At 40.4% G+C, this 72089-nt stretch overlaps 1 protein-coding gene across 2 annotated transcripts; it reads right to left on the minus strand.

Moving 5' to 3' along the window:
* Window positions 1–7564: 7564 nt before the first annotated feature.
* LOC131946966 (homeobox protein DBX1-B) lies at window positions 7565–27408 on the minus strand. Of its 2 annotated transcripts, none has more exons than XM_059308030.1 (5): window positions 26917–27408; window positions 19382–19965; window positions 17173–17379; window positions 8951–9150; window positions 7565–8246 (listed from the first exon to the last, which is right to left on the minus strand). In XM_059308030.1, exons 2-5 carry the CDS (start codon window positions 19902–19904, stop codon window positions 7917–7919), a joined length of 1260 nt encoding a protein of 419 aa, XP_059164013.1. In that variant the 5' UTR covers window positions 19905–19965; window positions 26917–27408; the 3' UTR covers window positions 7565–7916. The 2 variants fall into 2 exon arrangements, with proteins under 2 accessions (XP_059164013.1, XP_059164012.1); XM_059308029.1 differs by having other exon boundaries at window positions 8951–9174.
* Window positions 27409–72089: the final 44681 nt, after the last annotated feature.

The raw sequence follows: 72089 nt of genomic DNA on the forward strand, positions 1-72089 counted from the left end.
CTGTTTTTATGTTGGCGTATATGTGTTTAACTGGGCTTAGTTTGTGTTTATCTTAGTTTAGTCTGTGTTGATGTGGACTTAGTCAGGGTTTATGTGAGCTTAGTATGTGCTTATGTGGGCTTAGTCTGTGTATATGTGGGCTTGGTCAGGGTTTATGTGGGCTTAGTATGTGCTTATGTGGGCTTAGTCTGTGCTTATGTGGGCTTAGTCTGTGTATATGTGGGCTTGGTCAGGGTTTATGTGGGCTTAGTATGTGCTTATGTGGGCTTAGTCTGTGCTTATGTGGGCTTATTCTGTATTTATGTGGGCGTATATGTGCTCATGTGGGCTTAGTCTCTAAAATGATCTACAACTCTGCTCCCACCAGGCCTTTGCTGTGTGTGCGTGAGTGTGCGCGTACTTGCGTGTTTTGATTATAAATTATAGAAAACGTGGAGTCATAGCTATAAGCTAGTGTAGGTTATATATGGACGGCCCTTATCGACTATACGCTATATGTGAATAAAGTTAGTAGACTTAAATTGAGTTTTCATAACATAACCATTTTTTTTTATTTAAAAAAAATAATTTTATTAATTTGATTTAACTATTATATTTTCTCCTTTTTGTGCAGTTTAACAATTCTTTCCTTAAAAATCAATGCTTATAATTAACCGTAGAGATCTATCAATATATAGATCCGAGAGGGTGGGCTAGGCTAATGTTTACGGCTATTTTTAACGAGTTGTCGCATTAATCGGCCGAGTAGACCTTTGAAATTTTAACTGAAATAAATTTTCAATTAACAGGAGAATTTGATTTTAAATGTATTTTAAAAGCGGTTTTATAAAGGCAAGTGAGTCAGTAGGGCATGTGTGAAATAGACATTGATTGCATTTCAAATCTCTGGCTGGGTTTGTGGGTGAGTTCATGGGAAATTGTAGAGCCGTACATTTTCATCATGTGCGTCTATGGGTTTTCGGAATTGTCGAATGGTAGAGCATACAACTGCTGACCCGATAGTCTCGAGTTCGAATCCTGGTTTAAGCTCGTAAAGGCAGCTGGGCATATTGCTGAATACACTAACTTTATATGCCGAGGGTAAGAGAGCAGTCTGTTGTGTGATAGACCCTTGTCTATTGTGTGATAGACCCCTATCTGTTGTGTGATAGACCCCTATCTGTTGTGTGATAGACCCCTATCTGTTGTGTGATAGACCCCTGTCTGTTGTGTGATAGACCCCTATCTATTGTGTGATAGACCCCTGTCTGTTGTGTGATAGACCCTTGTCTGTTGTGTGATAGACCCCTATCTGTTGTGTGATAGACCCTTGTCTGTTGTGTGATAGACCCCTATCTGTTGTGTGATAGACCCTTGTCTGTTGTGTGATAGACCCCTATCTGTTGTGTGATAGACCCTTGTCTGTTGTGTGATAGACCCCTATCTGTTGTGTGATAGACCCTTGTCTGTTGTGTGATAGACCCCTATCTATTGTGTGATAGACCCCTATCTGAAGGTTCAACCATCCACAGAACTACCTGAGTTGTAATCTTTTTTTTTTACCGGTAGCCCAAGCTCGCTACATCATACACTACCAACACTACCACCCACACTACCACCAACACTACCACCAACACTACCACCAACACTACCACCAACACTACTACCAACACTACCACCAATACCACCACCAACACTACCACCAACACTACCACCAATACCAACACCAATACTACCACCAACACTACCACCAATACCAACACCAACACTACCACCAACACTACCACCAACACTACCACCAACACTACCACCAATACCAACACCAACACTACCACCAACACTACCACCAACACTACCACCAACACTACCACCATCACTACCACCAACACTACCACCAACACTACCACCAACACTACCACCCACACTACCACCATCACTACCACCAACACTACCACCAACACTACCACCAACACTACCACCAACACGACCACCTACACTACCACCAACACTACCACCAACACTACCACCAACACGACCACCAACATTACCACCAATACCAACACCAACACTACCACCAACACGACCACCAACAGGACCACCAACACGACCACCAACAGGACCACCAAAACGACCACCAACATTACCACCAACACGACCACCAACATTACCACCAACACGACCACCTACACTACCACCAACACTACCACCAACACTACCACCATCACTACCACCAACACTTCCACCAACACTACCACCAACATTACCACCAACACTACCACCAACACTACCACCAACACCACCACCAACACTACCACCAACATTACCACCAACACTACCACCAACACTACCACCAACACCACCACCAACACCACCACCAACACTACCACCAACATTACCACCAACACTACCACCAACACTTCCACCAACACTACCACCAACACTACCACCAACACTACCACCAACACCACCACCAATACTACCACCATCACTACCTGATTATGGAAAAGGCCATTAGATCCTTCTTGTTTTGTTATACAGCACATGTAAGCGCAATAACATTACCTAGAATAACAATAATGCGGACAGGTATTTCATTCTTGACAAACTTAATTGTTAGTTTATACACAATAGGAAAAAAACATTGTTTTATTTTTCAAAAAATCTTGACAACAATAATGATCAAGTGGGCTGTCATTAATTTTTACTCTACATTTTTTAAATATTTTAATTTTAATTTTCTTCACCAAACTGCGTTGTTGCATTCCAACTAAGAAACTAAAAATTCTAGTGTATTGTAGATTAAAGATTAACAGTCTACTGTCTTGCAGATTAATTAAAGATTAACAGTCTAGTGTCTTGCAGATTAATTAAAGATTAACAGTCTAGTGTCTTGTTAATTAATTAATGATTAACATTCTAGTGTCTTACAGGTTAATTAAAGATTAACAGTCTAGTGTCTTGCAAATTACTTGAAAAAGAATCATAAAAAGCCAAATATGCATGAAGCGCTTTCCATACAGACACAGTTATGTTGAACACTAGACCGTTAGGCTCCTAACCCAAAAGCCTCGAGTTCGAGTCCGGGTCTAAGTCAATAGAACGTCCACCCAGCTCAAATGGGTACCAAACTCATACTAGGTAAAGTTGGGCAAAGTACTGACCACACCTTCAATATGCTGAGGTCAAGAAACATATAAACTCTACTTCATCTGTCCAATGGATCGCAGGGTTTAAAAAGCATTATTTACTATACTCAATGCATTATTAAGGGCATGTGTGCATGTATTGAAATAAATGTAAAATGAACAAAGGCACCCACTAAATTAGATGTACACACTTTTATGTATACTTTATGTATTTCATGTACACACTTGTATATAATTATACTTTATTTCATGTACATTTTATATATATACTTTATGTACTTCATGTACAGACTTGGCAACTAAACGAAAATAAATCACCTCACTAGGGGGCGTTGAAAACCTCCGATTGATTTTTATAATCTAGGCGAGAATGTTGAAATACGTTTTATAATCAGCTTTGGTGAGAGATGAAACTCTCATTACATCAGAGGCATGTTGTCATTAATACATTTGGTAACATGTTCTGTTGTTTAACATTTTGTAACATTTCTCTCTAGTGACGTCATCAGGTAGAGTGTTACCAGTTAGGGTACTTTTAACAAGTATAACTTAGTATTATAATTAGTTTAATTAGCAGTTTGTTATCCTAAAATTTATTTCTTTTGTGATATTGGTCTGTGGACAGTTTACTAGTCCATTATTTGTCTCTTGTAATATTGGTCAATGGGCAGTTTACTAGCCCATAATTTGTCTCATGTAATATTGGCCTATGGACAGTTTACTAGCCTATAATTTGTCTCTTGTAATATTGGTCAAGGGGCAGTTTACTAGCCCATAATTTGTCTCATGTAATATTGGCCTATGGACAGTTTACTAGCCTATAATTTGTCTCTTGTAATATTGGTCTGTCAGTGTACTAGCCCATAATTTGTCTCTATTAATATCTGTCTATGGACAGTTTACTAGCCCAGAATTCGCCCATTATGAACACTGATCCACAGGGCGGTAGAAAGACCAGACTATAGTTTCTAGTGTCTCCCGTCCCACATACACACTGAACATCCTGTTTACACCTATACTAGCATGTAATGCAGTAGTTACACAGCCAGCACCACAACATACACTCGTAAATAAAACCACAAAAAGATTTTTTTTTATTCGCTGAAGTATTTTATTTACATCAATAATAATAAGAAAAAAAAAGCGTACAACGGGATCAAAGAATGGAATTTTTTCAAACACGTTCATTTCAATATATTAAAGAGTGTAATTTGTTTACCACTTACTGAGCAAGACTCTCTCACAGACAGTTTACCTATCAACACAAACAACAGGCGAATCAATCTCATGATTCAATGTTTACACTGGTAACGATGAGCAATGAGGCTTTATGTGCATTTATGTTTGCTTTTCTTTTATAACTTGGTATTGGGCAACACAAAATTATACTGTGTCATGGCGTCATTTATATGCACAATTACTTACACACACACGCATACACTTACACACACACTCACAAGCTCACACACGCACATACACACACACACACACACACATATATATATATATATATATATATATATATATATATATATAGGCTATGTATATATATGCTATATATATATAGGCTATATATATATATATGTATATATATATATATATATATATATATATATATATATATATATATATATATATATATATATATATATATGTACATACATGCATCTATAGCTATGTAGACACAATCACAATATCACGCAATGCCACATATTTAGCTCAAGCCAATAGCTAACCGACTGAATTTTATCGTCGGCAATATTTGAACCTAGCAAAGCAATACCTATTGAACAATAAATATCCACGCATTCTCTTCACAGTTTTAATTTGTAAGGCATATTTTCTTTTAGAAACTCGCTCTTTTTACTCGACCTTATAGACCTACACCCATGTGGACACTAAGTACATTATAAGATCATTTCAATGGGATTGGGCATAGCAACTGTTAACCTACTCGGGTGTTTAAGCCATAGAGAAAATTAACCAACAGTCTGCAGGTACTGACATATTAGACTTTAGTCCTAACTACTAAATTCTTTCTTCCTGACTTGGGAATAATCGAGTGACTCTGCTTTACCTAGACGTTCACAACCAGTGTTTCTTTCTGACTTTCTTTTCTCCGGGGGGGGGGGGGCACTTGATATTTTTTTTTGGGGGGGGGGGGCGGTCTACATTTTCCGGAGGGGGGGGGGGCGGCGGACACTATATAAATTCCATGTCGTTAGGGAGGAGGGGGGGTTGGAAGATGCTTGGAATAAACTGTTCACAACTACACACCTATTCACCTTTAAGTTTCAGAAATGATACTTTAAAAGATCTTTAGACAATAACTTAGACTTGCAGAAGTTACCAAATGAAAAAAAAAAAAAAACTTAGACTGGTAGAAAGTACCAACTGAAAAAAAAAAACAACAACTTAGAATTGTAGAAAGTACCATAGGTGACAATAACTTAGACTTGTAAATTAAACCCTATAGTCTACAACCCAAGCGTAAACTGATATTGACACTGTCCAGGTGCCTTAAAAATGATTCCCCACTTAAAAACGAAACAAACTGACATTTTAAAAATTAAAACGTCAATTTTAATACTCTAGCTAATCTATTCAATATATGTTGAATGCCAACATCATCTTAAGATTCAAAATATATTACATGACGCGTAAATCTTTAAAATAACATGACAAAACACAATAACAACTAACAACAGTCAAGATAGATGGTTTCTAAGCCTAGTTTTATCTGAGCAATCGTGTTTTTTAAACTCGACGAATATATTTACTTTGAGGGGGGGGGGGGGGTTAAAGTGGTTAAAAGTCTTTGTGTATTGTCATCAATCAACAATAAAGTTATGGCCAATGTCTTCCGTTTTATTGCAATCATGGTTTTGGCATTTAAATAATTACATCTTTACATCGAATTTGAAAAAGAGGATTTGCTTTTAATTAGAAAATGTATTATGCAGCGGCGTAGCGAGGTCGGGTTTCACTCGGTGCGGTCCGCCCCCCCCCCATCACTACACCTCTGGATTTATGACACAGGGTAGACGGTCAATCAATGGAAATGGTTTATGGGATCGGCCTTTATTTTTAACACACAAAAAAATACGACATTTTGACCCCTCCCCCTCCCAACCCCAAGTTCTAAACCATCATGAAATACAGAAAACACTCCACCCCCTCCCCACCACTTATAGCCTTCATATGTTATAAACCATAATGAAATACAGAAAGCACCACGCCACCCCCTCATAGCACAACGAACCACACAAGAATCGTTTAGATCAGGGGTCTCCAAACTTTTCAGTCCGAGGGCCGCATTAACTATAAAATTTCGGTTCGGGGGCCAGTTTCTTCCAGGCATGTCTTTGATTTTTCTGGGCAAAGTTCCTCAGCCATCACCAACAAACGTTTTTAACGTGGACAAAAAGATCTCCGCGGGCCGGATGAGAGGACCTCGCGGGCCGCATCCGGCCCGCGGGCCGTAGTTTGGAGACCCCTGGTTTAGATAAATTAATTAGACACAGAGTTCCCACACGATTCCATATTTTCTACGACTCTGAAACCACCACCACAACTACGACCCTACACATATTTCGCAATAGTGGTAATATTCTATGACTTAAACACTGTATTCAATACTGAGTATGTTTTAAATCTATGCTTATTATTTTTTTTTACGCACTTAAACCTCTTCTCATTTTGAGACGTATATCCTTTTACAATGTTCATTTTAAAAAACAAGTTAATTAAAAAGTCTAGTGACATTTAAGCGCAATTTCCTTATATTTTATCTAAAAATAGCTCTGTCGTAGCGTAAATCAAGAGCAGGGTTAGTAAAACCATTGGTTAGTTATTATTAATTTTTTTCAGTATTTTACATGTTTTATTTACAATAGAGTTACATGACTAAAAACCATTGCGCGCCTAGCTACTGAACGTGATGACACAGCCATTGAACGTGATGGCGCAGCTATTGAACGTGATGACGCGTGTGGTGTGGTTGGATAAAAATGCCTACTAATTCGGTCCAAACTTTAATTAATTCAAAAATTTATTTGTGACCGAACGTAAGGATATTTTTGAAAACTTTCTTCGGCAATATTGTTCTAAATTATGGCAGGAATCGATTGGTAAATGTTTCAAGTCGCTAAGTGGTCTGGTTGCCGAGATATGGGCCAAAAACTGCATTTTTCGAGTTTTTTTTGGCTTTTCCGGGAAATCCATGAAAGAAACCCGGAATTTTTATAGCCTATGTTCATCCTCGTAACTTGCTTAACATAATTGCTTTTGGAACTAGTCATCGATATTGCTTCGTTGAGGAGGAGATACGACTTAAAGCTGCGGACACACATCCCTCCATCCATCCATCCATCCATCCATCCATTCATTCATTCATACATTCAAACATCCAGAAATGACGGGTTAATAAACGCAATTCTCCAGATTGGAAATTGCGCTAAAAAGTCATAAACCAACCAATATATCATGACCCAAATAGTACAGCAACATACACTTTGAATAAGCGAACTAAAAAACTCAATACATTTGAACACACAACGATACGCACACATACACACTACGATGCACACACATACACACTAACACCTGTTCTACTCATTTATCAATATTACAAAACGGATCACTGATTCCATTTTTGTTTGGCTTTTTAAAAAATCAATTTTGTTGTTGTGAAGGTAAATACATCCATGTACACTATTTACATCGGGTTGTAAACAAATATATTACAGAGATACTTTTGCTTCGAATAAAATAACATCGACTTTCTTCATCTCAAGACACTGTTATTTCCTCGTCGGAGTCTATATCACTTTCATCGTCCTGCGCATGCGTGATTGAATGCAAAGACTGCTGGGAGTTGACTGGGCTCGAGGGGAGACTGGATGCTATACTTCCGTTTGGAGAATCGGGGGCATTGTTATCATAATAGCTGTCCTCCCCGCGCTGGTGTTTGGAATCGTCCGATTCTCTGACGTCACTAAGGTCTGGGTTAGGATTACTTTTGTTCGGGAGGGTGGATTCTCTTGTCCCGCCCGTGGACAGGAGCTCGCGCTCTTTGGAGTTTCTCCACTTCATCCTTCTGTTTTGGAACCAAATTTTCACCTGAAAAGAAATCAAATTTAATAAAAATTAATTAAACCAAATTAACGAAATTTAATGTCAGGAAACGTATTTTATAATTTTATAAAATAAAAAGATATATGTGGAAAAAATCTCAAAAATAATATGCAATAGAATTAAAATTTTCTGACGTACCTAAATATATAGATTTTATTAAAAACAAGTCTGTTTTTTTTTAATTAAACGATATTTTTAAATTTTAAAAAATATGACTGTATATTATACCAATTCTATTTTAAAGGCTATATAAAATATAGAGTCAAGTAATTTATGACAGAAGTATCTCAAGACAACAGCAACAACTTAACAACAACAACAAAACAACAACAACACGATAGAACTAAAACTCGACAACTATGTATCTGAATCAGCTATAATAGATTTCAAATGCGAGTCCAGAGGCGTAGCGACCCTTCACGGCGCCCGGGGACAAACTTTCAATTTGGTGCCTCCACACCCCCCTATATATATTTTTTTATATTTATAATGCAAAACTGCAGCTAAAATGAGCTTTTAATTTTTTTTACAACCCATTTTAGAGCTCCCTAGGGTCGGCGCCCGGGGACATATGTATCCCCCGCACCCCCCCCCCCCTTCGCTACGCCTCTATGTGAGTCTAGTATTATATTTAAAAGCTGTTTACTTAAAATCTACCCACCAAACACCATGGCACTGAAGGAACCTACCTGAGAGTCTTTTAGGCCGAGTTTAGTGGCCAGCTTCTTCCTATCCGGCTTGCTTATGTACTTTTGTCGCTGGAACATTTTCTCCAGGCCCTTCCTCTGGGCGTCTGAGAACACCGCCCTCCGCAGCATGCCTCGCCTAGGCTTGCCGCGCATCGTGCTCAGGAAGGTGAAGGGGTTGGGCATCGGGATGAGGGGGGAGGCTGCGTGAGAGAAAATGGAAACGTCTGTTTTTTTCAGATTAGAGGGAACTTGAGTGGCAAAAAATACAACAGTAATTTAAATGTATCACTAATTATTGATAATTATCAATTTTAATTTGTATCATCTTTTCCCGTTAGTGGTCATCACATATGGGGATATGAAGTAGAGTTCATATGCTTTAATGACTCGACATACGAAGGATAGTGTGTTCAGCGCTATGCCCAGCCATATTTGTTTCCCTATTGTAAGTCAGGTACCCACCAGAGCTGGGTAGACATGGACGTCCCGCTGACTAGAGCCTGGGATGCGAACTCGAGACTTGGGGCTAGCAGTCGTAAGCTCTACCATTCGACCACGCAGAATTATAATGAAAAAAAAATCCATAGTTTATTTATTGAAGGGGCGTTGAAGCGTCTCACTAAATGAAACAACTATGTTTATTGTTTATTTTCTCCCTTTCCGGCAACAGAAAACAGACGCTTGCTTATGTGGGTTGAACGAGCTAGTATCTAATACTACATCTACATCACTCCTAAACCTAGGGGTTCTCTCTTATTCTGTGCCTGGGCGCCTACCCCCCCCCCCCCCCCCCCCCACCAGACTCCGCCCTTGTTAACCAGCTGTCATCACCGACAGCAAACACCACCGTTACGTCACCACAGTTCACTTAACTCTTCACCAAACTCTTAGCAGTTGTGCTACACACTTCTCTCCCCTTACCATCCTCTCAAGTTATTATCCCCTCTGCATCGGTCAATAGCCATGTATAAATTATGCCTAATCCCCAAATTTGCCCAGCTTGTAGAGTATCTATTATTAAAAGATTATTCCCCCTTATCTGGTCCAATACTCAGGCAAATGTTGGGCCAGGGAGACTGTTATCGTATCTATAAACTTAGAACATAGAACATCTGTGTTCAGGCTGGCTTGTGTTGGTCTATTTGACATGAATTAGATCGAAAATCCATTTAATGCGCTCTTTATTAAAGACCCTTTACCGCTAGACCATAACTTACTTATTCGATCAATACTTAATTTACTGTTCGCTTATTTTTTAATTTTTTAAAAAGAATTTAAATTTTTTTTTTTGTTCCGCAACTTTTGGTTAATAACATTTCTTTAAAAGAAATCGATATACTCGTTCAACCTTTCTCAGCCGGGATAAAATGTGTACGTACTAAAATCAACGCAAGAACACACGCTGAGCAATTTACCGAGGTAATCCTAAGCCCAATTGTAACTGTAATATAAACTGCCGAAAGCTTAACTGCGGAAATACATACAATAGAATGAAAAAAGAATGAAACATATTTTATTGAAAAATTATAACTATTATTGATTTCAAATTTAGGCGTTTTTTTTTAAAATGTAAAAGCTCCATTAAAATTGAAAGTAAAATCGTTAAAGTTTTGAAATAGCTTTTTCAAAACAGTCGAGTAAAAAAAAATTGATATGTGAATAGAAGCACTGATAAAGTGTACGTTTAACTTAGTAAATACCCAACTTATTTGGTTCAATGCAGTGTTCAACATAACACAACAGGGGGAAAAGCTAATGTGCAAAATGTATTTTCTGCGCGCTGTTCTAAAAGTCTTATACAAGGATATTTTTATTTCACAAAATCACTGCGCGGCAGCTCAAAACTATTGCGCGGCCACGCAACTGCGCAGCTTAGAGGGAACATTGCCACAATTAAATGACTATTTAAAAATCTTCATCGAGGTAGAACTATGTTCACACTATGACAAAATGGCGATTCACAGAAAGAAATAGCAGGAATGAAAACAACAACCCGCATTATCCAATTAAAACAATACAGTTAAATTGACACATCCTATGATATGCTTTTAAAAAAGGGCAAGTAGAACGTTTCTTTCTTTAAAACGCCTCTAAATAATATTACAATACTGTGTGTAGACCATAAACTCGATCCTTATCAATATCCTTACCCCCTGCTCGTGACACGGCAAAGACTCGCCTACTTACGGTCATATTCTAATGTAAACATCGAGATATTCGCGAGATTCGTATTACCAGCTTAAGCTTTGCGATGATTAAAATACGAGCATTATAGGAAAGGGCAATAAACGAGGGATAAGTCGATTTATTTAAAAAAAAAAATGTTATCTGTAATTCATGTCGATTTTTATTCTATTTTCATAACGTTATCTATAAAAATAAACGCGGCAACGATTTTGGAAAGAAACGTTTTCTAATTACTTGGTTGATAAGAGGTAATATAGTTGTGGCTCGCTAGTAATCGATTCCCGATAGATGTTATAGCGAGACTTTTCTGTATGCTTTGTATTGAACAGCTTTCAAACAAAGATTAGACGTTTTTAGAGCGTACACTTTTTGTGATCGTCGTATTGATTTCAAGGCAAAGTATTTCATGGGGCACACAAGGAATATATATATATATATATATATATATATATATATATATATATATATATATATATATATATATATATATATATATATATATATATATACTTGCGGTTTGCGGATTTACAAGATAAAATGGATAAAACTATTATAAAACAGGTGTTTGTGTCTTTGCGATGATACTGTTGTTTTAAATTAATAATGGGATGGACTACAGCATAAAAATGAATGATAAAATATCGTTTTGAGCTTTGATTCTGAGCTAAATCTCACTGGAGCTCAACTCAGGCCCAAATCTCTAGCTGTGGCGGTTCTCGTCAGACGCCCTAGCAGTCTAGTGCCAGACACACGCGAGGCATTGGTGTATCCCACGATTGGGTTGAGTGGGTCATCCGGCGAATGCACGCGCAAATGATACGCTCAGTGGCTGGGTAATAAAGACCTAACAGGGACCATGACTGGGGGATTTATGGGCCGACAGCTGTTGAAGATTTCTCTATACAAGGACTTGATTTGTTGAGTAACGTAGTTTAAGATGGTCAGATATAGCTTATATATATACATAGACACACACACACACACACACACACACACACACACGCACACACACACACATATATATATATATATATATATATATATATATATATATATATATATATATATATATATTTATAGACTTTAGTATATACATGATTGCATACAGAGATCAATAAAACCATATAATATACATAGGCCTATGTACACAGAATGACATTTAAAATTCTGATATGATTTATTTGCATGGGAAACATACGCGGATATTATACGGCTAATTCTCATCTGTGCACAAACTAAAATAAAAGAATTGATAGACCTAATTTACCTATTAAACATGATCTGGTATATAGCGATTAGATTGGACATCTGTCGCGCATGAAATAGACATGTCTACAGGACCTGTACAGCTGTTTTATCTCTGGGTTTTAATTATCGTCATAGATTTAAGTAGACGTGTAGTTGGGCATTATTTCACTGGAGTAATGGGTTTAATTTGTATTTTCATATGCATTGTTAACAAGGGATGTTAAATATATTAGTGTTAGCTAATGGGATGGGTTGTCTGTGTGTGTGCATGTGTGTGTGCGTGTGTGTCAATGTTTGTGTGTCTGTGTGAAACTCACCCCCACCCCCACCCCACCCCCCCCCCCCCATGCAGGGTTTTAAAATGATTAAAAAAATTATAATGCGAAACACATTTATTGTAATTACAATAACCCGTTAAAAAGAAAGAAAAAAAAAGAATATAAGATTTATTGTGTATTGTTATGGGAAAGATTAATATCCTCCAACAGTAATGCACATATTACAAAAGTAAAGGGAAAATTGTATTAGTTATTGCTGCCATTTTGTGTAAATCACGACTCATTTCAAGATCGATTTCATGTTTTAAGCAAGTATGGAGATTATATCCAACCTTATTGTTCAAAGGTCACTGTATTTATTTGTAATGGAACACAATTCGAAAAGGCTACAAACATACATCTATCCATACAAGATCACAAAACGTCCGATAGACACATACACATATACATTGTAAAATTACATATACACATATTTTATACATACATGCATACACACATAAATAAATAAATATATAAATAGGGGCTAATATATATGTATATATAGGGGCATATATATGTTATATATATATATATATATATATATATATATATATATATATATATATATATATATATATATATATATATATATGCAAGCACACAATAGGAACCAAAACACGAACTTAAGAAAATCATCTTTAAAGATTAAAGTTTTTTTCTCCCTTACAATGATGAGATTATATTATAATAACACCAATAGAAGTCCCCAGACTTGGCAGACGCTTTTATGCCCAGACAATAAATCTGGTGAAGGTGTTGTCAAGCCGAAGCATATGTTTGCGCCTTAGATAAATCGGCCTCAACGCTGAACGTAATGTTATGTTTATTTATTTCCACGAGGGCCGATCTCGCTCAACGAATAAGGTTCGCCATTCTTGACTCCCTCCCCTTGTACAGCCAGGATTTGATTGAATTAACCCCCTTATCCCTAGAATTACGATCCGAAATTTTTATGTGCCTGCCATACTATGGCTTCCATTGTGTTCTCCGCGCTTCTGATTGGTTGCTATATGCAAACATTCAATCGAGGAAAAAAACAACAACATCGTCAGACTGGGTAAGTAGAGGCTTAAACCCGTATAGACAACAAACAAAATGTAAGTGTCGTTATGTCGTTGTTGGCCGGGTGTGAAGCAGGGGGGAGGTGTTGACAAAAGGGTTGCTCATGCCCGCATGAGATCGTCTTTTAATACCTTTTCTTGGCACTATAATTAACTATTCTTTGTTGAATGGTACTGCAACATTCATTGAGAATCTGTATACATCGGTAATATAAATAAATAAATTGAAAATAATATACACACACAGACACACATTCACGCATACACGCACAGATTCACCACACACACACACACACACACACACACACACACACACACACACACACACACACACACACACACACACACACACACACACACACACACACACACACACACACACACATATATATATATATATATATATATATATATATATATATATATATATATATATATATATATATATGTTTATGTATGTGTCTTTGGACATATATCCACAGCACATAGAGGAGCAATCGTGACGAGTTTTACCCAGGTGACCATGAAGAAACCTAAACTCTTGTAACGAAACAAGACTCCAGGTGTAAGTTTTCTAGAAACACATTCTTCCCTAATCCCAGGCAATTCACCCTTTGAAGGCCCGCACACCGTATCCCCACCCACAAGGTGTTTTGAACCGGTGCCCACCACCAGCCCAGTGCCGGTCCTACTAAGTCCCGCACAGATGCTTAATCCACGGTGATCTTCCGGCACAAAGCACGCAATCATAAGAGCAGATTTGGTATGTCAGGGGTAGGTGGCTACTGTGATGTTAACGTTTGGTAGGTAAGGACATTTTTGTTTAGGGTTGGGTGAAGATTGCTCATGGGATGGGGAAGACGACTGGATTGGCTGAAATGTTTAGCAGCTACGGTAGACTTTTAGCAGCTGAAGTAGACTTTTAGGAGCTGAGATAGATTGTTAGGAGCTACGGTACACTTTTAGGACCTGAAGTAGACTTTTAGGAGCTGAGATAGATTGTTAGGAGCTACGGTACACTTTTAGGACCTGAAGTAGACTTTTAGGAGCTGAGATAGATTGTTAGGAGCTACGGTACACTTTTAGGACCTGAAGTAGACTTTTAGGAGCTGAGATAGATTGTTAGGAGCTACGGTACACTTTTAGGACCTGAAGTAGACTTTTAGGAGCTGAGATAGATTGTTAGGAGCTACGGTACACTTTTAGGACCTGAAGTAGACTTTTAGGAGCTGAGATAGATTGTTAGGAGCTACGGTACACTTTTAGGACCTGAAGTAGACTTTTAGGACTTTTCATATGATGGAACAGACATTTAGGAGCTGGATAAACGTTAAGGATCTGGGGAAATCCGTTTGGTAGCGGGGAAAGACATTTAGGAGTTGAGTTAGGGTTAGGTTATGGGTTAGGTTAAGGAGCTGGGAACAGACGCATAGCTTTAGAGGTTCGGGGACAAATTTTTACAACCTGGGAAAGACCGCGAGGAGTTGATGAAGACATTGAGTGGCTAAGGAAGACATTCAACACATACAATATTTACAAGTGTACTTTTTGCCACACAAGTCTATGTCTGGTAACTTCTACTATACAATGCTGCCTGTAAACTCACGATCTGCTCTATTTACTTTATAGAATGTTAACCGCTAACGAAGACATAAAGTTATTTGTTATAGTAATATCATGAAGTTCTTTTTACAGTACTTTGTCTTTTTTTTTTTTCCGTTGGGTTGAGATTTATTGTGATGGTTTCATTTAAAGTGAATGTACAGTTTTTAAATTATAAACGTACTTATTAAACACTATTGCTTTGAATTTGTTGTATTCGATGTTTTCATATTTACATTATCTATATCGGTGGACGAGGAAAACAACAATGAGAGAATATCTGAACATTATCCAAAGCGGAGAATGCAACCCATACACTTACATTACGTTATTCATCATCCGTTAAAAAAAAAAATTAAGTACAGACTAAACTTTTGAAGTATTTAGACATAGGAAAAAACAGGTATTTAAAAAAAAATGACCACTTAAATCAGGCTCGGCTAAAAGTTGATCTGAGTTAATGAGGGTTTAATGTTGAAACGTACCCGCTAAATCTGGACACAACGAAAGTAGGAAACGCGACACCCTGGACATAAAGGTGCCAAACCCAGTCAAGCGGAACGAGATTAACACCCTCCGACCTATACGAGAACCCTACGTTGGTTATAATAGCGATCTTAGCTTACCGGGTAAATCAATTTCAAATATTCTTCTACAATAGAAGTTTGATCCACGTTTATAAATAATTTGGCCGAGAAATAAAAAAAAAATCTGGGATTGGCTTTTTTTTTTTAAAGAAGAAAATGAAGCTTACGGAGCCTCATAAACTAAAGCTGGAAGTAATTTAGTTGAATGGCCTTTAACTGCTACAGGTGTTTAGTTAGATTTCTTTTCAACACCGGCTAACCTATCCCGCGTTGCCACTTTATACCCGTGTGCATTTCTCATTTGTTAAGGTTAGGATTAGGAGAGGCGGGCAGAGCCGGGCCTTTGAAGGCCGGGGGAAGAAAGCAACAGGCTGGAGCTGATCACACTTTATGGGACAGACCGACTTTAAGAATCTGCGACCCGGGGTAACTTAACCTAGGCCCGACAGTGGAAAAACCTCGAATAAAACCTTCAGAGGAAAAAAATAAATGGACATTAAGGGGGAAAAAATAGATCCGGACTCAACTTTATACGCGGGTAGTTAGCAGTGTAAACAAACACGCATTGTGAGCGAGAGAGAGGTTTCGTAGTTTGTTCTTTGACAGAAATAGTCCTACTGGTTCGGAATAGTTCGGATACATTTGTAAAAAGAAAATTGCAAGTTTAATGAACGCATTGTGCAACCTATTATTACATGTGTAAGGGGTCATCCATAATTGACATTTTTGGGACGATTTTTACCTGCCCCCCTCCCCTCCGTCACACATCGTCACAAAATGTCACCCCCCACACACCTACACTAAAATGAAGTCACGCCTTAGCCTATAACCTCCCCCCCCCCCTCTCAAAATACAGAAAAAAAACTTGTTTTTAAAAAAACAAAACAAAACTTTCAATGTTTTGTATACAAAGGCTAACCTACTCTTCCGTTTTTTTTTAAAGATTGTTGTCGCTTTGTTACCTACCTACGTACATAATATGTACTAGTATCATCATTGAAATATCTTTAAAATATTACACACTACAACTTGGAGATACCTTTATATGTCCCACAAACACCTTCGATTTACCTTTAAGGTAAGCCCCTATTACATAATATGCCACATTACAACTTGGAAATACCTTTATATGTCCCACAAACACCTTCGATTTACCTTCAAGGTAAGCCCATATTACATGCAAAAATCAAACCCGGAAGTGTAAGAGAACTGAGCCTTACCTCCAAAGTACGGTGCCCGGAGCATGGCCTGGTACGGGTTGTCGTAGAAGGCCGGATGTCTGGGGCCGCAACTGGAGCAGGAAAGACCGTGGGCGGGGAAGGGACAGGCGCCTTTACCACATCCGGCACCCAGGGGAGGCAGGGACGGTGAGAAGCTGACGAACGCCCCGGAGTGGCTCCCTATTTGGGGTGGTTTGTTTCTGGGCACTGAAAGAAAGGAATAATTTGGGTGTCAAGTTCAATGGGTAACTTCTTCGTTCTTGATGCTAGTATTGATGGGATTTACCCAGACCGAGTTAAGTATTACGTGTCAACATGTTTTGTACAAGATGACCCGTTGACTCAGATTACAACCTGCTTTTCTTTCTGGATTTGATTTCATAGCCTTTGTCCAGCCAACAACAATCTACAAGGCAGCGATTGTCTCGCTTTTCGGTAACTAATCATAACTACGAAATTTTAAAATCATACTATAGTCTGTAGTGGTAAGAGCAAAAGCTATACAGCCACTCAACATCTAACTAGAATCTAAAAAGAACACTGTCAGCAACCATGTAAGCCACCTCCTAGTTACCCTATTATCAGTCATTTCAACCAGCATATCAACAGCTCTACCAACCACCCTATCAACAGCTCTACCAACCACCCTATCAACAGCTCTACCAACCACCATATCAACAGCTCTACCAACCACCCTATCAACAGCTCTACCAACCACCATATCAACAGCTCTACCAACCACCATATCAACAGCTCTACCAACCAGCATATCAACAGCTCTACCAACCACCATATAAACAGCTCTACCAACCACCATATCAACAGCTCTACCAACCACCATATCAACAGCTCTACCAACCACCCTATCAACAGCTCTACCAACCACCATATCAACAGCTCTACCAACCACCATATCAACAGCTCTACCAACCACCATATCAACAGCTCTACCAACCACCATATCAACAGCTCTACCAACCACCATATCAACAGCTATACCAACCACCCTATCAACAGCTCTACCAACCACCATATCAACAGCTCTACCAACCACCATATCAACAGCTCTACCAACCACCATATCAACAGCTCTACCAACCATCCTATCAACAGCTCTACCAACCACCATATCAACAGCTCTACCAACCACCATATCAACAGCTCTACCAACCACCATATCAACAGCTCTACCAACCATCCTATCAACAGCTCTACCAACCACCATATCAACAGCTCTACCAACCACCATATCAACAGCTCTACCAACCACCATATCAACAGCTCTACCAACCACCATATCAACAGCTCTACCAACTATCCTATCAACAGCTCTACCAACCACCATATCAACAGCTCTACCAACCACCATATCAACAGCTCTACCAACCACCATATCAACAGCTCTACCAACCACCATATCAACAGCTCTACCAACCACCATATCAACAGCTCTACCAACCACCATATCAACAGCTCTACCAACCACCATATCAACAGCTCTACCAACCACCATATCAACAGCTCTACCAACCACCATATCAACAGCTCTACCAACCACCATATCAACAGCTCTACCAACTATCCTATCAACAACCTGAGCAACTACCCTACCTGCAACCCAATTAACCATTTCCGATTTACCTACTAAGATCCTTACCAGTTACCCTATCAACCCCGCTGCAACCCACTTCAGCGATTTGATATTATGTTTCAATATCAGCCATTTAGGTGCTTAACCTTATGCTAATTTAACACCCTATACAGCCATCTTACCCGTTTAGCTTTAATTAATTTCTTTGTTGACAAATCGCGGAGATGTTTGCTAACGATGTTTGTCTTATTAAAACTTGTACCCCCACATAATATCTTGACTAGGAAAAAAATATAATGAACACTCCCGCCTACTAAACACTTTTTAAATAATTTCATATAAAAATACAATGAACCCTCCCGCCCATTAAACACTTTTTTAATAATTTCATATAAAAATATAATGAACACTCCCGCCCATCAAACAATTTTAAAACCCTTCCTATTAGCAACGCGATGAAACCTCCCGCGTGTTAAACAATTTTACAAATCATCCAATTAACAAAAGCGAAACAAATTGAAACATTGAGTCAACAACCATTGCTGTCGTGGACAAGTTGCGTTGCGGTGTCTTTTAAATTTTTCGGTAAATAGACAACACACATGTAAACAAACTTACCCGTCCCGCCCTGCGGGGATTTCCGATTGTTGTCGGTGCCGAGGATGGCGCTCATGCCAAACTTGAGGAACGGGGCCTGCTGGGAGCTGTAGGACAAAGTGTCACTGTTTGTATTGCCCGAAGCTGTGGACACGCTGCTCGGTCTCCCGGCTGCCGAAGCTGATACGACTTGCACGGCCGGCAGGGGCGGGGACGAGGGTGACGTTAAGGGGGAGGAGACGGGGATTAGAAGAGTTTTTAAAGGCTCGTGCGAGCGGTCTGACCCTGGGGACGAGTGGCCTGAGCTGGGGGACATGTGACCTTGGCTCAGGGAGGAGACGCTCATCCCAAGGCCGATGGGCGAGAGGGCGGGGTGGTGCTGGGGACGGGGCATGATGGCGGCGGCCGCGCGCTCCCGTAGTAAATTCTCCATCAGGAACGAGGCCGAGCCTCCCCCCAGGGAGCTGGCGTGCGAGTGCTGGGACAGGGGTGACCTCATCATGGTCTGGTACAGCGTGCTGTGGTTCAGCATGTTGGGGAACATTCTGGAAGGGTCTGGTAGGTTTTCAAAGATCAACGGTAACAGTTGGTCCTTAAGATGTAAGCTGGAGAATAGAAAACAAAATCAAGATTGGTGAGGCTATATACGTAGGACTACATATTACGTGAAATGCAACAAAGGAATTACTAATTACTTTCAGGTTTCTTACTATCGTCAGCATCAGCAACATTGTAATTAAAACGACAGCAGCATTTTGGCAACTATTTGGCAACAGGTAAAACAATATAGACAAGGTGATGTCAATATAATTGAGATGGAACGCACATTTTTAAACAATATTCTCTATTGTTATTAATTTATAGGCCCTATGTGCATTTTATGAAGGAAAACTTAGTCACACAACACCAAAAGCATATCAGTTCAATATTTTTAACTGTTAAAGGTTTGTGGGTAACTATGACGGAGAGAAGGGTTTTTATAAAACACTCAGCTACGTTTCTTGTTTGAAAATATCTCAGTCCTTTTCACCACAGGCCGGGCTATTAAAACAACGTCACCCAACATGGTCGGCTAGCTAATGTATCGTCACCCGCGGGTAATTGACGAAACTTGAGAACAATTAGATTAACCCAATAAAACCAGCACCTGTTTGCCTTCAAGTAAGTCATCCCTCTATCTCCCTACCCCCGTCCCCCACACCCCCACCCCCCCGTGCCGTAAAACACGGCCATTAACGCTGCCCAGGGCGATGAAGTTGCTCCTCTGGTAAAACCACGTATCACCCAACACTAGTAAAAACCCCGTATCGCACAACTGAACAGACACCGGTGTTGGAGTGAAGGACACCGATACCCAAACGAGAAAATTAAAACGGATGTCTCCGCGACGGTTACACCGGCGGATGTGTCAGCCATTTAACGCAGTTGCACGTTAGCATACATTGGGGATTGTATTTTTTTCCCCGTGGTAAACGGAGCTGGGGGAATTAGCACCCCCCCCCCACTGGTTTTACTTCTGCAGTTGGTTGTTTTTTTACTGGTACATTACAACTGTGATGTATTTTGTTGAGAGTTTTTGTTTAACAGATGAGGTGTGATGGCGATTTTAGCTTCGTTACGTGACATAAATCCTACAACATTAGAATGGATATAAGTCGAACTGTAATTCATACGTTCAAATCACACTGTGGCTTATTTGCTACAATATGCTACATATGTCGTGTTAAAATGCAGGTATAATTTTTTTTATGACAGGTCCAAAACTATTTACATTTTTCCACTCTTTTAAAAGTAACAATTTGAAGTAGTTAATTAAGTAGACTTGAAGGTCTATACAGCAGATAAAGTAGAATTAATGTGTTAACTCGAAATACATAGATAATCCGAACTCGAAACTTTTAGATCAGTAGTTATTAGCCCTATCACTCAACCACGCCGTCCCAATTCAATAAAAAAAAATTATTATTTTATTTTACATTGACGAAAACCGAGGATTGAAACTTTATTATCTGAACTGCTTTATATTATTTAGTCGTTTTCCTGTATTTATCTTTTTTGTTTTAAAAAATACAAGGGGCAGGTTCGGATCCTACTCGCACCCTACACACCTTCTCTGTTTTTTCCCTTACCGCAATGTAAAATGTACATGAAACAGCAACAGCAACAGATACCCTAATCAGCACCGACTAGATACAACGCCAAATGTGCTACAATCGATGGTTGAATGCTAGTATACAATTAATCTACCTCATCAAATACGTGGTTAGGCTAATTACCCGCTTAAAAACTAATTACATTAATTTGCATTGACGAAACCGCGAATGTATTTACATTAAACACAAACATAGACTCGAAGTCATGGTAGTCATTGTAGTAGTTATTGTAGTTGCCATTATAGTCATTGTAGTAGTTATTGTAGTTATCATTATAGTCATTGTAGTAGTCTTTGTAAAAGTAAAGTATCACTTAAGACCTAGCGATCCATTGGGCAGATGAAATAGAGTTAATGTTTTTTTTAAAAAAGGGATATGAAGGGATATAAACGGATAGTGTGGTCAGCACTATGCCCAGCCACCTTTACTTTCCCCAACTTAAGTCAGGTACCCATAAGAGCTGGACGTACTCAATGAGGTCCTACATTGTATATAGAAATGTTTTCATTCATCCCTAATTAAGTTAAATAAACTTGGGCTAGACTCATTACATACATTTCAAAAGCATATGTAGGCTATACTACGTTGTAAATAAATTGCCTTTAGATTAAATTTTAATCTTTTAATTTGTTTTACTTAAGGGTGTGATAAAGTATCACAGAGTAAGATAAAAACCGTAAAAAAAAAAATCAAATCTATATCATAAGCTAATCTTCGTCTCGACCATGGAGTATTTGACTGAGCCAACTCAGCCATAGAGGGTACCTGGGTTAGGGGAAGTAAACGCTTGGGTCTTTGTGTTGGCCACGCCATCTTTTCCATTGCCGTTGTAAAAAGAAAAGATACTTTATCTTCCCTGAAGACCGGCAGCCCGAGAACTAACACGATCAATGTTTTATATATATATATATATATATATATATATATATTATATATATATATATATATATATATGGAAAAGTATGTATATATATTGTATTGGTGATATGTGTAATTGTGTTATGTGATTTGAGTATTTTGTATAGAAGAAATGAATATATACGTTTGTAGGGATGGGTTTCTGTGAGGAAAGTTGATGTGGTTTAGGGATTTACATGTGTGTGGGATGGAGGTTTGTGTACATGAAAGGTGGGGAATGTGTGTACAATCCTCTATTAAACAATCCCCTATCCATTGTGTTTTCTCCCATCCCTCGTTATTTCAACAAACAACAGACCGCGGCATCTAATGGTATGTACATATATACTGTCCCATGCGGGACGCCCCAGCTCCAACTTCTCACATGACCGGTCATGTGATCACAAACAATGGACCACGTGACACAGGTGTATCCGACACACACTTATTATTTCCACATTAGCCGTTTAAAGACAAAAAAAAACCGATCGTTAGCGCAATAAACATATCTCTTGTTTTAAATAGATTTTCAACAGTAGCTTGAACCAATCATTCAAATTCAAACCGAGGCTAATCGAGCTATTCAACTTCGCTACAAAGACCAATGCAAATTTAGGGGTAACATCTATTCTGGCCGTATCAGTCACGATCATTGATCCTTTTTGTGTGTTGTTTTGTAGTCATTTCATTGAGAGCGAAGTATTGATTTTTTATTTGTAGAAATAAAAAGCTTTGTTTTCATTTGTGGTATCCTAATCTGAATTAGAATACTAAACAAATTGTTTCATTCGTAGTATCCTAATCTGAATTAGAATACTAAACAAATGGTTTCATTTGTGGTATCCTAATCTGAATTAGAATACTAAACAAATGGTTTCATTCGTGGTATCCTAATCTGAATTAGAATACTAAACAAATTGTTTCATTCGTGGTATCCTAATCTAAATAAGGATACTAAACAAATTGTTTCATTCGGGGTATTCTAATCTAAATAAGGATACTAAAGAAATTATTTCATTTGTGGTATCCTAATCTGAATTAGAATACTAAACAATTGTTTTCATTCGTGGTATCCTAATCTGAATTAGAATACTAAACAAATGTGAATCAAACATCGGAGTGTCGATTTTGTCAATTTTATTTGCAATAAATATAAGGGGGGGGGGGCATTTTACATAAATATAGGGGAGGGTTACTTTACATAAATATACGGGGAGGGGGCATTTACATAAATATACGGGGAGGGACATTTTACATAAATATAGGGGGAGTGGGCATTTTACATAAATATAGGGGGGGGGGCATTTTACATAAATATAGGGGGGGGGGGGACATTTTACATAAATATAGGGGGGGGGCATTTTGCATAAATATTGGGGGAGGGGGCATTTACATAAATATACGGGGAGGGGCATTTTACATAAATACAGAGGTAGGGGCATTTTACATAAATATATGGGGGGAGGGGCATTTTGCATAAATATAGGGGGGGGGCATTTTACATAAATATAGGGGGGGGGCATTTTACATAAATATAGGGGGGGGGGGGCATTTTACATAAATATAGGGGGAGGGACATTTTTTATAAATATAGGAGGAGGGGACAGGATATAATTGAAATAATATTGACAATTTGTAATTAATTAAAATATAACGTGTAAAGGAGCGCTTAAGTCTGGCACACAGAGTATAAATAAATCAGCCCCAACTCAAGCAGCTATCTCTATAGCGAGTTGGTCTATCTTTCTCAACGTGTTTTGAACCTACGCCCTGATGTGTGGAGACTATGAAACCTAATGCCATAAATGGTTGTGATGTTGTGCCGTACATTTAAGAAATGGTTGTGATGTTGTGCCGTACATTTAAGAAATGGTTGTGATTTTGTATCAAACATTTAAGAAATGGTTGCGATGTTGTCTCGTACATTGAAGGTTCAAAGTTAAAGTGTAGCTAAAATTGACAAATGCTAACCATTACTTAAAGTTATTAGTAGGTTCAAACAAAGGTTATGGTTAGGACTTAAGCCAGGGATAAGGTTAATACAAGAGTTTGATTAGGGTTAGGTATAAATAAAGTTAAGCCAAGAGTTTGATTAGGGTTAGGTATAAATAAAGTTAAGACAGAGTTTGATGAGGGTTAGGTATAAATAAAGTTAACATTTATGAGTATGAAAAGCAAAGTGCCACATCGAATTTTTTTTTAGGTTCACGAACAAATGTATGTGCTTATATCCAAATATGTTCTTATTAGTTTGTTAACTTCTTTACTTAATGAGTTACAAAAATATGTAGCTGATATTATAGTTTAAATTGATCTGTGCAACAAAGACCGGCTTCATCTTTTTAATTTTGTTTTTGAAATTGTCCGTAGCCCACTAATCTAAGTTGTCTGATAAATTAATATAAATACCTAGAAAACTATTATATCACATTTAAGTAAGAGTTTAAAAATTAACATTTTAAATTGAAATAATTTGTTTGATGCTTGGTATTCAAATATAAACAAATGTTATTCCAAGAATCTTAAAAGGTGTTATAAAAAGAAGAAATGCGTGCTTAAAAATAAGGTATCACACGGATTATTGTGACTGTTGAATCTCATTGCGAGCTGTTTGATTATGTGGAAGGGCTTGTTTATACAACATCTGTTACATACTGTTACACATATACAACATCATGTGTTTGCCATCTAGCCATGTGTTTGCCATCTAGCCATGTGTTTGCCATCTAGCCATGTGTTTGCCATCTAGGCAGCAAAAACAAGCGCACATAAAATGTTGCATGTATGTTTGCTTATGGCGTTATTTGTATTGCTGGTTTTTCCATTTTTTATTTGTTTACAGAAACATGTGGTTATGTATGTTGTTACATATTCAACATTTTCAAGTTAATATGAAAAGAACTGATTTTGTTTAATATTCCATTATATATTTATCTCTATAGATATTGAGAGTTCATTGCCTACTTTCTTGTATAAGTAGTTATGGTCAGCGTCGGATTAAAAGGGTCAACCGGGCAGCATCCAGGGCCCTGAACGTTCCCCTCCCCCCCCCCCCAACCTTATGTCGTCTTATGGGGCGACATGGTCGAGAGATAGAGAGCACGACTTCTAGCCCAAAAGTCTCGAGTTCGAATCCCGGACACGAGTCTGTAGACCCGCCCAGCTCTGATGGTTCTTGTCTTATGTTAGGGCAAGTAAAGACGGTTCCGTTAAAGACCTGACCATACTAGCCTTTTAGATCACTGAAACAGATGAACTCTACTTCATCTGCCACGCGGACCGTCACATCCAAAAGGGTAACTTATTTCATGTTGTCTTACAACTATCCCAACATGAAGAAAAGACCCCGTGGGGGTGGGGGGAGAAGAGGGGGGAGAGGGGGGGGGTCTACCACAAACAGCGTAACGATCGGTCTTCTATCATACTCGCTGTGTTCACAGTGGGATTAACGCCCAACCATTAAATACAAGCTTTAGATCAGATTAGTTTTAAACAGGCAGGTGAAGTAGATTCAGGGTGATGATTTACAATGACTATGAAATGCAATTTCTTCAGGAGTCACCGTAGTATTGGATGTGGGGTGGGGGGGGGGGGGGGGGGCATAAATCAAAATATAATTGAAAATTATTTACATGAGAAAAAAAAACAATTTGCGGTATTCTGGAGACTTGCATCTTGCGTAAAAATAAGCCACACACACTTTTAAAAGCAGACATGTGAATGGATTGTAATCACAAGGCCGAAGAACGATATTTTCGCACACAATTATATCACCGACCAAACTTGACGTGGGGAGGTCGGGGGGGGGGGGTTAGCGGGGTTGTAGGGCGAGAATTTGAATATGACGCCAGTCACAGGAGATCTTAACAAATATATAGCCATGTAAACAGTGTAGTTTGATCCCCGTGGGTGGGAGGGTTAGGTGGGGGTTGGGGTGAGGGGGGGATGTAAGATAGCAACTAGTACATACAAAAGTGAATGAACGACGCTGATCATTGACTGCCGTGAAGTAGCCGATTTTTTTTGTACCACTTGACGGTATTCAGAAGGAACAGGGCAGTTCAAGTAAAGCATGGTTGTTAATATATAACACGGCTGTTGTAATACAGCATGGCTGTTAAATACAAACTTGACAGCATTAAGAAGGAACAGGGCTGTTCAAGTACAACAGCTGGCATGACTTTTGTAGCCACAGATTCAGGTTTGTTTCATGGCCATCATAGTCCTGGCCAACAAATCTGTATGTGAGGCCAGGAACAGTGCACATCCCTTTAAATTAATGCTGAGTACCCATTAAGGCTGGTTAGGCTCAGAGTAACTAGGAAGTTCAATACTATGATCAAAACACGGCGCGAATTAGACATAACATGCACCAACAGCAACAACAACAGCAACAACAAACAGAGGCAATAAAACATTTACCACAACTTAAACATCATCAACCACAACACCATCAACAACCAGAACAACAGCAACAACCAAAGGAGAAATAAAACTAAAACTTACATGACCGAAGTTTTCACCAAAGTTTTCACCAACACATGAAGTTCTCTGAACGATTTCGGCGTTTAGTCGAACCAATTCTCTAATCAACTCACACAACTTTAGGCGCTGACCACTAGAATATCCGCTGACGAAGACCGACGGTCGAAACACCGTACCTTTAACCCTAGGTACGTACGAATTCACAGACGTCTTTCACAATGTTAGACACGGGCGGTGAGGTTGGTGAATTCTTCTTTGAATCGCTCCTCCATTTTTGTAATGCGGTTTTTCAAAACATAAAGTCTTTTTCAATAATTCACAGTGTATATAAAGTTCAAATTAATAAGTAAATATGAAAATATAACAAAATGAACACCTGAGTTAAAATAGATCGAACGTGTGAATAAAAAGTTATAAAACTGATTCGATGTGTTCGGTGTTCAAAATGAAACTTAAAAAAACGCGCGTCGCGACGTAAATTTGCGAAGAACCTCCACGTTTAGAGACTATGCTCGCACTAACGTCTCTCTCTCTGGTACTGCCGGGCTAATCAACTAACAGATTACCGGCTTCTGCCATTGTGTCGCATTGTCCTGCCAATCGTCTGCCGGCTGAGCCGGGCGACGGGCGACTCCCCGCCTGGTCCCGCCCGCTCCCTGTCGCCCGCCCTACGGTCGCTTGTCGCACCGTCTCCCCGGGCTCCTCGTTTGTCCATTGATCCCGAGTGGGAGGGGTTAAGGCGAGTGGCCGAGCCCGTCCCTCCCCGTCATCTGTCGTTAGAACCGTCAGCGTGTCGTGGGGAACATCTCGTCTAGTTAGTACAACAGCACTCACCCCACCACCACCACACCATCACACCAACAACCATGTTTCCTCACCATCACACCATCACATCAACAATCTTTACCCGTCATCACATCATCTACCATCTTTCCCCATCATCACATCAACTACCATCTTTCCCCATCAACATATTGACAACCATCTTTACCCGTCATCACATCAACAACCATCTTTTCCCACCATCACATCAACTACCATCTTTCCCCATCATCATATAGACAACAATCTTTCTCCACCATCACACCATCACACCAACAACAACCTTTCTCCACCATCACATCAACAACCATCTTTCCCCATTATCACACCAACTACCATATTTCCACATCATCATCATATTGACAACGATTTTTCGAGACCATCACGCCGACAACAATCTTTCCTCGTCATGTTGACAACCATCTTTCCCCACCATCACATAAACAACCATCTTTCCCCATCATCATACTGACAACCATCTTTCCCCACCATCACACCAACAACCATCTTTCCCCACCATAATATTGACAACCATCTTTTACCATCATCATGTTGTCAACCAGCTTTCCACATCATCACAGCAACAACCATCTTTCCCAATCGTCACACAATCAACCATCTTTCCCCATCGTCATGTCGACGGCCATCTTTCATCATCGAGAAGCCTACCATCTTTCCCCATCATCATGTTTCCAACCATCATTTCACCCCAACCATCTTTTGACATTTCCATCTATTTGCTAACCATCTAAAAAATTAACAAAACAAACTGGTAAAAACTTAATAAGCGCTGAAGTAATTTGCAAGGACCGGTGGCAGTTAATGATTAGATACTGATTAATCTGAGAAACAACAGCAAATAACAAATCAGTTGGCAGTTTTAAATATTGGGGTGAAATAAATACTTGACGTGGAAACGGCTGAGTTTAACTTAACATTTGCTTAAACACCATTCACATATATAAATATAAACACACACACACACGCACAAACACACACACACACACACACACACACACACACACACACACACACACACACACACACACACACACACACACACACACACACACACACACAGACACACAGACACGCAGGCACACACACGCACGAATATATATATATATATATATATATATATATATATATATATATATATATATATATATATATATATATATATATAAATATATATGTGTGTGTATATATAAATAAATAAATAATATATATATATATATATATATATATATATATATATATATATATATATATATATATATATATATATATATATATGTAAAAAAACCTCTCCAGTTTATCTGTCAACACTTAGCCACTGTTTTCATCACTGAGCTCATGTCTGAGTGTGAGGAGGGGGGGGGGCGGTAGTGGTGGTCGTGGGGACAGAGGTCTCCGGTTGATTCGTGATGATACAGCTGAAGTGTTCCATGGAGTCATAAACAGAAAATGTGGTGACTATAAAAATAAAATGTGACGAGTGCCACTCTAACAACCAATGTGACTTTTGTTTTTTCGACCCAAGTAATATAAACTAGATCTATTACTTTTATTCAAAGTTTCAAAAGGCAAAAACAAAAAATACAACAATCAGAGAACAAAATCAACAAACACCTAAAACACCAAATATGCTGTGGACCTTCCAGTGGCGTAGCGAGTTCGGGTGTCACCCGGTGCGGCACTTAATGGTGTCACCCCCAGAGGCGTAGCGACCATTCCCGGGGACAAACTTTCAATTTTCGATTTACAGCCCCCCCCCCCCAACTTTCGATTTGCACCCCCCCCCTCACACTTTCGATTTGCACACCCCCCCTCAAATTTTTCTCTATATATTTTGCTATTTTTTGCCTTGGTGTCACCCCCCTAAATGGTGTCACCCGGTGCGGTCCGCACCCCGCCCCCCCCCCTCGCTACGCCTCTGGGACCTTCTACCCTTCTCTCAAAAAGGTCTTAGCCTGTTGGTCAGCCTCGTCTGTTTTGGTTCATTCCAGCATTTCATTGGAGGTCTTCCTCATCTACTTCGTTCTTAAATGTATACAATTCAGAGGCGTAGCACCCGGGGACAAACTTTCAATTTGCCCTCCCCCCCATACATTTTTTATATTTATAATGCAAAACTACATCTAAAATGAGCTTTTAATTTTTTTTCCAACCCTTTTTGGCGCCCCCTAGGGTCGGCGCCCGGGAACATATGTACCCGCCATTCTACGCCTCTGATAAAATTGGAGGGGATATCCTTTAACATAAGTGTTACATGTCCATGTTTAGTCGCCCTGTAGACTCCTACTTCAGCCTTCTTTTCTTACTGGATTGCTTACATAGCCATTGTCCACTCGAGACAGTTGTTTGATTTTGGAGTTTTCTCTCCTAACTGGGTGGATGTCCCCAGAGGCGTCGCGAGGCGGGGGGTGCGGATCGCACCATGTGACACCATTTAGGGGGGGGTGACACCAAGACCAAAAAAATTGCAAAATATATAGAAGAAATGTGCTTTTTGTCAGTTTAATGAATTATTAATTAGAGTGTTTTCAATCAATGACCGCTGTTGGTGGACACTATATATAATAATTTACAACGTAAAGGATGATTTTTTCCACTTGAATTAATAGGTCGATAAAAATAATGTGTGTGCAAACTGGGAGGGGGGGTGACACTAATTACAAACTGTATATATATATATATATATATATATATATATATATATATATATATATATATATATATATATATATATATATATATATATATATATATATATATATATATATATATATATATATATATATATATATATATATATATATATATATATATATATATATATATATATATATCCTACGGAGTGGTCTAGAGGTAGAGAGCTGGACTGCTAACCCCCGTAAGTCTCGATTTCGAATCCGGGTTCAAGTCCGTAGAACGTCCCTGAGTCAACCCAACTCTGATGGGTACCTAACTCACGTTAGGGAAAGTAAAGTCCCAAACTGTATATATATATATATATATATATATATATATATATATATATATATATATATATATATATATATATATATATATATATATATATATATATATCCTACGGAGTGGTCTAGAGGTAGAGAGCTGGACTGCTAACCCCCGTAAGTCTCGATTTCGAATCCGGGTTCAAGTCCGTAGAACGTCCCTGAGTCAACCCAACTCTGATGGGTACCTAACTCACGTTAGGGAAAGTAAAGGCGGCTGGGCATAGTGCTGATCACACTATCTCTTCATATGCTGAGGTCACAGAAACAAGTGAACTCTACTTCACTTGCACCCATAGAGCGTCAGGTTTGAAAAGGGAACTTTACTATATATATCCTACACCATTTTTCCTTTGTGGGGGTGACACCAGGTGATGCCACACCGGGTGACACCCGACCTTGCGACGCCACTGCTGTCACCAGCCAACGAGTTGTCTCTCCTAGCTGGATGGCTGTCCCCAGCCAACGAGTTGTCTCTCCTAGAAGAGTGGCTGTCCCCAGCTAACGAGTTGTCTCTCCTAGCTGGATGGCTGTCCCCAGCTAACGAGTTGTCTCTCCTAGAAGAGTTGGTGTCCCCAGCTAACGAGTTGTCTCTCCTAGCTGGGTGGCTGTCCCCAGCTAACGAGTTGTCTCTCCTAGCTGGATGGCTGTCCCCAGCTATCGAGTTGTCTCTCCTAGCTGGATGGCTGTCCCCAGCTATCGAGTTGTCTCTCCTAGCTGGATGGCTGTCCCCAGCTAACGAGTTGTCTCTCCTAGCTGGATGGCTGTCACCAGCCAACGAGTTGTCTCTCCTAGCTGGATGGCTGTCACCAGCCAACGAGTTGTCTCTCCTAGCTGGATGGCTGTCCCCAGCTATCGAGTCGCATCTGTCTGGAGATGGAACTCTTGGAGATAGTAATCATCAGCTCTACCACCCGACCACGCCGTTCCCTGGAAGTGACGTGCTCACCTAAAAATATCCCAACCATCGCTACTGTCTTGTTTCAATTAAAATTTAAATAAAAAAGTACAGTTTTTAATGTTTTATATATTTGTTAATATACAATTACAAAACATTGTAAATAGTCGGGAGTGTTTTACTTTAAAAAAATAATTTGAAAGCGACGTATAGCTTTCGCTAAAATACTATTTCATTCAAATTTTCTATCCACTAATTTTATCAGTTACAAAAGAAACAACAATAATAACTAAGAAAAGTCATATTTAAAAAATAAAACAAACTTTCTTAAGTTTTATTTGTATATTAGCACCATAGCACAGTATTATCGTGGGCTCTTCTATAGACAGAGGTTATTCTATTCTGTTATATTATGTTCTGATCTATTCTTTTCTATTCTGTTGTGTTCTATTCTGTTGTGTTCTTTTCTGTTGTGTTTTATTCCGTTCTATTCTGATTTATTTTGTACCCTTCTGTTTTGGTCAATTCTGTTCCTAATAATTTTTTTTTACACCACATGGAAGCACAGATATTTTGATAGCATAATATATAAAATGTATCAAATTACAATTATGCAATAGAATCGTTAATTTTTGTCTCCCCCCAATTTTTTTGTGTGCTGGAGGTATGGTAGGATAAGCCCCCCTCCCCCCCCCCCCCCCACCTGTCACCAGTATATCTTCCTATGATATAAGCCACTCATCGACCAACCTGCACTCTTGCTAATTTTTGTCTTGAACGAGATTTAAGAAGTCCCAACTGGTGTTTATAAAAATTTTAAAAAATCCTACTTGTTCTTTGTACCAATTGAGTGTAGTTTATTACCTCGCCCTTAATTTATTAAAAATTAACTAATCAAGACCTCAAATCTTTATTATTTTTGATCAGCAAAAGTGCAAACGTAATCTAACTCAACGCACGCAGTATTATTTTTTCTCGCCGTTTCCTATTTTAACAGACTTTTTTTAATAGGAGATCCGAATCAGTGCGATTAGCCCCCTTTGTCGTGGGTTCACGTGGTGTTCGGCGCCTTAATCTACTCACTGTTATCTGGTGATGGCGTCACACGGCACAGCTTGTAGCTGGTGTTTCATCGGCATCGTTTGACAGCGGCATCTGATGGTGATGATGTAGGTTGGAATGACATTTAGACGAGGAAATAGATGACATACAGTTTCATATATATATATATATATATATATATACATATATATATATATGTATATATATATATATATATATATATATATATATATATATATATATATATATATATATATATACATATATATATATATTATATATATATATATATATATATATATATATATATATATATATATATATATATATATATATATATATATATATATATATATATATATATCTTGCTATAACCATAAGCCAGTGCCTTAATATTTGAATACACCTGGCTGCAACAGACGTCAACTCAACCACATACACATCTGATAGACGTCAAGACAAGCACAGCCACATCTTAAAGACGTCAACCATAGACATATCTCAAAGACGTCAAGACAACCCTAACCACACCTCACAATAAACACCTCTATGACAACCCTAACAAAACCTCTATGACAACCCCAACCACACCTCACAATGAACACCTCTATGACAACCCCAACCACACCTCACAATGAACACCTCTATGACAACCCCAACCACACCTCACAATGAACACCTCTATGACAACCCCAACCACACCTCACAATGAACACCTCTATGACAACCCCAACCACACCTCACAATGAACACCTCTATGACAACCCCAACCACACCTCACAACGAATACCTCTATGACAACCCTTACAAAACCTCTATGACAACCCTAATACAACCTCTATGACAACCCCAACCACACCTCGCAGCGAACACATCTATGACAACCCTAGCCACACGTCTATGACAACCCCAACCACACCTCGCAGCGAACACATCTATGACAACCCTAATACAACCTCTATGACAACCCCAACCACACCTCGCAGCGAACACATCTATGACAACCCTAATACAACCTCTATGACAACCCCAACCACACCTCGCAGCGAACACATCTATGACAACCCTAACACAACCTCTATGACAACCCCAACCACACCTCGCAGCGAACACATCTATGACAACCCTAATACAACCTCTATGACAACCCCAACCACACCTCGCAGCGAACACATCTATGACAACCCTAACACAACCTCTATGACAACCCTAACCACACCTCCATGACAACCCCAGCCACATCTCATAACGAACACCTCTATGACAACCCTAGACAAGCGAAGACGCCCACCAGCATGATACCACACCAACCAACCACACAGTTTAACCTGGCTTAACTAGATAAACCACAACCATTTTTTTTCATCCAAATTCTCCTAAAAAGCTTTTTCTGCGGGTATGCTTTAATTTATCCTAAAATTAAAAACAACAAAAATAATTAGCGTACACACACACACACAAACAAGGTTCGTTGTTATTCGTAACAGTGACATATTTAAATAAATATTTCAATTAAATTGTTTAAAGTCTATTCCATTTTGCTTATATTTGCATTTCAATCATTTTTTAATCAAAACCGCAAGGTTAATTAAGCTTAATGCTCCCAACACACGAAAAAATCGTTTTTTTTTTTCGGGAGGCAAATTTTCGCTCGCGCCTCCACGAGCGTTTATGCTAATGAGGGTCGTGTAAAGATTCAGTTCGAGGCTTACTTGCAAACGTTGGACTTTCAAATTAAAATATGCGCAGTTTTAATAAGACCCCCAGATATATTCGGGTCTCGACAAGGCATGTTACATTTCAATTGTGGTCACATAAATTCTTTAAAAACTCATTAGCTCAATTTGTGGTCGACTGGTGGGTTATTAAACAACGCGGGATTTTTACAAAAAAAAAAATAATTTTTTTTTTTGGAGACGTTAGTCTCGAGTTGAATTATGATATTAAATACAATAATGACGTTACATATCTGTAAGAATTTGATGTTTTATTTTATATCAACGAGACACATATTTTAAAACTAAATCTCTGCTTCTCACAATTTTAGCACCGATAACATTATATGTAACGGCTTGAGCTCAGTTTATATTATCTTACGGGAATTGAAATATAGAAAGCTTGATAGATATTTTAACGACACATACGCGTTTTGATTTACTTAGTAAAAAAATAGAGTATTAAACTTAAACTGCGATATCTTGTTGTAAAGAAAATGCAGTTATCAGATGACAAAAGTGCATTATATATATATATATATATATATATATATATATATATATATATATATATATATATATATATATATATATTTATATATATATATATATATATATATATATATATATATATATATATATATATATATATATATATATATATATATTTATATATACGTATATATATATATATATATATAATTGTGTATATATATATATATATATATATATATATATATATATATATATATATGTATATATATACACGTTTTGGTAAGAAATAGTTTTACGTAAAATGAAATGCCCGATGCAAGACAGAAAAAAAATAATTATAAAAAAAAAATAATCCATTTAATTAAAACAACCCAGATTGAAGTTTTTAAGGAACTTCTGTTAAAAATATAAAAAACCTGTGACATTAAAGGCGGAAAAATAATACCTTCCAAAATTAAATTAATTTTAGAGCATTGTGAAATAGATAATTGTTAAATAAGGAGAAAAAAGCATTTTTTGTTTATTGAAAAAAAAACCCCAGCTTTGTAACGACTTTCCAATGCGGTCTGAGGTTACTATTACTCAATTAAATGCACAATACTTGATGGTAATTAAAATAACAAATGACCTGCTTACCAACTTCCTAGTCTAGCTTTGTGGTTTAACATATTACTTGAAGGTTTTAGCTTAGGCAGTGGCTTGGATGTATCGTGTATAATAGTGGAAATGAGTATTTAAATCATTTCATTAAAATAAATTTTCTAGGTATTTTTTTTATGGCCCCGAGGTGTGACTATGGAAGTTAGCAACACGTTGCGGCAATGTCCTCATTAAGTCGCTGCACATGCGCCTACAGCATGCGCAGGCTGGTGCCTTCAACAAACGGAGCATGAAGACAGTGCGCACCAACTGCACCATTCTGCACTGCCAGATCATGGGGGGGGGGGGGGGTGAGGGTTGTCTTTTACAGACTTGAAGAAGACACTTAAAAGTAAGGTTATATATTCCCTCTAAGCTGTGCGGTTGCACGGCCGCGCAGTAGTTTTCAACTGCCCCGCAGCCATTTTGTAAAATACAAATATAAGTATATAGGCCTATAAAGTATAAGACTTTTAGAACACCGCTCACACAAAATACGTTGCCCACTAGCTTTTTAACCTTAAAGGGATTGTTGGAATCAAAGTTCCCTGAATTTATGCCATTTAATTAAAAATGTCGAAGTTAATTTAGCTAACGGAGAACCCTGGCTTGTCCAGGAGCGAACGTCTAATTTTTAATATTTAAAAGCAACATCCGTTTTATTTAATTCGGAATTTTAAAAAATTACATACATTTATAGAACGTAAAAAACAAATACAAACAGAACTCGCAGAACAAACGCCTGAAGTCGATATATGTTTAAATGATGACATAATGTTTCGAAGCTTTAATAGAAGAGTCAACCGAAACCTCATAGAGTTATGATTATTTAATCCAAACGTTTGATTATCTCGGACAAAACCCTAATCCTGATCTTAGTATGTCCCGTATAGCCTTTCTGAACTCTAGGAATGAGGCGGAGATGGTAGTGCTTACTACTTCTAACCCGAACGTCTCGAGTTCGGATACCATAGATGGTAGAGCGTACTAACTCTAACCCGAAAGTCTCGAGTTCGGATCCCATATATGGTAGAGCAAACTACTTCTAACCCGAAAGTCTAGAGTTCGGATCCCATATATGGTAGAGCGAACTACTTCTAACCCGAAAGTCTCCAGAACACAGTCTTGAGTCGGTAGGATATCATTGACTCGCCTAACTTTTATAGGTACCAGACTTTCGTTAGGGAAAGTAAAAAGTATATTGCAGACCGTACCATCCCTTCATATGCCGAAGTCACAGTAACACGTAAACTCTACTTCATCTCCCTCATATACATCCAGATTCGAGTAGCGAACTTTGAACCCAGAAAGCAATACCATAAAAATCCACTCGCTATTATACTGAGTCTTTCACTATCCGTTTTAAAGGCCCATTTATTTGAATGAACAGAGAGTACGTGTGCTATTTTATACACTTTGATATCCGTTATTGCAGCCTGTCGTTACTATCTGATTACTTAAAGCAAAATTTAAATTCCCCGTTTGTGTCCTCCCCATTAATTGACCCGTTGATGGCAACGGCTCATTGACGGCCTGCCCCGCATGGTGGCGCAGGGCCGTGGTGGCGCCAGAGGCGTAGCAAGGGGGGGGGGAGTGGGTACATATGTCCCCGAGCGCCGACCCTAAGGGCGCTAAAATGTGTTGAAAAAAAATTAAAAGCTCATTTTAGCCGCAGTTTTGAATTATAAACATACAAAAATATATTTGGGGGGGGGGTGGTGGCGCCAAATTGAAAGTTTGTCCCCGGGCGCCGGGAGGGTGGCGCAGGGCCCGTGATGGCGCAGGGGTCGTGTGGTTGGTTTTATTTGAAGAACTCATCAAAGTTCAACTGGTAACGGCAATGCAAATTGTGAAGATACATATTTTGTTTTGTTCCTACTTTGACTATTTAATACTCTCTACTAGAGTTTTTTTCACCTTCATTCTGGTATCGTCGGGAGCGCCGGAAAAAGAAACTTGTGGATAATATGTATGGCACATGTATGGCACCGTCAACATATAATTTCTACACATCGTCTTTGATTAGGTAATCTGTGAACTTTGTGTACGTCCTACTTTGAATCTACTCTTGCATTCTTTTTTATCATCTTTTTTCTCTTTTTTTTCCCTCATACATTTATGCCCGGAATCCGAACCTGGAGACTTTAGATTAGCAGTCGTGAGTCCTACCGACCGACCATGTTTTTCTTTGCAGTTTTTTATTTTGTGGTGCATTATTATATATTCAAAGAAAATCATTCATCGAATTCTTTTTTAGTGTATATACAAGTTGATTATTAAAACGATGTTTATTTTTTTAAAAAAAAGGAAATAAATTATTAAATAAAACTAATTAAACATCTAATTAAGTCAAAATAGACGCCATATGGTAGAAAACTGAGAAAGACCCCATTGGCAAAGGCTCTAGATCGGATTACCAAAGAGAAGAGGAAGGTAGGTCAGCCAAAACAAACATGGAAAGGATCAGCTCTCAGTGAAGCAGCCGGAATGTCGTGGACCCAACTAGGTATAATTGCCCAGAACTGTGTACGATGGAGAGGCTTGGTTGGACAAGGTGTCCATGTGAATAAAGCTGCTGATGATTCAAGAACAGTTTCTTTCGCTGAATGGAGCAACTCAAAATTCGACATTTCGTTCAATCTATGTGTTGACAGATAGTTGAATGAGTTTAAGTTTTTCAGATTATCTTGTTTTTTAACGAGACAACGTACCGTTCATACGTTCAGCATTGGTACAGGGGCGTCGCTAGTCTCAGACAAAGGTGGTAGCAGCAGTTACCCCATCATAGACGGTAGCATCCCCATTTGTCCTTAATTAAAATATCTTTAAAACCGGTACATTCAATTTAATTTGAGAATCAAAATTTATTACTCGAGAACAAATATAAGTTTTGAACATTGTACATAATTCTAAAAAAATCAGACTCGTCCTTCAATAATTACTCCAGAAAAAAAAATTGCATTACTTAATTATCCTATAAAGTAACAACATCTCCTTTAGAAACAGTAACATAATCCTAGTTATCCGATAAATAAGGTAGCTCCAACTGTTCTATACATAAAATTGCGCACATGGGCTTTTATATATAAGAATAGAAGCTCATCCCCCCCTACATCAACTATAATCCCAACCTCCAAAATCGTGATGATCCCATTCTCCAGGGTCGCGATAATCCCATTCTCTAGGGTCGCGATGATCCCATTCTCTAGGGTCGCGATGATCCCATTCTCTAGGGTCGCGATGATCCCATTCTTTAGGGTCGCGATGATCCCATTCTCTAGGGTCGCGAGGATCCCATTCTCTAGGGTCGCGAGGATCCCATTCTCTAGGGTCGCGAGGATCCCATTCTCTAGGGTCGCGATGATCCCATTCTCTAGGGTCGCGATGATCCCATTCTCTAGGGTCGCGGTGATCCCATGCTCCAGGGTCACGATAATCCCATTCTCCAGGGTCACGATAATCCCATTCTCCAGGGTCACGATAATCCCATTCTCCAGGGTCACGATAATCCGTCTAACATCGTCACCCCTGAGACAACGTCCGCTTGACTGCAAGATACTTTCTTGTTGTGGTCACGACATACACGCTCACCAACGCGCGTGAAAATCCCGAGAAAGCAGGGTTTATTCCTGTCTCAGGATTACCTAAATCTTTGTGGGATAATCCCTCCGATGCTGCCTCGCTAAAGTATGAAAAAAAAAAAAAAACAACCTCCTATTTAAATGCTCATTTAGTAGGCCAAAGTGAATTTAAAAAAACCACACTTTCAAATGTATTTTTAGATCCCAGGTACCCGTAGAAAATATGTTGCCGCCAACAAAATGTGCTCACACGCAAGTCTTTTCACGTGCTCAGCTCAAACAAGCTGACAGCCACCCCACCCCTACCACACCCCCACCACATAAGCCTTACCCGCACGCACACTTGATCCTACTTTTTGATAAGCCGCAAGATTTGTGAATAATTAAAAGAGCTCAATGCAAAAACGACTTAAGTCAATTCTTTTGTAAGGTGAGCCTTTTGATACTTGCGGTCGCCTCTAGAACAAAAAGAGCTCACAATATATAAAAAAATATTCCATAGTTCTCCTTAATCTACAAAAAATGGCAGCGATCTTTACCTCGATGTCATCAAAACGAACTGTTACAGCATTTATTTCTGCCAAAAAAAAATGTAAAAAAATATTGCCGCCGCACGACTTCTATATAAATAGAGAACGTGCATTTGGAAATGTCATGGGCATGACGTGAATTTGGGTTATGGTCCAAGAAATTCAAGATGGCCGCAGCTGTCGTTTGATATGTGCAATAAAATAATTAATAGAAAAAAATATCGTCGAGTTTGTGATATATAATCTTCAGCATTTGCTGAACGTACATCGGCTATACGCTTTTCTTGAAGTATCTGTCTTAGAGTTCCTGAAACCATGCGTCATTTCCGGGATGTCTTGTAATTCACTGTAGAGGAGAATACATGCAAGAAAATAGATCAAACTCTGCTGGGCGAACAGACCATGGGGGTCGTCCATAAATTACATCACACTCTGAGGGGGGAGGGGAGGGGACGGTAATTTTGTGACGGTGTGTGATGAGGGGGAGGGGGGTTCAAAATACTATATGATGACAGGATTTTGGAAAATTATCGGTGTGTTAAGAAAAATTCTACAGCAATTTTGAGGGGGGTTGTAGGCTGAGGTGTGACGTCATTTTAGGGGGGGGGGATTCTGGCTTTTTGTGACGACGTGTGTCGGAGGGGAGGGGGGGAGGTTAAAAATCGTCAAAAAATGCGTGACGTTATTTATGGATGACCCTATGGCTTACTACGCCCATTTGTAAATCGTGTATAAATGTAAACATGAACAAAGCGAAAACACCCAATCAAAAAGCTACGTCTAAAGCAGAAAATAAACAACAGAAACACACCATTCAGACCTAATCGTGACTAATCCACATCAAGACATAAAAAACAACAACATAAAACATAAATACCTTAAACGACAGAAACATACACCTATTCTCAAACCAGCTGGAAGGAAATCTATAGTCTTAACTAAAGCATAGTAAAATCAAAACCTAAACTTGAAACTAATTGAAAGCTTACGTCTAATTCTTAAATCTATACTTTAATAATACTTATAATACATAATTTAAACCTTAACTTAAAGACTTTTTTAAAACAACCATCGTAACTGTCACACAATTTTAAACTTCTACTAAACATACAAAGAAACCAATGTTTTAGATAAAATCTTAAACCTAAATTGAAACCCCTACAAAAATACAAGGATTTCTGTATGTGTATGTTTACAAGGCTGTATCTGTTTACTAGGCTATTTGTATGCAGAGTATCTTCCATATAATTTATATAGAAAATATATACTTTTAACAGTGTCCGCTCCCCCCCCCCCGAAGAAAGTCTACCGCCCCCCCCCCCCCCCCCAAAAAAAAAATAATTTCAAGTGCTTCCCCCCCCCCCCCCGGAGAAAAAAGTCTGGAAGAAAAATACTGTTTGTATGTGACTACAAGGCTACCTGTATGTGTATATCTATAAGTCAATCTGTGTCTACATGACTATGTATATGTGTATGTCTACAAGGCTATCTGTATGTGTGGGTCTACAAAACTATGCTTATGTGTCTACAAGGCTATCTGTATGGCTTTACAGGACCATCTATATGAATATGTCTACAAGGCTATATACTATATGTATATGTGGGTCTACAAGGCTATCTGTATGTGTATGCCGAGAAGGTTATCTGTACGTGTTTACAAGATTATATGTGTATTTCTACAAGGCTAATAGAATGTTTTTTTTAATATGTGAGTCTACATGGTTATGTGTGTGTCTACATGTCTGTGTGTATGTGTGTGTGTCTACATGTCTGTGTGTATGTGTGAGTCTACATGGCTATGTGTGTGTCATCACGGCTATGTGTATGTGTGTGTGTCTACATGTCTGTGTGTATGTGTGAGTCTACATGGCTATGTGTGTGTCATCACGGCTATGTGTATGTGTGTATGTCTACATGTCTGTGTGTATGTGTGTGTGTCTACATGTCTGTGTGTATGTGTGAGTCTACAAGGCTATGTGTGTGTCTACATTTCTGTGTGTATGTGTGTGTGTCTACATGTGTGTGTGTATGTGTGAGTCTACAAGGCTATGTGTGTGTCTACATGTCTGTGTGTATGTGTGAGTCTACAAGGCTATGTGTGTGTCTACATTTCTGTGTGTATGTGTGAGTCTACATGGCTATGTGTGTGTCTACATGTGTGTGTGTATATTTGAGTCTACAAGGCTATGTGTGAGTCTACATGTCTGTGTGTATGTGTGAGTCTACATGGCTATGTGTGTGTCTACATGTGTGTGTGTATATGTGTGTCTGCATGGTTATGTGTGTGTCTACATGTCTGTGTGTATGTGTGAGTCTACAAGGCTATGTGTGTGTGTGCGTCTATTATGTCGGTAATGAGTTTCCATGACACGACCGTGCAACCAGCGGTGTCACGTGAGTACCGTTAGCATCACGTGTCACCGTCGACAGGCCGGGGCTCGTGTTGAAGTCACGTGACGGTAGAGTTGCTACTATGACGGTATCAGTGGGTGAGCCGTACGGGCGAGGTAGACGGCTGTAATTGAAATAGGTGTCAAGTCGACGTGCGGTATGGCGTAGTCATATGCATCGATGATGAAGTTTGATTCGGGTGCAAAACGGAAGTTGGTTTTGATTAACGTAATAGTTGTGTTGGTATAGCAGACTAATGGGAGGGGGGGGGAAGGCGTGGTTGAGAGGCCGGGCACTATTTTGATAACTAGAATGTTATAAGTCAAGGCTTAATTACGTCACGCGTCGCTGAGTCCACTCAGCTCTGTTGGGTACCCAGATCGGGTTGCGGAGATTAAATACATTTTGTAGATACCATGCCGAGGTCATAGATTGGTAAACTCTACTTCTCCTTAACTGTGGGCAAGTAGATCCTTATGCACATTGTTAAGTATGTTAATTATTCCACAGGTCAAATGTATGTTTGTATTTATCCATGTGCGTTTAGTGTTTGTATGTATATGTATATGTTTGTATTTGAATTTGTATGTAGGTTCTTGTGTATGTTTGTATGTTTGTATGTTTGTGTCCCCCAGCCAAGCCGCCACACCATACATACTTTGATATCCAGTTCAAAATGTGTCTTATAATTACCCAACACAACTTTTGTATGACGTACAACCATCTCGCTAACCCTAACACACTGTGACGTCTAACCCAAACTAGACGTCCGACAAATCGCCGTGTAAGATCTGGTTAAAGCTCCGCTAGACTGAAGGTTCAGGCGCCTGTTCAATAACTGGATTTCCGTTTCCGTTTCCGTCATCGCTGATTTCCTTTATACAAATGTCTGTCCGCTGAACAGTATGATAATCGATGTCTTAAGAAGACTAATCATCGTCTAGATGAGCAGATTAATCCGTGTCTAGATGAACAGATTAATCTTTATCTAAATGAACAGATTAATGCGTCGGATTCTCTCTACTTCATCTAACTCTTGCAACTCAGGTTATGCTAAAATGTTCTAGTTAACATTCGTTTAAATCCTGAGATATTTTTTTTACCAAAAATTCTCAAAACAAATATTCCGCTCTTATATCACGAGTTAATTTCATATTAATATTTCGCTTAACAGTGACCTTTGAACCCAAGGTTCTCGAACACCCACCAATTCACATGTTGTAAAAAATAGAAGAATCACTGCCCGTCCAGGAATTCGAACACGGTAGCTTTGCAAAGCCCGAATGTATACAGCTAGACACCCAGACATTTACACACACACACACGCACTCATACACATACATACATAGGCCTTTACATACACCCATAGACATTCGTAAACATACACAAACATGCACACATATACACACACACACATATATATACATGTATATATATATATATATATAAATGTGTATATGTGTAAATGTACGTATGCACACAAGTGTTTATGTGGTTTAAGCGGCATACATAAATACCACTACTTGTAATATTCCCTTTCTGTGTAACCAATATAAATCTCTCAAAAATTGAACCTTGATCATACTAAATATCTTTCTCCTGCGCCGCCTCCCCCACTCCCCCACCCTAATGAGTAAACCAATGCCATCCAACATTGAATAAACTATAACTTTCATTTTACCTCCCCACTTCTTTTTCTCCCCTCACAAGCTCGAAGCACCCCCCCCCCCCCTCGCCTTTGCTCATCTGTTCTCATTATATTCTATAGCTTTTCATCCAATGGCCAAAATATACGCCATCTCGCGAGATCCCGTCCAGCGCGGGGAGGGAGTTAATGAAAAATAGAGCTGGCTTTGAGAGTTTGGCTCGGGAGCCGGACGGGAAATGGCCTGGATAGCTGTCATGCGCAGGCCCCACCGCGTCCAGCGGAAATCATTACGGAAACGCTCAAGGCGCCATTAAAGCGGTGCATTCTGGGACCGGGGCTAAACGGTCGTTCGGTCGCTCATTCAAATAAACTTCCACTCTGTTTTGCCAGATTTGCCTCCGTCGGGGGGTAAGGGGGGAAAAAGGGGGAGGGAGGGGGGGGGGGGTCGGGTCAGTTTTTCATATCAGGTGAAGGGGAGGTGGTGGGTAAGGATTTTCTTTCTATTTCTCTTAATATTTCTGAACGTATTCGTTTCTCTAAGTTGGAACAATATAGTGAAATACTGAAGTGAGACGAGTTGACCATATACATAAACATTACGCATAGAAACATAGAATCTACATACACATTGGAATTAGATATGTGGTCACTTTAAAACATGGACTGATTTTTGTTTTCGTTTAGTATTTCTGGACATTAAACATTATTCCCCACCTTCATAACACCCCCACCCCTCCCTCAGAATAAAAAATAGATTTATATATTTCAATAAAACAGAACGCAATCCATTTAATTAAAGGTCCCTTTTCAAAAATCAGAAATAAAATCTATTTCATCAAACGGAAAACTATAATCTGTTGTTTGAACTTCTTGTTTTAAAGAAAAATAATTATTTTATCAAACAGAACACTAATTTATGTATTGTTTTAACAGCTATTATAAAAGAAAAAGAAAAAGAAAATCAAAGTCATTGCATAATCATTAGCATAATCTTGTTTTTTTAAAAATCTAATTCTATTGAAATATTAAATCAGCATTAAATTTAAGCCTTCTCCTGTTATAGATTTAGTAACGAAATAGATTAGAATGAAATTAACGGTTTTCTTCTTCCTCTATTGCTAAAGCTTAGAATCTCGCTGCAATCAGCTGTGATGGGCCCAGAATGCGAGTCTGTCGTTGACAAGATCGTGGTCCGGCCCTCGAGGCTTGCTATAGGGGCCGTGTTTGCATTCATTAGTCCAGCTTATAACCCCTCCCCTCACACCCCCACACCCCCCCCCCACACACACTTCCCTGTTTGAGAATCGTTGACGTGAGTGTTAAAAGAAAACACAAAGACATTTTTTTTTGTTGGCGATTAAGAGAGTTGTTGGAAAACTTCTTGCTTTGTTGTATGCGAACATTAGAGTTTCATGGGACCCAATAGAATAATCTAGATCTATTGCAGTGGTTATTAACTTATTCGGAGGTACCGAACCCCACGAGTTTCAGATGTTTCACCAACCTGACCCCCACTTTTCTAGACTACACCAACTTGACCCCCCACTTTTCTAGACTACACCAAATTGACCCCCACTTTTCTAGTCTACACCAACTTGACCCCCACTTTTCTAGTCTACACCAACCTGACCCCCACTTTTCTAGACTACACCAACTTGACCCCCCACTTTTCTAGACTACACCAAATTGACCCCCACTTTTCTAGTCTACACCAAATTGACCCCCACTTTTCTAGTCTACACCAAATTGACCCCCACTTTTCTAGTCTACACCAACCTGACCCCCACTTTTCTAGTCTACACCAACCTGACCCCCACTTTTCAAGACTACAAGTTAACCCCCACTTTTCTAGAGTACCCCAACTTGGCCCCCCACTTTTCTAGTCTACACCAACTTGACCCCCACTTTTCTAGTCTACACCAACTTGACCCCCACTTTTCTAGGCTACATAAAAATTGACCCCCACTTTTCTAGGCTACGTCCTCTTGACCCCCACTTTTCTGGACTCCAGTTGACCCCTATTTTCTAGGCTACGTCCTCTTGACCCCCACTTTTCTGGACTCCAGTTGACCCCTATTTTTCGAGGCTTCACTCAGTTGACCCCCCACGTTTCTAGGCTACACCCAGCTGACCCCTGTTTTCATTTTGAATCCCAGGTTATGATGAAAAGGTCAAACGAGACCTCACACCCTATGGCCAGCACGGGGCTCAGGCGTTCAACGCCCCACCCCCCGGGCCATCTGATATGGGGTGTGTGCGGTGTCCGGCCCGGGTGTGCGGTGTCCGGCCCGGGTGTGTGGGGGTACAAATGACCAGCTTGTCTAATTAACAAATGATATCTCTATAATCACTGACCAATCTGTCCCAGGTTTCCGGGCGTGGAGGTGTGCCCCCCCCCCCCCGCCCTCACCCGGTTGTCAATTCTTTTAAGACCATTGTGCTGCTTTTAAGAAACAAAACTAATTTGTCACTTACTGGCTGAAGTCCAAGGAGACCCGTGCTTGTTTCCTCCCCTCCTTTTTGAAAAAAACGTCCCTTAACTTTTCGCTTGAGCGGAGTCGCTTCCCTTGTTGCCCCTGAACACGTCTTGGCGATGTGAGATTGTCGTAAATCAACCGAGGACGGTAATTGAACGATTTCATAAAAACTTTTTCTTCCTCTCTTTCCGTCTTTCATTAATTTAAAAAAAAAATAAAAGTTGGTAACCCTGGTATTCCTTGTCTACATTAACAACGAAATTCATTGAGTTTGAGAATGCATGTAAATAAATAAATAAATAGAAAATTAAATGAATGGATGAATGATTGAATAAGCGAATGAATGAACGAATGAAAAGAATCAAAAGAATGAATGAATGAACAAATGAACGAATTAATTCATTAATTAATTAAAGAATAAATAACCGAACAAATAAACGAATAAATACAGGCATAGGCCTAAATAAATAAATAAAGAAAGAAATAAATATTAAAAAAAAATATATATATACATATATAAATTAATATAAAATAAATAAATAAATATATAAAAATTAATATAAAATAAATAAATAAATAAATAATTTATATATATATATATATATATATATATATATATATATATATATATATATATATATATATATATATATATATATATATATATATATATATATATATGAAACTAGTTGTGGCTGGTTGTTCACAAAGAGACATTTGTATAGATCAGTTCGGGCATGACGCGGTCACTGTTCTATCCCAGTGTCGAATTGAGAATACCTGACCCATGCAATACTCATTGTAAAGACCGCTCGACACTACCCCTATATCCATCATCAAAAGTAGTTCGAAAAATCCTCTGATGGATGAGTAGGCCTATGTGGAATATTTAAAAAGTTTATTTCACGGCTGAAGCAATTTAAATGGAGCTTAACGCTCCAGTAAGCTCTGGGGGTGAGACGTCAAGGTCGTGGCAACCACAAGTAAGATAAAAAAAACGATAACGACAATAATCTAAGGGGGGGGGATTAAGGTGATAATACCGACAATTATGAGAAGATGGGAACATGTTGTGGTAGAGAATTAGATGAAAGGGTCGAGGTAGTTGAGGTGAGTTTAGCTAGCGCTGGTCATGATAACTGCTCACCTGACGTGAGATGGACAGATGGACTTAAGTGACCGCCGGACGCGCGCACGGATACATTTGCCTCGTGCTAGGGCGATGTTAGATGACAGAACACCAGTATAACACATCTATAGATAACGGTAGAGGGGGATAACTCTACTGCACGCCACTTACTTTATGATAATTCCATGTGGGCCTAGACTCAATAGAAGATGAACACTCGGCTTAAAACATTAAATATTAATGGACGACGGTGTTGTCACATACACAGTTGGTGTGAGGTGTTGGAACTTGGTGATACATTAGTCTTATAGGGAATAGTTTTGTTACTTTCTAGTTCATTCATATTGTCTATTTATATGAGTTCAGCCTATATTAGACATAGCGGGAATAATTAATTATTTCACTTCCTAGGTTATTCACATTTCTAGATATATGAGTTGAGCCTACATTAGACATAGCGGGAATAATTAATTATTTCACTTCCTAGGTTATTCACATTTCTAGATATGAGGTCAGCCTACGTTAGACATATCGGGAATAATTTGTTCAGCCTACATTAGTCTCATCGGGAATAATTTGTTCAGCCTACATTAGTCTCATCGGGAATAATTTTGTGACTTCCTAGTTCATTCAGATTTAGTTATATGAGCCTACATTCGAAATATATCAGGGGTACCTTTGTGACTTCCTAGTTTATTTACTTTGATTAAAAACATCTTGCTATATTAGAATTAAATTGTATAACCTCAAATCTGTTGTTACAATTAGATATTAATTATATCAAGTTATAATTTGTATCCAAAATTGTAATTTTATTTAACTAAGCGCAATGTGGGTTATTCACGAAGGGTTCCATGACAAATGATCTCAGACAAAATATCTCACGGATAAATGATCTCAGGACAAAATATATCAGGACAAATGATCTCAGGACAAATGATCTCAGGACAAAAGATACCAGGACAAAATATCTCAAGACAAATGGTACCAAAAGGGTACACAATGGGCGGTTAGGACTTGTTTAATGATGCGTTATACCGAGGAGGAGAATCCAAAGTAACATACAAGCCTTACCCCAAGTGCTTTTTACGACTATGTGGGCTCGGGTTAGGATTGGGTTAGGGTCGAGGTCAGGATACGGTGGAACGGCGGTTCAGAGCCAGGCTACTAACCCGAAAGACTCGAGTTCGAATCCGGGTTCAAGTCATTGAGCCCACTCAACTTTGATGGGTACCTAGCTCACGTTAGGGAAAGTAAAGGCGGCTGGGCATAGTGCTGACCACACTATTCCTTTATATGCCGAGGTCAAGAAACATATACTCTACTTCATCTGCACAATTGGTCTAAAGAGAATACATTAATTAATAAAACTGATATACGACCGAATGACACCTAACACCACTAAAGCACCGTATATTCAAGGCCTAACTCTGACCACATTATCCATTCTTGTGATAAGTTAACAAAGAACTCCTAGATAAAAACTCTACTGCATCTTCTCAGCGGGCCGTCGGATCGGAAAACGAAACATATCTTTCACGGATCAGCAACGTGGATCTTTTTTATTTAAAATTGAACGTGACGCTCCGGCTATTGGAAGAACTAGAGTGACTTCCGCCTCATCTTTTTGTTTTGAATTTGTTTTCAAGGTAGAGCATATGCAACCTGCTCTCTCTCTTTAAGCTAATTAGTTTCGCCAATTAAAAAAAATATCAGCATTACCGTTATAACAAAAAAAGGGCCAGCGCCGGTGTCTTTTTTATTTCAATACAGTTTTGATTGCAATCTGGTACCCACGGCTATCTCACTGTTACCTGGCAACGCTGTGCACGTATGTAAACAAAACCCTCCAATAAAAACAATAGGAGATGAATACACACCGCACAGGAGGGGGGCGAGGGGGGTCGGCACGCGCTTTTAATACGTAATAAAACGGTATAGACTAAACGCCGGTGTACCATTTTAAATTACCCACGGTGTCGTGTGACGCCGGTGCCCAGTGGCGGAGCAATCAGCACGAGCTGCGAGATGAGGGTAGGCCAAGTCACGTGATGAGGTTCTAACTGCACGCATCTGTAACTCATGTTACCGTTTACAGCTCTGCTCAACACAAAAAAAAGTAACTGGTTTTTTTACAGTGGGATTCTGTATCATATTCCGACCAATGCGTCGATTGCTTTGTTATAATCGTCGACAGCGGTCTAAAAGTTCGCTAGAAATATTACAAGACAAAGTTGACTACCAGAAGATTTGGTGCCATTTGGCAATCCACGTCATTATTTTTCATGGCGGTATTGTCCTGCCTGGGCTGGAACTTTGAATGTACACGTAAAACTTGCTTAAATTATTGTATCATTTGCAATAAACACAGCTGCCTTTAGAGTGTAAAGATACAGTGGTGGGCTGGTCCGCCGGGACACCAGGATCTCGGTGGTCCGCCTAGGAAAAATCCCGGTTGGACCGCCAAGATCAGTGCTGTAATGGTAATTAATAGTTTGATTTTTTTAATGTTATAATTTAATTAGCCCTTCCAAAGCGTCGTTTTGTAAAGTGACCTTTGATTTTATTTGCAACGTCCTCAGTCTTGGAAAAAATTAATGTTCTTGGAAACAGTTTGGGCTAACAATACAGTTGAAAAAAAAAATAACATTACATCAATGTCAAGCGAAACTATGACTTCAGGTAATTGATTACACGCAAACCGTAATTATCTCTGGGTAATCAAACAATGTAACAAGTTGATGCACAGCCCTCATCAACGTAGCTAATCAAACAGGCCCTCAGTCGTTATACTTCTCCATACCTTATATAGGGTCCCGTAGTCATTCAATGTACCAAATTGTTCTGCAAAGGTGCAATGTCTTGCTTTGGAAGCCCACATTCACCAAAGGTGCATTATTTTACTTTGGAAGCCCACATTCACAAAATGTGTATTGTTTTACTTTGGAAGCCCACATTCACCAAAGGTGTATTGTTTTACTTTGGAAGCCCACATTCACCATAAGTGTTTTACTTTGGAAGCCCACATTCACCAAAGGGGAGCTGTCTATTATAAAAGGTGTCTATACTATTGTTAAGTGTCATCATATACTCACCACAGTTTCAAACTCGTTACAGGTCTCCGAGAACACCATTGGTGTCCACTCACTAAAGTTTCCATAGAACACCAAAGTGTCTACTCACTAAAGTTTCCTGGGAACACTATAGGTGTCCACTTACTAGACTTCATGAAAACACCATTAATATCCAGTCAATATATTTTGCCTAAGGTTATCTAAGATGTAATGATTGGTAGATTACAGACTACAAACAAGATTAATATCTATGGAGCTATACCACGTCTACCAGTATAATTTCTATAAGTATACACCTCCGTATTATCTGTAAGGTAAATATCCATCTGTTGTGTGGCCTGGGTAGAAGCATAGCAAAGTTCCTTTTTCGAACCTGAGACAGCTCATGTGGCAGGTGAAGTAAATTTCACCTGTTTCTGTGACCTCGACATGTGAAGGGATAGTGTGGTCAGCACTATGCCCAGCCGCCTTTACTTTCCCTAACGCGAGTTAGGTACCCATCAGAGGTGGATAGACTCAGGAAAGTTAGACAGACTTGATCCAGAATTCGAACTGGAGACTTTCGGGTGAGCAGTCTAGGCCACGGCATCCTAGTTATCAGCATACTCAGTAAAAGTTCACCTATAATGGAAGTCCTAAAAGCAATATTTAATGGGGAAAAAACACAGAATTTTGACGGCTTGCATTTATTTTCAAAACAATGCAAATGTTTGAAGCCTGTTACGTCATAACTACAGGAAATATTCAAATGCCATCATCTGCATCTATAAATAGCTGCACTGTATGTCAACGAACCAGAGCGTATTTGAAAGTATATCTCATTATTGTTTAAAAACTCTACTTTAAAATTCCTCAATGATGGTTTAATTAAGCTTACAAAAGTTTAATTCAGGATATACAAAGTTACGCTAAAGGAATCGTCAATTAAGCTTTACTAGTATTAATTAATTCAGCGACAAAGAAGCCTACACATAAATTGTGCAAACAGCTTTTAAAATTATTTTTTGTAATCTAAAACGATAACTATTTGTCGGCGTTGATAGCCATTAAACACTGTAGTAGAATATAACACCGTCATGCAATGGTTACTACATTATTATCGAAGGTATATAACTGAAACAGTAATGTAATAATTATCAGGTGTTTTTGTCCACCATCCCCGGCTCTAAACGAAAATTGAGCTTTAGTTACCTAGCCAGGTTTTATCCACGCTTGGCGCCTTCTGGTAATTGTTTTTTAAAACACGTTAATTATTGTCACACTAGCTAATGATGGGGCTGGATAATGATACGAGGTAATCAGGAGATGAGGACAGTGTTAGCCCACATGTTGGTGTTGTGACTCATGCGATGAGGACAGTGTTAGCCCACCTGTTGGTGTTGTGACTCATGAGATGAGGACAGTGTTAGCCCACCTGTTGGTGTAGTGACTCATGAGATGAGGACAGTGTTAGCCCACCTGTTGGTGTTGTGACTCATGAGATGAGGACAGTGTTAGCCCACCTGTTGGTGTAGTGACTCATGAGATGAGGACAGTGTTAGCCCACCTGTTGGTGTTGTGACTCATGAGATGAGGACAGTGTTAGCCCACCTGTTGGTGTTGTGACTCATGAGATGAGGACAGTGTTAGCCCACCTGTTGGTGTTGTGACTCATGAGATGAGGACAGTGTTAGCCCACCTGTTGGTGTTGTGACTCATGAGATGAGGACAGTGTTAGCCCACCTGTTGGTGTTGTGACTCATGAGATGAGGACAGTGTTAGCCCACCTGTTGGTGTTGTGACTCATGAGATGAGGGCAGTGTTAGCCCACCTGTTGGTGTTGTGACTCATGAGATGAGGACAGTGTTAGCCCACCTGTTGGTGTTGTGACTCATGAGGACAGTGTTAGCCCACCTGTTGGTGTTGTGACTCATGAGATGAGGGCAGTGTTAGCCCACATGTTGGTGTTGTGACTCATGAGATGAGGGCAGTGTTAGCCCACCTGTTGGTGTTGTGACTCATGAGATGAGGGCAGTGTTAGCCCACCTGTTGGTGTTGTGACTCATGAGGACAGTGTTAGCCCACCTGTTGGTGTTGTGACTCATGAGATGAGGACATTGTTAGCCCACCTGTTGGTGTTGTGACTCATGAGATGAGGACAGTGTTAGCCCACCTGTTGGTGTTGTGACTCATGAGATGAGGACAGTGTTAGCCCACCTGTTGGTGTTGTGACTCATGAGGACAGTGTTAGCCCACCTGTTGGTGTTGTGACTCATGAGGACAGTGTTAGCCCACCTGTTGGTGTTGTGACTCATGAGGACAGCGTTAGCCCACCTGTTGGTGTTGTGACTCATGAGATGAGGGCAGTGTTAGCCCACCTGTTGGTGTTGTGACTCATGAGATGAGGACAGTGTTAGCCCACCTGTTGGTGTTGTGACTCATGAGGACAGTGTTAGCCCACCTGTTGATGTTGTGACTCATGAGGACAGTGTTAGCCCACCTGTTGGTGTTGTGACTCATGAGGACAGTGTTAGCCCACCTGTTGGTGTTGTGACTCATGAGGACAGTGTTAGCCCACCTGTTGATGTTGTGACTCATGAGGACAGCGTTAGCCCACCTGTTGATGTTCTGACTCATGAGGGCAGTGTTAGCCCACCTGTTGGTGTTGTGACTCATGAGGACAGCGTTAGCCCACCTGTTGATGTTGTGACTCATGAGGGCAGTGTTAGCCCACCTGTTGGTGTTGTGACTCATGAGATGAGGACAGTGTTAGCCCACCTGTTGGTGTTGTGACTCATGAGGACAGTGTTAGCCCACCTGTTGGTGTTGTGACTCATGAGGACAGTGTTAGCCCACCTGTTGGTGTTGTGACTCATGAGATGAGGACAGTGTTAGCCCACCTGTTGGTGTTGTGACTCATGAGATGAGGACAGTGTTAGCCCACCTGTTGGTGTTGTGACTCATGAGATGAGGACAGTGTTAGCCCACCTGTTGGTGTTGTGACTCATGAGGGCAGTGTTAGCCCACCTGTTGGTGTTGTGACTCATGAGGACAGCGTTAGCCCACCTGTTGATGTTGTGACTCATGAGGGCAGTGTTAGCCCACCTGTTGGTGTTGTGACTCATGAGATGAGGACAGTGTTAGCCCACCTGTTGGTGTTGTGACTCATGAGGACAGTGTTAGCCCACCTGTTGGTGTTGTGACTCATGAGGACAGTGTTAGCCCACCTGTTGGTGTTGTGACTCATGAGGACAGTGTTAGCCCACCTGTTTGGTGTTAACCTATTCGTTTGAAATAAAAACCAAAACCGATAGATTTAGGGCATGTTTTTATGCTTCTGTGTGATATTTATTTAACATAGGAACACACTGCTGTTGTGTTACATATATATATATATATATATATATATATATATATATATATATATATATATACATATATATACATATATATTCAAAGAAGGGGAAGAGTTTCGTAACAGCTTCCATAAAATGTCATTAAGTACATTACTATTTCTTACTTCCATAGTTAACTACACAATTTGCGTTACAAAATTTTTCAACTTCGTTTCAAGTGTACACTGACGATTTACATTTGAATCGAAATGTGCCTGTATTTACAATTATTGAATTGAAATATTCCTTTCTTCTACCCACATGTTTTTTAAACTCGCTGGTTGAACATGTAAAACGTTAAACTAAACTAGCAGGTATTCAATCTAACCCCACCCCACCCCTACCCATTTACCCCCCCCCCCCCACCCCAGAAAACAATCCTACTGTAGGTGACCTAAAGCCAATTTAACACAACATGGCACATCTAACAAAACAGCCGCGTTCGTTTTAAAAAGAAAGCAATAGCTAATGAGGGTGTAATGCTAATGGAGTTAGCTCCTTTAAATTTAAAAAAAAAAATACGAATGAAACTTTAAAAAATTCAGAATTTCTTTGAATTTCCAACCTTAAAAAAAATATATAATTAAAAATATGTTTTCCGAAATCTTGGCTTCTGATCGGTTTACTTTGTTTTATTTAGAACCAGTGGTTTCAGTTGAAAATTGATCCCATTTGTATCTTTTCTTTCGCAGTCTAAAAAAATCTTCAGCTTAAATAATGGTTCATAAAAACATTCTAGATGCCCGCTAACCCGGCTGATTATAAAAAAAAACAAAACAGTCTTAAAGAAACGATGCAAATAAAAATGGGAGAGAAACGGTGGTCACGTGTCTGGAGAACGGGGTGTCCGTGGTTGGTGTCACATTGACCCAGCGCCCACGTCTACACCAGCGGCCCCTGCACCGCAACACCGGGAAACCCCGCAGAACGAAGGTTGCGCGGCTTCAATAGCTTTGACACCCCGAATCGGAAAGTCCCAAAAAAACACCGTCCATTCTTTTCCTACAACTGTTGGTGGGTGCGTCAATTATCCGCCACCGTCGTCGTCCCCCCCCCCCCTGCTGCCCCCGTTGCACCTAGGTTTAAAGTTGCGGTTTTTGAAAACAAAAAAATGTTCATGGCAAATTGGTTTTTTGAATAAATTATGCAAAGTAGAACGACCCGAGCAGTGACGTAGCAGAATAATGTAAGCATTTGGTATGCATGTCTGAATTCGATTTAGCTAAGCGAGGTTTAAACATTAGTTAAAAGACCCACATTCAAGAATAAAGTGACCCCCTCTCTCTCCCTCCCTTCTCATCTGCTTCTCTGTATATATATATATATATATATATATATATATATATATATATATATATATATATATATATATATATAAAGATATTTATATTTATATATACATATATATATATATATAATATACATTATGTATTTATGTATATATATATATATATATATATATATAACATGTATAGCGAGTTGTGTTTTCTTTTTCTTTTTTAAAACCTCTATACGGTATACACTATACCTCAATAAGGTACAATGCAGCTAAATCGCAACCAGCTGTTCCTTGAGCTATTTATCAAGGCTTTTGTTATTCAACCTAAGTGCCAGTAATTCGACGTTTTTCAATGCTCCGTACGTTTACATTCTATTGATTAGCTTATCAGCTGTTCGAACTTTAGTATTTACATTCTTATTGAGCCGGAAATTCTGTTTGCATTTTGAGCTAAGTATCTAAATAATTATATAAATAGGCCTATATATATATATATATATATATATATATATATATATATATATATATATATATATATATATATAATATGCAATGTAGACTACACATTAGCCTATATTAATGCCTTTAGAGAAAAATAAAATACTTAAAAAAACTTTAAAAAAAACACGTTTTTCTTGTGGACTAAAAAGTAGAAAATAAATTTTGTGCTTCCTCGAGCTGTGCAGGTTCTTGTGATGACTGTTCATACATTTGATGACAAAAAACGTGGGTACGTTCACCATCAAATTTCCCGACCCATCTGCCCGACCCACGTTTTTTGTCACTAAATGAGTTTTTCACCCCCAAGTTAGAGACCTGCTAAGGCCTAAGCGGAAAATAAAACGCCCCCCGAAAAAATTCCCGTGCGGGTAGGGCACTAAGCCGACCAGTCCCCCCATCTTTTAGTTACTAACACCCTTAAATCCCACAATACTTAAGGTGAAAGGTCAATAAAAATGTTACTCCCAAATAGACTGAGATATAGTGCCGGAGGCTGTCAGGTTCTTTTCAGAGCGTCCTCAGCGAAGACGACAGGAATCAGACTTGACTAGCAGCTCGCCCGTTTTAAAAGATTACCGGAGAATCTGATACTAAAACGTTTTTCTGGAGATCAGAGAGCAGATAAACTCAATATATTGACTTGTATTAATATCCGTGACAGCCGGGATGATTATTTCTCACAGCTCCCACGGCTTCCACGGCTGCGGGTCCTGTAATCGGGCGCTGGGTTGGACGGCTGACCGCGTCATGGGGCTCCAGCGCGGACAAAAGGCTGTATTGTTGCCACCCACACGTTTAAAGGGCGAGAAATCGGGCAGAGCTGGACGTGGGAGTTACGGCCCTTTACTGGCCATCTGATGGTCAGTCGCTATCACAGCTGGTCGGCGACTGGCTGACCAGGAGGGGACAATAGGGAGGGAAAAAAGGGGGACAAATGAATGCTTTATATAAAAAAAAGAGAAAATGGGGTGGGGTGTTGGGGAGAGGGTGTTGGGTTGGGGGGGGGGGGGGGACATTAAAACATTAAAACGTCAAGTCCAAGAAAGGTTGTATCGGATGGGATGCGATGACCCTGTAGAGATCAATTAACAATAAACGGGGATTGATGGATGGTGTGTTGCGAGAAACATTACAGGTCAATTGATACTTGATTTGATTGGTTGTTTGGAAGCACAACTAATCATTGCCTAAATGTATAATAAAGGCTAAAGAGCGTGCCATGATGGTGCACATTTGTGCACCAAGTGCAACCCAACCAATAAATAGGTCAGTAAATATTTAAATAAGGAAATGTAAAGACGTCTTGAGATTCTTTTTGACTTAATGGCTTGATAGAAAGTCTGGTCCCCTTCAGGTTTTACAGTAAGAGATATAACTTTAAAGAAAGTCTGGTCTCCCGAGGCTAACAGCTAGAACTATGTGTTATAAAACGGCCTGAGGTATTTCTTGACCACTGTTACTATAGGCATTTCTTGATCAATGTGAACATTTTTTTAAACTGCAGAAATTTCTTGACACTTGCAGATATTTTTTGACCACTGCAGATATATTTTTACCACTGCATATATTTTCTTGACCACTGCAAATATTTTTTTGACCACTGCAAATATTTGTTTTTGACCACTGCAGATATATTTTTTTACCACTTCAGATATTTCTTGACCGCTGCAGAAATTTCTTGACCACATCAGATATTTCTTGACCACTACGGACATATATTTTTTCATCATCGTATACATTTTTTAAACCTCTTATTTCTTATTGGACCTCTGATCTGTTGATATATTTTAACGTCTAATCTGTGGATATTTCTTGACCTCTAATCTACTATATTTTTTTAAACATCTATTCTGTTGACTTTTCTCAACATCTTATCTGTGGATATTTTTTGACCATCCATCCACATACTCTACATCGATCTATGTGTAAATATCTATTAAACCATAACGCTGTTAAGATCCCAATAACAAACTCAATAAATCTTACCCAATGCCAATCTATAAAAGATAATTACATTAAGCCTGTTAAGATTGGTTTTATCACCCAGGTTTTTTTTATTATCTTTAATGCATTTTGATCGCATCAGATCAAGGTTACCATTAGCAGTAAATCTAACCATTCGATTGTTCTCAGACTAGAGAGCCAGGTCTTATACTACGGAACGACGGCAATCAAAACCCTACAGCTGTTGTTCAATAAGACAATCTGATTAAATCAGTCGTATTTATTGCCCATTGTCGTCGTGTTTGCGGTCTTAGTGCAAATCATGGAACTATTGACTAAGTCTGTTGGTTATGACCCACTAAAATATGATGTTTACTTACATGTTCGTGAATTGATAAAAGTAGCTAGCGTATTCTTTTCAATGATCATCCAAACAACATCGAGTAGAGGACCCAATGCAACGTTTTTCAATAGACGGAGCCTACGAAATGTGGGTTTGTTTTAACTTTCTAGGTAGAGTAGTTTAAAAGTCGAATAATTTGGATTTGTTGCTTATTGAGTTTGTTGGTGAAAATACTCTAACTTCAAAGCCCCTAAGCTCTACTCTTAGACATGATCAAGCGCCTTAGCTCTACTGCTAAACAAAACCAAACCCATTAGCTCCTCCTCAACTTAGACACGATCAATCCCCTTAGCGCTGCTCCTAAACATGACCAAGCCCCTTAGCTATAAATAAGACCAAGCCCCTTAGCCCTACTCATAGTCACGACCAAGCCCCTTAGCAATAAGATAAATCCCCTTAGCCCTACTGCAAGACACGACCAAGCCCTTTAGCTATAAATAAGACCAAGCCCCTTAGCCCTACTCATAGTCACGACCAAGCCCCTAAGCAATAAGATAAATCCCCTTAGCCCTACTGCAAGACACGACCAAGCCCTTTACCTATAAATAAGACCAAGCCCCTTAGAAATAAGATAAATCCCCTTAGCCCTACTGCAAGACACGACCAAGCCCTTTAGCTATAAATAAGACCAAGCCCCTTAACTCTACACAACTAAGTCCCTTAGCCCTACTTGGAAAATACGAAATTGCCAACTTCTCGGCACATATTTGACATTGCCTGCCCCCCCCCCTATCCTCTTATACCAATAATTACATCCTCAGCAGTTCTGATACTTGTCATGGCTCCACTTGGCTGACCACTTTTAGGCTCCACTAGGCTGGCCACTTCTCCACTTGGCTGACAACTTCTAGGCTCCACTAGGCTGACAACTTCTCCACTAGGCTGACCACTTCTAGGCTCCACTTGGCTGACCACTTCTAGGCTCCACTTGGCTGACCACTTCTAGGCTCCACTTGGCTGACCACTTCTAGGCTCCACTAGGCTGACCACTTCTAGGCTCCACTTGGCTGACCACTTCTAGGCTCCACTTGGCTGACCACTTCTAGGCTCCACTAGGCTGACCACTTCTAGGCTCCACTAGGCTGACAAATTGCTCCACTAGGCTGACCACTTTTAGGCTCCACCAGGCTGACCACTTCTAGGCTCCACTAGGCTGACCACTTCTAGGCTCCACTAGGCTGACCACTTCTAGGCTCCACTAGGCTGACAAATTCTCCACTTGGCTGACCACTTCTAGGCTCCACTTGGCTGACCACTTCTAGGCTCCACTAGGCTGACCACTTCTAGGCTCCACTTGGCTGACCACTTCTAGGCTCCACTTGGCTGACCACTTCTAGGCTCCACTAGGCTGACCACTTCTAGGCTCCACTTGGCTGACCACTTCTAGGCTCCACTTGGCTGACCACTTCTAGGCTCCACTAGGCTGACCACTTCTAGGCTCCACTAGGCTGACAAATTGCTCCACTAGGCTGACCACTTTTAGGCTCCACCAGGCTGACCACTTCTAGGCTCCAATAGGCTGACCACTTCTAGGCTCCACTAGGCTGACCACTTCTAGGTTCCACTAGGCTGACAAATTCTCCACTTGGCTGACCACTTTTAGGCTCCACCAGGCTGACCACTTCTAGGCTCCACTAGGCTGACCACTTCTAGGCTCCACTAGGCTGACCACTTCTAGGCTCCACTAGGCTGACCACTTCTCCACTTGGCTGACCACTTCTAGGCTCCACTAGGCTGACCACTTCTCCACTTGGCTGACCACTTCTAGGCTCCACCAGGCTGACCACTCCTAGGCTCCACTTTGCTGACCACTTCAAGGCTCCACTTGGCTGACCACTTCTAGGCTCCACTAGGCTGACAAATTCTCCACTAGGCTGACCACTTCTAGGCTCCACTAGGCTGACCACTTCTAGGCTCCACTTGGCTGACCACTTCAAGCCTCCACTTGGCTGACCACTTCTAGGCTCCACTAGGCTGACAACTTCTCCACTAGGCTGACCACTTCTAGGCTCTCCACTAGGCAGACCACTTCTAGGCTCCACTAGGCTGACCACTTCAAGGCTCCACTAGGCTGACAACTTCAAGTCTCCACTTGGCTGACCACTTCTAGGCTCCACTAGGCTGACCACTTCTAGTCTCCACTAGGCTGACAACTTCTCCACTTGGCTGACCACTTCTAGGCTCCACTAGGCTGACAACTTCTCCACTAGGCTGACCACTTCTAGGCTCCACTAGGCTGACCACTTTTAGGCTCCACTAGGCTGACCACTTCTAGGCTCCACTAGGCTGACCACTTCAAGGCTCCACTAGGCTGACCACTTCTCCACTTGGCTGACCACTTCTAGGCTCCACCAGGCTGACCACTTCTAGGCTCCACTAGGCTGACCACTTCTAGGCTCCACTTGGCTGACCACTTCTAGGCTCCACTAGGCTGACCACTTCTAGGCTCCACTAGGCTGACAACTTCTCCACTAGGCTGACCACTTCTAGGCTTCACTTGGCTGACCACTTCTAGGCTCCACTTAGCTGACCACTTCAAGGCTCCACTAGGCTGACCACTTCTAGGCTCCACTAGGCTGACAAATTCTCCACTAGGCTGACCACTTCTAGGCTCCACTAGGCTGACCACTTCTAGGCTCCACTAGGCTGACCACTTCTAGGCTCCACTAGGCTGACAAATTCTCCACTAGGCTGACCACTTCTAGGCTCCACTAGGCTGACCACTTCTAGGCTCCACTAGGCTGACCACTTCTAGGCTCCACTAGGCTGACCGCTTCTAGGCTCCACTAGGCTGACCACTTCTAGGCTCCACTAGGCAGACCACTTCTAGGCTCCACTAGGCTGACCACTTCTCCACTAGGCTGACCACTTCTAGGCTCCACTAGGCTGACCACTTCTAGGCTCCACTAGGCTGACCACTTCTCCACTAGGCTGACCACTTCAAGGCTCCACTAGGCTGACCACTTCTAGGCTCCACTAGGCTGACAAATTCTCCACTAGACTTACCACTTCTAGGCTCCACTAGGCTGACCACTTCTAGGCTCCACTAGGCTGACCACTTCTAGGCTCCACTAGGCTGACAAATTCTCCACTAGGCTGACCACTTTTAGGCTCCACTAGGCTGACCACTTCTAGGCTCCACTAGGCTGACCACTTCTAGGCTACACTAGGCTGACCACTTCTAGGCTCCACTAGGCTGACCACTTTTTCGCTCCACTAGGCTGACCACTTCTAGGCTCCACTAGGCTGACAAATTCTCCACTAGGCTGACCACTTTTAGGCTCCACTAGGCTGACCACTTCTAGGCTCCACTAGGCTGACCACTTCTAGGCTACACTAGGCTGACCACTTCTAGGCTCCACTAGGCTGACCACTTTTTCGCTCCACTAGGCTGACCACTTCTAGGCTCCACTAGGCTGACCACTTCTCCACTAGGCTGACCACTTCTAGGCTCCACTAGGCTGACCACTTCTAGGCTCCACTAGGCTGACCACTTCTAGGCTCCACTAGGCTGACAACTTCTCCACTAGGCTGACCACTTCTAGGCTTCACTTGGCTGACCACTTCAAGGCTCCACTTGGCTGACCACTTCTAGGCTCCACTAGGCTGACCACTTCTAGGCTCAACTATGCTGACAAATTCTCCACGAGGCTGACCACTTTTAGGCTCCACTAGGCTGACCACTTCTAGGCTCCACTTGGCTGACCACTTCTAGGCTCAAACTAGGCTGACAACTTCTCCACTAGGCTGACCACATCTAGGCTCCACTAGGCTGACCACTTCTAGGCTCCACTAGGCTGACCACTTCTAGGCTCCACCAGGCTGACCACTTCTAGGCTCCACTAGGCTGACCACTTATCCACTAGGCTGACCACTTCTAGGATCCACTAGGCTGACCACTTCTAGGCTCCACTAGGCTGACAAATTCTCCACTAGGCTGACCACTTCTAGGCTCCACTAGGCTGACCACTTCTAGGCTCCACTAGGCTGACCACTTCTAGGCTCCACTAGGCTGACCACTTCTAGGCTCCACTAGGCTGACCACTTCTAGGCTCCACTAGGCAGACCACTTCTAGGCTCCACTAGGCTGACCACTTCTCCACTAGGCTGACCACTTCTAGGCTCCACTAGGCTGACCACTTCTAGGCTCCACTAGGCTGACCACTTCTCCACTAGGCTGACCACTTCAAGGCTCCACTAGGCTGACCACTTCTAGGCTCCACTAGGCTGACAAATTCTCCACTAGACTGACCACTTCTAGGCTCCACTAGGCTGACCACTTCTAGGCTCCACTAGGCTGACCACTTCTAGGCTCCACTAGGCTGACAAATTCTCCACTAGGCTGACCACTTTTAGGCTCCACTAGGCTGACCACTTCTAGGCTCCACTAGGCTGACCACTTCTAGGCTACACTAGGCTGACCACTTCTAGGCTCCACTAGGCTGACCACTTTTTCGCTCCACTAGGCTGACCACTTCTAGGCTCCACTAGGCTGACAAATTCTCCACTAGGCTGACCACTTTTAGGCTCCACTAGGCTGACCACTTCTAGGCTCCACTAGGCTGACCACTTCTAGGCTACACTAGGCTGACCACTTCTAGGCTCCACTAGGCTGACCACTTTTTCGCTCCACTAGGCTGACCACTTCTAGGCTCCACTAGGCTGACCACTTCTCCACTAGGCTGACCACTTCTAGGCTCCACTAGGCTGACCACTTCTAGGCTCCACTAGGCTGACCACTTCTAGGCTCCACTAGGCTGACAACTTCTCCACTAGGCTGACCACTTCTAGGCTTCACTTGGCTGACCACTTCAAGGCTCCACTTGGCTGACCACTTCTAGGCTCCACTAGGCTGACCACTTCTAGGCTCAACTATGCTGACAAATTCTCCACGAGGCTGACCACTTTTAGGCTCCACTAGGCTGACCACTTCTAGGCTCCACTTGGCTGACCACTTCTAGGCTCAAACTAGGCTGACAACTTCTCCACTAGGCTGACCACATCTAGGCTCCACTAGGCTGACCACTTCTAGGCTCCACTAGGCTGACCACTTCTAGGCTCCACTAGGCTGACCACTTCTAGGCTCCACTAGGCTGACCACTTATCCACTAGGCTGACCACTTCTAGGATCCACTAGGCTGACCACTTCTAGGCTCCAATAGGCTGACCACTTCTAGGCTCCACTAGGCTGACCACTTCTAGGCTCCACTAGGCTGACCACTTCTAGGCTCCACTAGGCTGACAACTTCTCCACTAGGCTGACCACTTTTAGGCTCCACTATGCTGACCACTACAGGCTCCACTTGGCTGACCATTTCTAGGCTTCACCAGGCTGACCACTTCTAGGCTCCACTAGGCTGACCACTTTTAGGCTCCACTAGGCTGACCACTTCTAGGCTCCACTAGGCTGACCACTTCTAGGCTACACTAGGCTGACCACTTCTAGGCTCCACTAGGCTGACCACTTTTTCGCTCCACTAGGCTGACCACTTCTAGGCTCCACTAGGCTGACCACTTCTCCACTAGGCTGACCACTTCTAGGCTCCACTAGGCTGACCACTTCTAGGCTCCACTAGGCTGACCACTTCTAGGCTCCACTAGGCTGACAACTTCTCCACTAGGCTGACCACTTCTAGGCTTCACTTGGCTGACCACTTCAAGGCTCCACTTGGCTGACCACTTCTAGGCTCCACTAGGCTGACCACTTCTAGGCTCAACTATGCTGACAAATTCTCCACTAGGCTGACCACTTTTAGGCTCCACTAGGCTGACCACTTCTAGGCTCCACTTGGCTGACCACTTCTAGGCTCAAACTAGGCTGACAACTTCTCCACTAGGCTGACCACATCTAGGCTCCACTAGGCTGACCATTTCTAGGCTCCACCAGGCTGACCACTTCTAGGCTCCAGTAGGCTGACCACTACAGGCTCCACTTGGCTGACCATTTCTAGGCTCCACCAGGCTGACCACTTCTAGGCTCCAGTAGGCTGACCACTACAGGCTCCACATGGCTGACCACTTCTAGGCTCCACTAGGCTGACCACTTCTAGGCTCCACTAGGCTGACCACTTCTAGGCTCCACTAGGCTGACCACTTCTAGGCTCCACTAGGCTGACCACTTCTAGGCTCCACTAGGCAGACCACTTCTAGGCTCCACTAGGCTGACCACTTCTCCACTAGGCTGACCACTTCTAGGCTCCACTAGGCTGACCACTTCTAGGCTCCACTAGGCTGACCACTTCTCCACTAGGCTGACCACTTCTCCACTAGGCTGACCACTTCTAGGCTCCACTAGGCTGACCACTTCTCCACTAGGCTGACCACTTCTAGGCTCCACTAGGCAGACCACTTCTAGGCTCCACTAGGCTGACCACTTCTCCACTAGGCTGACCACTTCTAGGCTCCACTAGGCTGACCACTTCTAGTGGTCCTAGGACAGCCTTACAGTACTCATCAGATGATCAAAGACCGTGAAAATAAAAATTCATTATGACTTTCAACCAAATCTGCTGTGTTAATACCCCTCCCACCCCCCTCCCACACACACACTCAAACTTTTTTTTGAATACACATATCAAAGCAAATTATAAGATCTTAATTATAAATGGTTTAAAATTTTATAGTTCTTTAACTTAAAAATACCCCGTCAAACTGACAGAAACACCACATTGTTACCCTAAACATCCTTTGTTACTATTAAGCCAATACCTTTTTAAAAGTAGCTACTTTACTATTTATAGCATATTCAGGTCAAAATGGCTGCCGTCTCTCGGCTAAATATAATGAAACAATGATTGACTGTTTTGACTCTTCATTTCATGAGATACAAAAGGTGGAGAGTTTTGCCCGCCCCTCCCACTTGATGTCCCCCACGCTCCATGAAGAACCTGGCCGGTGTCACCCTCGGATCAGTTTTATCGTCTTTTATTCCGGCGATTCGCCGGACACGGTGCCGGTGCTTGAAACATCACGTGACCAGGGATGGGGATGGAGTCGTTGGCCTGAATTTTAATTTTCTCCCAGGACTTTTCCAGAAGCCACGTCACGTAAACGATTTTTACATCACACATGTTCTAACACCGTCACACGTCGTCACACATTGTCACACATCGTCACACTTCGTCACAAAAACTTAGAGCCCTACTTAAACGACTAACCAAACGCCATCTAAATAGCAATTTAAAAAAAATAAATAATTCTTTCTTAAAATATACTATATGTTAACGTCATTGACCAGATGACCAAATTATCTACACATCACTGACCAGATGACCAAATTATCTACACATCACTGACCAGATGACCAAATTACACATCACTGACCAGATGACCAAATTACACATCACTGACCAGATGACCAAATTATCTACACATCACTGACCAGATGACCAAATTATCTACACATCACTGACCAGATGACCAAATTATCTACACATCACTGACCAGATGACCAGATTATCTACACGTCATTGACAATATGACCAAATTATCTACACATCACTTACCAGATGACCAAATTATCTACACATCACTGACCAGATGACCAAATTATCTACACATCACTGACCAGATGACCAAATTATCTACACATCACTGACCAGATGACCAAATTATCTACACGTCATTGACAATATGACCAAATTATCTACACATCACTGACCAGATGACCAAATTATCTACACGTCATTGACCAGATGACCAAATCAAATGACCAAATTATCTACAATTTATTGACCAGATGACCAAATTATCTACACGTCATTGACCAGATGACCAAATCAAATGACCAAATTATCTACAATTTATTGACCAGATGACCAACTTATCCATACGTTATTGTCCAAGAGACCAAAACTATCTGCATCAAACCTGACCATCCACCATTTATGACTACTGACCATCCATAAACTACTGACCATGTATTGCCACTGACCATCCATAAACTTTTGATCATCCATAATTTACTGACCATCCATAAACTACTAACCATTTATTACCACTGACCATCCGTAAACTACTGACCATCCATAACTACTGACTATCCATAAAGTTCTTCTCTGTATTACTACTGACCATCCATAAACTACTGACCATGTATAGCAACTGACCATCCATAAACTACTGACCATCCATAAACCACTGACCATCCATAAACGACTGACCATCCATAAACCACTGACCATCCATAAACTACTGACCATCCATAAACCACTGACCATCCATAAACTACTGACCATCCATAAACCACTGACCATCCATAAACTACTGACCATCCAAAAACCACTGACCATCCATAAACTACTGACCATCCATAAACCACTGACCATCCATAAACTACTGACCATCCATAAACTACTGACCATCCATAAACTACTGACCATCCATAAACTACTGACCATCCATAAAGTACTGACCATCCATAAACTACTGACCATTTACAAATTACTGACGATGTATTGCCACTGTCCATAAAGTACTGACCATCCATAAATTACTGACCAACCATAAACTACTGACCATGTATAGCAAGTGACCAACCATAAACTACTGACCATGTATTACCACTGACTATCCATAAACTAATGACCAACGCTAATCTTCCAGAAGTCACTAACCAATCAGCAACCACAAAGCACATCTACGATTCTTCAACCATCCCCAACCTTTGACCCCATTATGAGCAATATAAAATTGTCACCCTTTGTGTTGCAACAATGTAGTCTACTATTTAACCTTTAATATATTCGATCATTCAACTATAACAGACATCGATCCTTTAACTACCATTGACAACCCCCCCCCACTATTTACTAAAAGTGTGTATATAATGTATATAATGTACATTATTATGTATATAATGTATATAATGTACACTATTATGTATATAATGTATATGATGTATATACTGACCATTTAACAATTACAAATCAGTAGTCAACGAATCATAGACAGTAGAAAATTGTAGTTCTTGTTGGTTAAATACTAATTCAAACATTAAAGTATCGAGTTGTAAATACTTTTGAAACGTCCTCATTCAGAATACTGTAAAGGATGTTGTGAATAAGAAATTGGTGTGTGTGTGGGGGGGGGGGGGGAAGAAGGGGGGCATATTTTATTTGAGTGTCGACATTTCCTTAACAATACAAAATCGTAGTATTTATGTGTAATTAGCTTTCGAAATTGTAGAAAAATTAACCATTTTTATGTTAATGTTCTCACTTAAATGGAAAAATCTTTTTGTGTTTATTCCCCTTAAAAAAAAAACTTGTCAAAATTTAATAGACGAAATCTGTTACTTTTACAACCACGACCAACACCCCCCCCCCCTCCATTCAAGGAGACCCCTATTTATGGTCACGTTCTGCAGCTTCTCATTACGACTGTTTTTGCTGGTAGCTTAAAGACCATCTTCAAGCAGCCCACACGACCTCTCGGCGTGGCTCGCCATTAAAGACTAATTAAGTACCTCCTCAAGACCCCCGGAACAACACACACAAAAATGGTAACCGCATCGTATCAGTCGCTATCTCCGACCTGACGAGTCACCCAGCACACTTTATTCGCTCACCAACTGTCACTTGGGCACGCGCCGACACACTTGATTGACAACAACATCCACAATGGTGGGTACTATCTTCAGACGTGACCCAATTCCCAAATCACTGAGATCATCTGGGGTCACGGGAGTCCGGTGCTTGCGGTTATTATTTGGTACCAAAAGAAATTGAGGGTCGCCGGGAAGAAGAGACTGGGCGTCAAAAGTCAATGATAGTTGTGTCCCGTTGATATGAGGGACAGGATGAATAGGTGTCGCTACAAGCCAACGAAAATATTAGATGGGGTGGGTGACATAAAAGGGGGGGGGGAGTACTCCGACCTTATGACGTCCTGAAGAGCTGGCACAAGGGGGGATAACTCTGATGAGGGAAACTAGGGGCATTAACTGTCGTTTCATTGTTTATAAGTCACATGCCTGTGTGGGGGTGAGAGAAAATATTCAAATTTTATTTTTCTGCTCACGTTGTGATTTTGACAAGTGTGTGACAAGCCCAAGACGTCCACAACATGGAACGATGGCCCGTCAAATAGTCAAAGGGGGATCGGCTCTAAGGGAAATAATCCCGCCCTTAAGTGTACCAAATGTCCCGAAATTCTAGATTTCTAATGGGTTAGCGTTAACATATTCTACTAGCCCCAGGGTTCGTTGTCCAACGACGTCATCACTCCGAGCAGAACTCATCCAGACCTGGCAATTTTCTCTCACCCAGGCGCTTCCAATCTGTCCTGCTGGCTCTAGCATCAAAGACAAGCTCCTGTTATGTCTAAGCCATCACTTTTGGCAACCATGAATGTAGGACCTCAACAGCACCGATAAGAAAGCTCGAATTTCTGGTGGATAAATACCAGGGGGTGAAAGGGGGTGGAGGGGTCGTCGTACAGAGGGCAGCACGAGTACGTTGTTAAGTTCGTCGATAATGGAATCCAGCAGACGTGTAGCAGCAAAGTCAAAGAAATCCGGACGTATTAAAGAACTGCTGCATTCAGAACAGATGATTCGGATATTTTCAACAAAAACATTCAATGAAAGAAGTGCATTGAAAAAATTCTAGTAATTTTTCCATTTGAGTGTAAACATAGGTGTTCAAAAAATGGGCGGGGTCGGCTAAGGAGACGTGGGAGAAAGAGAAGCTAGAAAGTTTTCGATTTTAGGAGCTTTTTAAAAAAAAAATTATATTGCTTCAAATTTCCGACCTGCACGTGCTTGGGGCTGTTTAAAAAAATAAATCATCGGCAGTTGGCCATCAGATGGTATGGACAAAAAGTTTTCTGCGACTCTGGAACAAACCCCGGCTCTTGTAATTAGCGGCAGGTTTGAGCTTTGAGTACTGACGCTCTTAGTTTTTGTGCCTGTAATGTCTTAGATAGAGTTAGGGGGGGGGCAGTAGTGTACGGTGAACAGCATCCACACTCCCCCAGTTCTTTTCAGCCAAGACAAAAAAAAATGTATTTAAAACAAAATAAATGCAGCGACGTCTTGGTGAAAAGTATGGTCCAGGTTTCCGATCCACGAGGCAAACTACGTCCCTAATCATATAACAGGCGCGGTAATTTTTTGTACAACAGCACCTGCTTTTGGCTAGCATTTGGTTATTAGAGTTTCCATCCTAATTGAAAATCTCGTTCGGAATTCATCTGCAAGACGTGGACAAAGGCGCAAGGGTCGGTTTTGCATAATAATCCGTCTAATGGTCATAATTAACTTCTTTCTTAGGATCCTGGGAGAAAAGACGCTGAAAATAGTGCGTGAAGGTGCCGGTGCAGGTCTGGGGGTGGAGGCGGGATGAAAGACCCCCTAGATGGGAGAGAATGCGCCCTGGACATTGTTCTAACCCCTGCCTTGTGGCAGAGCGCGTCACAACGTCATCTAACGCAAGAGTTGAGTAAAAAAAAAAAAACCTAACTAACGCCCATACACTCGCCCCCCTTTCATGAAAACATTTGAAAGCGATTATTTATCTATTTGCTTCGGTTCTTGATGTAGCAGGCAGCTGGCTGTGTCCCGTTGTTTTTTGTTGTGTAGGGCCCGGCGTCCGAACGTTGGTCGTCTATGCTAGCGCACAGCTGCAGAAGGTGGGGGATAAAGAACCGGCCCGTTATCCCTTGACAATCACGTACCAGCTTTCTTCCTTTTTTTTTGTATCTTCTCTTCACCTTTTTCTCGTGATTCCAGGCGAGATAAAAGATGCATGCACCTTTCCTACACAAATAAAGTGCTCGCGGAAAAAACTCGGTCCTGTTGTTTCAGTTAAAGCACTTGCATACAGCCTTCCCGTACAGCTGGAGCTTAGCAGTCTGTAGTTACCCCAACAGGAGGAAAAAAAATATTTCTTTGTGAAATATAATTTAAATTACATCTCCAGGTCTTTGTGTGCATGATGTTTTTACCGTTAGTGATGCAGCGAGGGTGGGGGGTTACAACTCAAAAGGGGGGTCGGGCACCCGTTGTGCGCCCCAGCTCTGATTGCATACGCCGGGTTTGCTAACCACAGCCTGCTATGGAAAAATTAGAATAAAAAGGTCTCTCTTTTTGACTGCTCGTCAAATGTCATTATAACATTTAAAAGCCGAATTAGCATTGGGAACAAGGGTAAGATGCATGTCGCCTCAACCTACCCTTCATATCAAACACCCAACAACGGCATAGTGCCTGGTGAGGGAAGAACCGAAAATGTTTCGCACACTAACCTTTCCGCGAGTTCATATTTCGCGCGCATGCTTCTCAGCCATGCAGGTTTTTTTTTCTTTCTACGGCGATTGCTGTGTGCATGCTCCGCTAGGGGGCGGCCCAACCGTCATTACGGCATGCTAAATCTCTATTGTTGGGGAGCGGGTAGCGAGTTAAAAGGCGAAGTGGCGTCTGCGCGTAAAGGGGTTTTACCAGCACAGGGAACGTGCAATTCGCATTTCAACTATTAAGAAAATAATATTTCTGGAAAATGTTGAGAACTGAAGTGAGGTTTATTTTATATTTGTTATTTAATAAAAAACCGGAATAAAAATGGTTAAATTTTACGTTTTATGGGAAAGAAAAACAGCATTTTTTTTTCACACTCCAAGAGCGATGAATTTTGTTTTTTAATTTCTTTTAAATTGTATCTTATAATTATAAATATAATGCGTTTTTAGAAATAAATTAAATAAATTTGATGTTATTTTAGATTTTCTTTTTCATTTAATATCTTTTAAAATAATAACAAACTGATTTGTGCTACCCAACAATAATCGTAAAATATCATTCGAGTCAATGCAAAAAATTTCTCTTTGGATGCGTTGGAAGTAAATATGAATATTTGAGTTTGTAAAGTGAAAATATTAGCAATTTAATGTTACGAATAATGTAATAACCTATCACTGTTTTGCAGACACGACTTATAAAAAAATTGGTGAAATAAAAATCAATGGATTGAAGCATAATTTCTTGTCGAAATTTTCAAAATAAAAAAGTTGATGGTGAACTAGTAAAAAATTAGTTAACACAAACAAAAAGAGGGAATAAAAAAGCGATAGACGCACAAACAGACAAACAGGTGGGGATACGTGTAGGGGTGGAGGGGAGAGGTGGATTGTAGGGTTTACACAAACTGACAAAGAAAAACGGAGGAAAAAAGTAAAGATGGACAGAGTAATGGATAAAATGGGAGATGGGATGTACAAAGCGGAAGTCGGAGACAGAGAAACAAACAGACAAACAGACAGTGTTACGTAACACAACGCCTAATCCTTTAATTGACAGTCGTGTGTCGCATGTTTATAAAACCTGCCAACTATCTTTTTATTTTCTTTCTGGTTTTTATTTTAGTTTGAAGCCAGTGGAGGGGTAAAGCGAGGGGGGATGACTATCTAAAGAGACCAGACACACACTTTTGCACACTTCACTGCGCCCAAACTGTTCGGTTTACAGATAATTCTTGGTACAATGGGTGAGCAACTGACATCTCCCAACTCACCCCACCCCCTCCCCACTCACCCCCACCCCACTCACTATACACCGACCAACCGTACCTAAAACTCCAAACACCAACCTAGAGCCAAAACGGGTCAAGTGTGGTGTTTACCCGGGCGGACGATAAGACAGTTGAGTTCTTTTTTTGTGTGAAAGGGAAGTCCTTGTTTATTTTTATACATGTCGTCGCTGCTAATTTTATCACAGGAAGCAGAGAGGCGCACCGAGTGATATCGAGGCTGGCAAGGACGAAAACAAACAAATGTAATCACTGTTTATGTTTGGTTAGACAGGACAGTTGAATGTTAAATGCAAATGTGATTGTCATACAGTTGACAATAATAACTTTTTATAAGACAAGCACACGATTCATTTACATTAATGCTTTGCATTGTGGTATATATATATATATATATATATATATATATATATATATATATATATATATATATATATATATATATATATATATATATCAGTTAATAACATCATGTACATATATAGATATTCATAACGTTATGTGTATAAAATATAATATATATATATTTTTATTTATCTATAATAAATAAATAAATAGGCCCCTATACATACATACATATATATATATATATATATATATATATATATATATATATATATATATATATATATATATATATATATATATATATATATATATATATATATATATATATTTATTTATTTATT

This window comes from Physella acuta, unplaced genomic scaffold (genome assembly GCF_028476545.2).
Source record: "Physella acuta isolate Inbredline_101_S28 unplaced genomic scaffold, ASM2847654v3 ptg000578l, whole genome shotgun sequence".
Lineage (NCBI taxonomy): Eukaryota > Metazoa > Mollusca > Gastropoda > Physidae > Physella > Physella acuta.

Bases quoted from the DNA above. Each gene is read 5' to 3' on its own strand.
- LOC131946966 (XM_059308029.1), bottom strand. From the start codon at position 19,904: ATGTTCCCCAACATGCTGAACCACAGCACGCTGTACCAGACCATGATG. The intron at 17,380-19,381 runs GTAAGTTTGTTT...CCTTTCTTTCAG, and splicing joins ATCCCCGCAGGGCGGGACGG to TGCCCAGAAACAAACCACCC. The intron at 8,247-8,950 runs GTAGGTTCCTTC...ATTTCTTTTCAG, and splicing joins TCGGCCTAAAAGACTCTCAG to GTGAAAATTTGGTTCCAAAA.